General features: G+C 38.3%; 1 protein-coding gene across 4 annotated transcripts; it reads left to right on the top strand.

Annotated features, from left to right (window-relative positions):
* Nucleotides 1–4094: 4094 nt before the first annotated feature.
* Nucleotides 4095–31485, top strand: LOC131071207 (pentatricopeptide repeat-containing protein At2g30100, chloroplastic). Of its 4 annotated transcripts, none has more exons than XM_058006947.2 (2): nucleotides 4095–4403; nucleotides 29410–31485. In XM_058006947.2, the coding sequence occupies exon 2, from the start codon at nucleotides 29706–29708 to the stop codon at nucleotides 31236–31238; it is 1533 nt and encodes a 510-aa protein (XP_057862930.1). In that variant the 5' UTR covers nucleotides 4095–4403; nucleotides 29410–29705; the 3' UTR covers nucleotides 31239–31485. The 4 variants fall into 4 exon arrangements, with proteins under 4 accessions (XP_057862930.1, XP_057862931.1, XP_057862929.1 ...); XM_058006948.2 differs by having other exon boundaries at nucleotides 29413–31485; XM_058006946.2 differs by having other exon boundaries at nucleotides 29464–31485.
* The last annotated feature ends 40604 nt before the right edge of the window (nucleotides 31486–72089 follow it).

Raw genomic sequence — 72089 nt, forward strand, 5'->3', positions numbered from 1 at the left:
TTCCTAGTTTCTGTAACACCCAATCTGGTTGCCTTTTAAGTGCCCTTGCCATCTTGGCATCATCATCTTGGGTGTTTCGAGCGCATCGAATGCAGAAGAGGTGAAGAAAGAGATGAAGACATTGCGGGCCAGGGTACCTCTTGGTGCCATTTCCTTTTTTTGCTATATTTTTTTTGAAAATCTTAGCTTTTAGTTAGAATTTGTTTGGACAATATATGCAAAATTTAGTATGGCATGATGTATATGGACATTTTTCGTACTTGTAGAAGTGGGGTAGGGTTTGAGCATGTTACTGGTTTGAGAACATCTTTTTGTTGATGGGTGGTTTGGAGATTTTGTGGGTGGTTTTTTGGGGTGGCTTGTTGGTTATTTTCTAGGATGTAGATGTATTGTTTTAGTTTTATTTAATAAAATCACAAATATTACCGATCAAAAAAATAAATTATAATTATGGAGATTAGATTACAATTATAATTATATATATTTAATTAAATCATTATTCGTGTTAATTATGGTTATAGTTAATTAGAATATATTTTATTCATTTTAGATTTATTTTTGTAGAATTAGAACTTTAATTAAAATTATCTAAGATTTTTTCCATTGTATAATTATTCAATTTTAAGATTGAAACATGTCTAGCTGGTTTTTAATAGAAAGGGTACTGCCCTCTAGGCATATCTTGCATAAAAATAAAAAATAAAATAAAAATTTAAGATTGAAACATACATAAAATATAAAATATAGTTTATTAATATTATCTAAAATTTTAAAATAACTATAAATATTTTAATAAATGTATTATAACTCCAACTCTAATTATTATTTATTTTATTCACTCACTCATTTTATATTTTATTAATATTATCTAAAATTTTAAAATAACTATAAATATTTTAATAAATGTATTATAACTCCAACTCTAATTATTATTTATTTTATTCAATAACAATGAGTGAGTGTGTTATATTAATATTATGTATTATATATTATTTATTCTTACTTTTTATATAATTACAATCATAATTATAATTATTACTTTACATTTTTTTTTTTTGTATTAACTATCATAGAATCACAAAGTTCATTTTTTGCTCATTCGAGCATCCACGTTACAAATTTATTACAAATACCAGCTCTTTTCGAGCACCAAACTAGAAACAACAATTGGAAGACCAAGGGTCACAACTTAGAAATCCACTTTAAACAACCAATGGAAGACCAAGAGTCACAACTTATAATTCTACACAAAGGTGTCCCTCATGGGAGTTGAACTTGGGTCTCCACATTGAGAATTCAATGCTTTAACCAACCAAGCTCAACCCCTTGGACACTTTACATTATATTTTAAATTCAACTGACTCTTATATACTTTAATTATTTTAAACTCGGCTGGCTCTTATATACTTTAATTCAACCAATCATTTTCTAGAAACCCTATCTTTTTAGACATATTTCCCTTTGAATCTACGTTTAAAATTTTTACCTTGTCTTTAGATCTTTTTAATTCTCAAACATAATTTTGTAACCTAACTTAAGCCTTATAAAAAAATCTTGCTTATTTACCTTAGTTCTCTTTGTAGCGTATTTAAGGTTTATCTCATCTGTAAGAAGTTGCTAACTCATGATAGAGGTTTCTATCTCTATTTCTCACTGTCCCTCTCTCAACCTCTTTGTATCACTCCCTCTTTCTATCTACTTTCTCTTATTCACTCCATCTGTCTTGCTCTCTATTTCCCCCTGACTCCTCTATCTCTGTGTCATCTCTCCATCAATTGGGTTGTCTCTCTCTCTCTCTCTCTCTCTCTCTCCATATTGCAAACATAACATGATCTTGTTGGTAATGGAGCCTCATTATCTTTCAAATTTAGAGGTTTTGTTTCAGTCATGTCTAGAAGGATGCATGCTTGATTCAAACCTAACACTTCTACATTTAGACCTTTGTTGCACAATAACATCATTTTCTTAATGGCCTACCAATTGAACTAATGTACTACACATATGTATGTAACTAATAGACCATGTTTTTTCTTAATTAATCTTCCACACATTTTCGGTGTACCCATTGCACACTAAGGTGCAATAGTTAGTTATTTAATTTATGGAAAATTGGAAAGGCGGCGAATTTTGAAAAATAATTATTTAATTATTTATTTCAATATATAATAGATGACCACAATTGTGTACATTGATAATATTTCTAAAGAATCTAATCTTTTAGATTTAGTAAATTTAACAGGCATATAATATTAACAAACTCAAATATTATTCCATAGTTTATAAGATTTAAATCAAATGAAGTATGTGATTTTTGGTAACCTAACAAAAAAGTTGAATATTTTTGCTACAATACTCATCATCTATGTCATATTAGTAAAATCTAATCCATAAAAATTTCTCTAGCTATTCACTATCATGATTTTGGATTCTTATTAGTTGAACTGTCTTCTGAGTCTCAACTTAACCCCACTTATTACTTGAATTAACTTTAAAGTCTTGTCTCCATATATATATATATATATATATATATATAAAACCACATTTTAGAGAAAACTATATTCTTTTAAATAAATGTAGTGTGGCTACACACCTTTAAAAACATGACTAGTAAGTGTTGGAAATTATACAAATAGAAGAAATTTTCTTACACAAACTAACATTCACCTACCACACATGTACTAACAAGAATGACATGATGCTCATCTAGAGAAAAAAAGAGAAATACGAGATGCTACTTTTTATTGGTAAAGTTAGAAGATGAGAGAATTTAACTTTACAATGGTATCAAAATCATAATTCTTGTAAGATAGAAGTACCATGAATATCTAGTATCTAGAAGATAATAGATGAGCTTCATTAGTTCATGCACAAGGGAAGATACTTGATATGGTATAACATAATGAAGAGACATTCATGAAGAAATTATATACAATAAACTTTATTTTTTTGTAAGACATTGGAATCAAACCTACATCTTGCATCTATAATTCAATTCTATAATGCATCAACTCTGATATAATCACGCCTTATTCGAGCTACATGCATTTCTATTACTACTTTTTGCTTTAATATTGGAACCTTTTCTTTGGGGTCCTTTGTATCCACATATATTGTGATTGTATCATCATTTGCAATGAGTTTTCCATCTACCTAGTGTGGCACAATATTAATATATGAAACACAAGGGAAGACTAACAAGAAGATAAACTCAATTCATGCCTTACTTGAAGTGTGTGTAGTTCACATGTCACTCCTAACCATTTTTGTGGATCCACTTCTAAAATTTGTATAGATGCAATAAGGTGCAAGAGCTCATAAAATTCCAAGAGACCTACAAAATAAGGGAATCTTTGGTTCTCATTCAAAGATGATACTTTGCATGAGAAACACCCATTTCATCTTGAATCCCTTCATGGTGCAAGGGGGCATGACATTTGTTTTTGGTTAATTGAGTATGTCTTAATCCATGGTCTTGGTGAGTGGTAGCTATGGATAATTGAGTATGTCTCGATCCATAGTTTTGCAAGCTTGTAAATAATTGAGTTAGTTTTGATCCACAAAAGGAGATGACTTATCATGAATAGTTGAGTAAGCCTTGTTTCATAGTTGGTTAGTGTTTGTGTTGCTGTGGATAGTTGAGTAAGTATCAAATCACAATTGCTTGGTGTTTTTCTTGTAGATTATGAGTTTGTCTCAATTTCCAAGAGAAGTGGTATACTTGTGAATAATTGAGTATGTCTTGATTCATAGGTTTTTTTGCATATTTGACAGTTAATATATGCATTAATGGCTTCAGTTTGGTGTTTCTTAAATGAACAAGGAGAATTGAAGAAGACACATTATCAAAATTTCTATAAAGACTATTGTGTTCAATCCTTGCAATAATTTATTTCGTCCTTTTTTGCATGTTGATATAATAAGAAAGAGAATATTAGAATATTACATCTTTTATATAATTTAAACTATAATATAATAGATAAATGCAACAATAATTGATAAATAATAAATTAAAATAATTAATCTTTAAGAATTATTCGCATAAATTATCTTTGTGCTCGCCATTTCAATTATCTTGATACTCAAGAGGTTTCTTACGCATAGTACAAAAGGGTTTAAAGAAATGATTCCAAATCTTGAACACTTGCATCAGGTTCTATCTACTCGAGGAACGAAAAATAAATAAAACTAAAATTTTGGTAGGATACGTTGCGTTAGAACAGGGCATAAAAAATGTCATTCGTCCACTAGACAAGCTTCCTAAATTATGGATTATATGACGAGAATTTGCAGTACTTGTGGTTTATATCCAAATCCACAGAATTGTGGATGGAAAACCCTGGGGTTTTTTGCTTATGCCGAAATTTAAGCACAGATATTCATCATGGAAGTTTAACAAGAATCTGGTAAGTGTATATTTGTTGGGTTTTATATTTCTTTCCTCAACTGGGCATTCATATCTTGAAAAAACTAAACCAATTGGGCAATCATATCTTGAAATAACTAAGTAATTATGCTTTCGTCCTGGTGTTTTTTTGAGTTAAGAAGATTTTTTTTTCTTTTTGATTTGAATTCCGGATTAAATTGTGTCGATTAATATTTAGGTTCTCAGGAGGCTTGAATTATTCACCAGTTAAAAAAAAAAACCCATTTCTTAGTATGATTTCTGTTTTACTGTATATTTTAATCTTCTGAAAATTTACTATTATATGTCCGAAGCATTGAAGTGCAGAAGTATGATACATTTTGATTTTTTCTATTTTTTGAATAATTTTGATGAAATATATATATATATATCCGTAGCTTCATTTCTTAGATAAATAGGAGAATGACAGACTCTTATTTTATAGAATATTTGAGTCATTTTGAAGTATATCGGACGCACTGATGGTAGGAGAATGATTATGTTTGATTTGCAGAAACATTGAACTGGTAGGAGCATGATAGGTTTTGATTTAATATATTTTTCAATCCCAATTCGATAAAATTTTATATATCAGCAGCATTGAGTTGGAATGAGCATGCTAGCTTTTTTTTTGGATATATGAAAAGGAACAAAACGGGTTTTAGGCCTGCAAACAAGCAAGAGCCATGAGGCACAGGCCAGGCGCAAGGCGCTGCCGACCATGCAAAGGTGCTCAGCAATAAACATCCCGTCAAAACCAGACATGTGTGGGTCAACCAGGAAAGACATCGGACCATGTATCTTCTTGCATATCGATGGCTCGATTTGCTAGCTGGTCTGCTTCTTTATTGCCATTTCGCAAGATGTGAGATATTTTAACAGTACAGAATACAGTCAGCACCTTCCAAATTTGTAATATCCCGTCAAAACCAGACATGTGTGGGTTAACCAGGAAAGACATCGGACCATGTATCTTCTTGCACATCGATGGCTCGATTTGCTAGCTGGTCTGCTTCTTTATTGCCATTTCGCAAGATGTGAGATATTTTAACAGTACTGAATACAGTCAGCACCTTCCAAATTTGTAATATCCCGTCAAAACCAGACATGTGTGGGTTAACCAGGAAAGACATCGGACCATGTATCTTCTTGCATATCAATGGCTCGATTTGCTAGCTGGTCTGCTTCTTTATTGCCTTCTTGCAAGATGTGAGAGATTTTAACAATATTGAATTCAACCAGTACCTTCCAAATTTGTAATATCTGCTTCCTGAACTTGCAATTGGGGCTGTCTTTTTGTCTGAGAGAATTGATAACAATCTGTAAATCTCCCTGCAGATGGATTTGGCCATATCGACCCAATGTGCCAGCTTGGACGCCTATCTAAGCTGCCTGAAATTCTGCTATATTGTTAGTAGTCACCCTGAGTTTCTTTGCCTCACATCTCAGAATCCTCCCAGCCGAGTCCCTGACAATGTATCCTGCACCAGATGGACCCAGGTTCCCGCAACAAGCGCCATCAAAATTCACCTTTATCCAGCCCTCATCCGGAGGCACCCATCATGTGTCTGCCTTCAACTTGGCTTTTTGGTCAGTGCATTTAACTCCATAAATGGGATGGACTATCAGACTAGGCCAGTGGCAAGTCATCCTCTCATCCCAGTTTGTGAAAGTGCTCTTGTGGTGGGATTGATTGTGTGCACAGTTGTTTGCAACCTCAATGATTGCATTCTCAATTTTCCTCCACAAGAAGTCAGCTGACATTTCCTTATCCTGAAAAAGGCGACTGCTTCTCTCTTTCTAGATTTCCCATATGAGAATCGATGGGCTAATTGTCCACAAATTGGCAAAAACTACACCTTTGTTCAGGGTAGGCCAGCCATGAAAGTAGCAAGGAGGTCTAGAGGGAGCAGTGCCGACCAGCCAAGCTTCTTTGTCAAATTTTTCCAACACTGATTAGCTACATTAGATTGTAGCAGGGGGTGATCCATCATCTCCTCTTGGTTTTTGCAAAGTGGACAGCGGAAAGGGCCAGGAAAACCAAGCCTACCAAGCCTATCTCCAGTAAAAATGCGGCGTTGCAACGCTGTCCAAGGGAGAACACCAGCTTTGGGTAGACAAGCCTTATGCCAAATCAGATGCACAGGCCAATTGTCCTTCTCCACCGCCTTCTCTTTTAGTTTGTAGCCCAACTTGACTTTATAGTTTCCTGATTTATCTGCACACCACCGAATCTGATCAGCCCTCTTAGATCAAATAATCTTCCGGCTGTTCAACAAACATGTCAAGGCCTCAATAACCTCTTGAGAGGCCTCAACATCCCGAAAAGATTTCCAACGCTTCACGTCTCCATCACCTTCCAAGTAATCTGCCACTTGAGGACCCCAAAACCTGCTTGTCCACTTTCTGATGACACTGAATCTCTAATCGGCAGCCAAAGCTGGGAAACCTTCCCAAGAGTCTGACCAAAAATCAGCCTTTTCTCCATTTCCAATATCCCATGTAATGTGGTTTGAAATAATGTCAGTACAAGCATAAATGGAGTTCCAAGTGGTCGAGTCTGAAATGGGGTTCATGATAGAGAATATCCATGTGGTATCTTGTGAGTCAAGGTACTTGTTTAGAATAACCCTGGCCCATTTCTGATCTGATTTGTAGTATAGGTTCCAAACTAGTTTAGCTCCTAGAGCTAAGTTCATCAACATCCATTGTCTAAGACTAACCCCACCGGCACTTTTGGGACAACAAATTTTATCCCAGGCCACAAGAGTGATTTTATTATGCTCCTCACTGCCATTCCAGAAAAAGGAACACATCTTCTGATCTAATCTTTCACATATTTTTTGTGGGAACTTCATACATGACATAGCATGGATGGGGATTGCTGATACCATCATTTGAGCAGCATGATTCTCCCAACTAATGAGAGCTATTTTCCTTTCCAAGACTCGAACTTTGATTTGCAATTATAAAGGATGCCTTCCCACAGGTTACTCTTATTTTCTCCAGCAAAGAGAGGGAGACCCAAGAACTTACCAATCTTGAATCCCTGGAGGTTGCCAATTTCCCGTTGCTTGCGGAGATCTGTGTGTAAAAAAGAATATGTCTAATTTATTCCAATTGATGCTTTTGCCCAGAAGCACTGCAATATTTATCCAGCATGATTTTGGTCACTCTGGCTTCTCTTCTGCTAGCCACTAAAGAGCATAGTATCATTTGCAAACTGCAGACATGTAAGGGGTTCAACACCAAGGGCAACTTTGATTCCCTTCCAACGGTACAAAGAACACTCAGCATTGATCCTCCTACCCAAAGCCTCAGACATGATGATGAAGAGGAAGGGAGAGAGCGGTTCACCTTGACGTATCTTGCAGGTAGAAGAGAAGAAGCCTTATGGACTCCCATTAATGAGAATTGAGAAACGGGGGTTTGAGATGCATCTCTTAACCCATTGTGTCCATTCTTTGCGAAATCCAAACCGCTCCATTACATCCAAAAGGAATCCCCTATCCAACTTATCATATGCTTTGCTGATATCAAGCTTCAGAATCATCTTGTCCACCTTTGCTTTTCTCATCGTATGGATAGCCTTATGTGCTAGAATAATTCCTTCAACTATAGACCGCCCTGGAGCAAAACTGCTTTGTTCTTCTAAGATAATGAGTGGTAAAACTCACTTGACTCTATTTGCCATTACCTTTGTGATGATCTTGTAGATTGTGTTGCATAAAGATATTGGATGGAGATCACCCATCATCTCTACTTTTGCTTTCTTTGGAATGAGAGCAATGAAGGTGTTATCAAGGTCCCTAAGCATAACTCCATTGGATCTTGATTCTTCCATAGTGGCCACTATATCCTCCTTGACCACGAACTAGAAATGTTGGAAGAAACGTGCAAGGAATCCATCCGGTCTCGGAGCCTTGTCTGGGCCAAGTTGGAATGGAGCCGCCTTGACTTCTAGCTCTGTTAGTGAACTCATGAGCTATTCATTGGTAGCATTATCAATTAGGGCAAGTATAATCTGCAAAAGCTTTGTTCCAATATCTCCAACCTCCGCACTGTTGATGTGTTTTTTATGACACCTTCAAACATAGAATAAAATACTAAGTATCTTATCCTCTCTTGAACAAAGACCTCTCAGATGCTAAGCAATGTGATCAAACGAGACAACTCCAAGGTTCCAATAGTCAGGTCTTGAGTTTAAACATGGATAGACTCAGTGATTGTAATGTAATTTGCTAGAATCACAAGGGGGACTTACGTTGATACTTGAATGCTTGAATGCTGCTGGAATGTGGAATATTACTTGATTTGAAAAAAAGGTAAAAAGAGTTAAGGGTTTGGGGAGTCTAATCTAATCCTAAGATCAATGACAATAGTTGACCATGGTAGGATGGACACATTCCTTAACCAAGATTTGCTTCGCCATGTTGCCAACAACTACACAAAACTGATGCGATCTTCCAAGGGAATTGAAAGGTTTTCATATCATGAATCATTTATCCAAATACCCAATACACTGGCGCAACTTGAATAAACACATCCACAATTGAACTTAGCACATTTTGATGTTCAGGCTAACTATGCATTGCAATTGAAAGTCATTCAACCACAAATAGTATGAACACAAAATTATCAACATCCACACATTACTCCATCACAATCAAAGAACTTCATCTATCTAACATGAGGATCCAACAAGAAACCAAATAATTATGTAGAAGAAACAACACATTCTGCCATATCTTCAATGAAAAGGATGTTTATTTACAAGCTTGGCAACAATTTCTGCCTTCTCCTCCATATCTTCAACGAAAAGGATGGAAGGAAGGATGGATGGAAGGAAGGAAGGAAAGATGAAAGTGGAAGGATGGAAGAATGGAAGTGGAAGGATGGAAGGATGGATGGAAGGAAGTATGGAAGGATGGACTCCCTACTTGCACTTTGAGCTTATCACCTCGTGTAGAATGACTTATTCATAAGGTTGACTTGGTGCCTTCTTCCTCTTTCATCGTCTCCTAGACCTTGATCTATCCTTATCAAGCACTTCACCATAGTTGATTGGTCATCACTTCCTAACTGATCCTTGCTGCCCTGAAGGCTGTACTGCATCCCCTCTCAAGCAATAGGCTAATAGCTAAAGAAACTACATGACTAAACTAAGACAACTATCCTAGAAAGAAAAAAAGTGGGGGTCCCCATTTACAATGGGGTGATGTGTGAAAATGTCACAACATGCACCTTGACTATTTAGGAGAGTTTGGAAGTGTTGACGTGCGTTTTGTGACCACACCCAACATAGAATAAAGTTTCCCGATGGCCACTTTATCCTTGCTTGATCCAAGTCAAATGTATGCTGAGATTGCATGAAGATCATACTATGACTCCAAGGTTCCGACTGCGTACTAGCGACTTGTGGATATAGGCTTGTGTGGTGATGTAGCTGGTAATCCAAGGGGACTTACGCACACTTCGAAGAAGATTTAGACAAATTTATAACTTTCAAGGAGATTTTATGTGAATGATTTGGCTTTGAATGGCTTTTTTTTTGGGACTTTTCGATTGAATAATGCTGAAAGTAAATGAGAGGGTTTAGAAAACTACTCTAAAACTAAGAACTCAATAGATAGCAATGTTTAGGATAGGATCAACCGTGCTTCACTTCGCCACTTGTAGACAACTACATGAAATGGGTGCAATCTTCAGGGGATGTGTTTAAAAGATTCTAAACCGCTGATGAACAACATCAGAGAACAATGTTCACCCAACAATTCAGGTTAAGTATACACATAAAAATAGCCCAGTCCAACCTTGTATTGTTGATAGAAATCATCCAACAACAAAAGGTATAAACATATGATCTTCTCCTTAGAACACTGCAATCAACTTCGTTCGCCTAATTGCTTGAAATAAGTCTACTCTAAGTGGGGAAAGTGAAACCATGCAAGCTATAAAATAACACAAGTGTACACCATCAAAGAACAATGTATCACAGTTTATTACTCAATAGCTTATCTCATCAATTTCATACAATCTCCTTCGTTTTCAAATGAAAGGGTCACCCCCTTATATAGGCCTCCAACCTTGATTACATGCAAACCCTAATTAGGGTTTGACCCAAAAGATTCCACACACATGATGCAACAAGGTGGGAATAAATATTAATGACCCATTATGCCCATTATCAATTAATTACATTCTTGCCAAAAATGGCGTCTACTGTGCATTAAATGCATCACTTCTTTCAAATTTGCCCAATGTGATAAATGCTCCATCAAGCCAAAAATTGCCCATTATGCTTTGAATGCTCCACCATCTCGAAAATCAGCTACATGCAATAAATGCCCCATTATGCAAAGTTCACCCAACATGCAAAAGATGCTTCATTATTTCATTAAGTATGACGACTGCCATGCATTGAATCAGCCGCCACTTGGTCAAACGCCTGCTAGCAATAAATGCGCCATCATGCCACCATTCATTCAATAGATTCTCGACATGCAAGCGGGCCTCGCCGTCATAGGAACTTCTATAATTTTCCGGGTTGTGCTTCATTAATTCAGAATATTCTCTTTGCATGTTGCCAACTCATCTTTTGCAAGAATCTTTCTATTCCAGGCTCACAAAAGACATTTTGGAAAATTTTCCTGCCTTGGAAGAATTTTGACAATCTTTTCACTTTTGAAGGATTCGTGTATGTTTGGAATTCGAGGAGAGAAAATGTTTCTAAAGAGATTTTGTCCTTAAGGAAAATTTCTGTGCACACTTCGTCTTGAAGGAAGATTTTTCAATCAACTAACCGCTTTTTCCATGTTCAAGGAAATTTGTCAACCTGAGTCCTGAAGAGAGAAAATCTTCTTACTTAGCTAATTTTCCTCTTGCCTTGAAATTCTTCACCTTGGACGCATTTCTTCCTTGAGGAAGGAATTTTTTTGAATTTTTGAAATTTTCCTCCTGAACATTTTCACGTCCTGCTTCCAACCTTGGGCACATTTTGGAACTGGAGAAGAAATTTTGGAAATTTGTTCCTTGAGTAAGGAATTTCTTCATGCCTTAGACAAATTTTACGTTTTTCATGAAGGGAAGGAAATTTGTCTTGCTTGGAAATTTCTTCTGCTTGGGCGTAATTTTATCTCAAGGAAGGAATTTTTTGAAATCTTGAAATTTTTTTTTTCCTTTGCCATGAATTACTCTATCAGTTTTTCCCTTGGTCATAGTTTCAATTGGTAGGGAGAATTTTGAAAATCATGGAAATTTCCTCCCTCACCCCTTTCTGCCGCTCCATCCTCATCTTGGGTGCCAATTTCACTATGTGCCGGAATTTTGTCTTTGGAAGAAAATTCCTCGCTAAGGTCCATTTGGCGCCCAACTCCTATCCATGGGCGGAATTCTTACTTGGTGGAGGAATTTTATGCTTGGAGGAAAATTCCTCCTTCATCCTATTTTGGCACTCTGTTTCTATCCTTGGGTGCTAGATCTCTGTGGTGGAGGATTTTTGGAGGATTCAAGGAATTCCTCCTTGACCCAAGTTTGGCGCTTGTCTTCAATTTCCAGACAATTTGATTAGAGTGAAGGGATTTTGACAAACTTAGAAATTCTTTCTTGCCTTGAGGAAAAATTCCTCCTCTCTTACTTTGGTGCCCTCTTCCTAGCTTGGGTGGATTTTCACCATGGAGGAGGAATTTTGCTCTTGGAGAATTTTCCTCCTATACCCCTATTTGGCGCCCATTCATTGGCTTGGGTGAAAATTTCATGCTGTGGAGGAATTCATCCTTGGGAAGAAAATTCCTCCCTACCTCATTCTGGCCCCCTCTTCCTAGTTTGGGTGGATTTTTCATCATGTGAAGGATTTTTTAGCTTTGGAAGGAAATTCCTTCCTTGCCTCAATTTGGCACCCATGCACAATTTGGAGCACATTTTCCACCTCGAGGAGGATTTTGACTTCACTTTGGAAATTCCTCCTTAACTCATTTCTAGTGCTCTACCTCCTGTCCTGGGCGCTATTTGGGTGTGGTGGAGGATTTTTGGCAAATGTGGAAATTCCTCCATGAGGTCATTCTAGCGCCCATGCACTGACTCGGGTGGATTTTTGCCATGGAGGAGGAATTTTGGAATCTCTGACTTTTCCTCCACTTCATCATTTTGGCATTAATTCCTGTTTTGGAACCCACTTTGGCCATGGAGAATGAATTCATTGGAATTTTAGACATTCTTTCCTGACTTAGACATTTTTGCTCATTTTCCAGATTTGGATGTTATTACTGGAACGAAGTAGATTTCTCTGCCTTAGAGGATTTTTCATGCTTTTTCCACTTTAGGAAAGAACTCTATACTTAGACTTTTTTTTTTGATAACTTGTTTGCTTTTTTAACTTTCCGGATTTAGACAAAGATTTTCAGGAATGCTCTACCTTCAGTGTCTTCACTGCAGCCTGAGATGGACTTGCCAAAAATAGACTTACTAAAAATAGTATTTCAAAACATCATATTAGGGCAAAGAGGGGCAGGGGGACATGTTGATGTGTGTTTTAGGCACATACCATTCAGAATAAAATACCAAAGCACTTTACCCTCCCTTGAACAAAATCACCTCAGATGATAAGGGTAAGATCAACTAAAATGATTCCAAGGTTTATACATGTCAGGTCTTGACGAGTGGGTAACTCAATGATCGATGTGAATTGCTGTTTTCACTTGGGGACTTACACAAATGTTCGAATTAACTTCATAGATCATGGATAGGGAATGGGTGTGTTGATAACTTAGGATATGGCAATGTAGTTCTGGACTTAAGATTTACTAAAAAATGGGCAAAAGGAATAGGGTTCAGGAAATCTATTCTAAGCCTAGGAATGTAGGAAATGATGAACAAATTTAGTAGAATCGAACTAGGCAAGGTCTCACAAACAGGTTTTGACACGAGCTTAGTGCAATCATCTAAGGTATACTTATTGATTTTCAAACCATTACCATCAAGCATTGAGATCATCCAAGTTGATGCGTAACAATGGATATGTAATAATCGAAGTTAAGTTTGCATAAATTTCCAATTGACCACACAAGGCACACTTACCAACGACAAGAGGCTAGCGGTATGGATCAAAGATTCCACACAAATATACTCAACAAATCTTCCACTCAATCTAACAAACATAAAGCAAATTCTAATATAAAATTCTAATCTAACTTGGAGGAATTGAGAACCATGAATGCAAAACAACATTTAAAAGACAATCACCATCAAGTTGAACAATGATTTATATTCAAATAGCTGCAGCATATACCAACAATTCTACAAAAACTCTCCCTTGAAAATGAGAGACATTGAGGTATATATAGTCTCATACAAAATGGATGGCCAAAATTAAAACTAAATCAAGGGTCAAGATCATGCCAACAAAACCCTAGAATTGCCCTAATTAGGGTTTACATAAAAAAAGGTGCCACCAACATATGGCCCAATAGAAAGATACCTAGTCATCAAATAGGGAATTTTGTAGAAGATTCCTCCTCGCATCTCTCTCTCTCCTAGCATACTCCAAGAATCTAGCCAATGCAAAATATAACTCCTCCATGGAAATGCTATTAGAATATTAAAATATTGTTAATTTTAGTATTAATGCTCAATAGTGTATATTCCTTTTTAGTAAGATCTTCTATGATCTTATCAGCAGTTTCTTATTAGAAACTTGCTATTCTTGTAAATACTCCTGTACTATTTATGAGCATCTTGCTCATTCTGTTATTCTATCAATTCTTTGAAATCCATATGCTTCTGCATTTGTTTTATGGTATCAGAGCTTCAGGGTTTTGGCGTTCGGCGGGATTTGTCTTTGTGGGCTGTCTTGAGGATTTTTTTCCTCTACCTGCGGTTGTTTGGTAGTTCAAATTTTTTTTTTTTGAATTTTCGCGTCTATTCTTCGGCTTGTATTTGCTTCGCACGACTTCCTCTTTGCAAGTTCGCGTGTTGTCTGTGTGTGGCACGCGAGTTTCCGCGCCTGTCTTCTGTTCGGCGGCGATCGTGGCTCTGTGCGTGACCTGCAAGACTAGTCACGCCACCTGCGTGACCTACAACCTCGGCGCGACGCGACTTGCAACCTCGGCGACGCGACCTGCACCCTCGGCGACGCGGCGCGACCTGCAACCGCGACGCGACCTGCACCGGCGACGCGACCTGCACCCTCGGCGATGCGACCTGCAACCTCGTCGCGATCTGCAGCCTTTTTTTTTCTGCGCGTCAAATTTTCTGAGCATATCATGGCTTCCACGACCCTCTGTTTTTTCGATTAAGGTGTTTACCTTCAATTTTTTATCGAAAATAAATTTTTCTTGCAGATTCTTGGTGGGTTTTTCGAAACCTAATCTGGGTAGTTGCCCGATTTTTCTGGGTGCATCGTTTTTCGTGCCTCAATTTTCGAGCCAACGGATTTGAATTTGGTTTTTAGATTCCTTCTGGGTTTTCTCTCATCTTTCAGTACATTGGGAAACGTGCAAATGGCTTCTCTCACCAATCTGATGTTAGAAGGCAGTCAATGCTTTAATGGCCACAATTACAACATCTGGAAACAGCGTATGTTGACCATTTTTGAATATAGGCGTCTTGACCAGCTTGTTTTGGGAAAAGAGCTCAGTCCTGGTACACCTGGTGTAGATCAAGATAAGTTTGATGAACGCAATCGGGAGGCAGTTATGCTTCTCAAACTCTTAGTGACTGATGATCAGTTACCGCAGATTCCTTCCGGCAAGACAACTTCCGACATCTGGAAGCATCTGAAGGAATTGCATGAGACATCCGACAAGAGCCGAGCATTCTTTCTAAAGAATCAGCTGTTCTCCATTATGATGGACGAACGTATGTCCTTACAGGAACACTTCACGAGGATTAAGGACATTCGAGATCAGCTCGAAGCTATTGGTCGGACTATGGAGGAAGAAGACATGGTAGTAATCACTCTGAAAAGTCTTTCGAAATCGTATGAACACTTCATTGGGACCCTCAATATTACTTCCACTAATGTTGATCTGAAGTTTTTCAGAATTGTGCACCACACTTCTACAGTAGGATCGCTGGAAACAACAGTTTGGTAGTGGTACTACGTCAGCCTCCTCGGAAAATGCCTTCACAGCCCAATCCTTTCACAAGGATAAAGGCAAATTTCAGTCCTCTCAGTCTTCTCAGCAGAAAGGCTCTTCTCAGTAGAAAGGCTCTTCTCAGACACAGGATGGTGCTAAGAAGAAGAATGTGCAGTGCAATTACTGTCACAAGTACAACCATATGAAGAAAGATTGCCGTCAGAGGCTCGCTTCTGAACAAAAGAAGCAGGGAGGGTCACACCAGAAGGTGCATGTTGCTGAACATTCCGAGCAGAAGGAGTCTGCCTTTTATGCCTTTATGGCTAAGAGGTCTTCAGATCATGCCAGGTCTTCTGCTTGGTACATCGACTCTGGTGCATCACGTCACTTTTCTCATCGGCGTGACTGGTTTACAGACTTCTCATCTTTCAGTGATTCCGTTGTATTTGGCGGAGGTGAGGAGTATACAGTTGTTGGCAGAGGCATTGTTCAGATATAGTCTGGTGGCAGGACTCTCATTTTCTTGAATGTGTACTATGTTCCGGGTATGGAACTTAATCTGCTCTCTGTCAGTCAGATTATGAGGAATTCTCCTCAGCTAGATGTGGTGTTCAGTGCTCACAGGTGTTCAGTGCTCAATGATGGTGTTCAGTGTTCCATCATTGATCGGGAGACTCGTCTTACTGTTGCTGTTGGTCTAGAGGATCATGGCCTATATAGGCTTCTTGACACTGGTGATTCTCCTGAAGTAGCTCTGGCAGCTCGTGTTTCTCCTCTCAGCACTTTGTGGCATCAGAGATATGGACATCTCAACATTCAGTATCTCTCTCAGCTATCTCGGGAGGGACTTGTTTCAGGGTTACCTGATATTCAGACTCAACATCTTGGAGTATGTGGCACCTGTCAAGCTGGCAAACAGCATCGGACTTCATTCACACATGGAAAGTCTTGGTGCGCATCTAAGGTGCTTCAATTACTTCATGCTGATATTTGTGGTCCTATGAATACATCTTCTGTTACTGGTTGCAAATACTTTTTGCTTATTGTAGATGATTTTAGTAGAAAGATGTGGGTGTACTTTCTTAAACTCAAATCAGATGTATTTAGTATCTTTCAGAAGTTTAAGTCCTTTGTTGAAAAAGAGTCTGGATATAGCATCATTACTCGTAGGACAGATAATGGGGGGGAATTTTGTTCTTCTGCATTCTCCAACTTCTGTGATACCCATGGCATCAAACGCCAATTGACTACACCCTACACTCCTCAGCAAAACAGTGTTGTCGAGCGTCGCAATCGTACGGTTGTTGAGATGGCTCGCTCTATGTTACAACACAGGAGTGTTCCGAATAAGTATTGGGCTGAAGCAGTGTTTACTGCTGTCTATCTCCTTAACCGTTCCCCTACTCAGGCTGTTAAGGGGAAGACCCCAGAAGAGGTTTGGTCTGGTTGGAAGCCTAAGATCAGCCACCTGAAGGTTTTTGGCTCTGTTGCCTATGTTTGGATTCCAGATGTTAAGCGCTCCAAGTTGGATTCCAAAAGTCAGAAACTCATGATGACAGGATACAATGATCACCATAAGGCCTACAAACTGATTGATATAGACACTGAATGTCTTATCTTCAGTCGTGATGTTGTATTTGATGAAGACAGAGGATTCTTTCAGTCCCCTTCTTTTGAGCCGTGTTCTGAGGATCAACCTCACAGTGTTCTTATTCCATTAGGTTCGCCTGATGGGAGGGATGATGCAGAATCTATTTTTGATGATGCACTTCCCGAGTTCCCTCCGGAGAATAATCCTCCTCCTGCTGCTCCTGTTCCTGATCCTGAGCCTCTTCCAGCTCCTCCAGATGTTAGCACTTCTACTCTCCGGCCTAAATGGTGGGCCAAGACCATTGGTGATCTCAGGGATATTGAGCTCATTGAGGGTAGAACCTCCCGTAATAAGAGCAAACAGCAGCATACAGTCAATTTTGCTCTCATAACTAACATACACAGTGTTTTTGAGCCTCAGACATATTCAGAGGCTAAAGGTATACCTGAGTGGGAACAGGCTATGGAAGCTGAGTTCCAGAGTCTTTAGAAGAATCACACTTGGGCCCTTTCTGATCTTCCTTCAGGGAAGAAGCCCATTAGCTGCAAATGGGTGTACAAAGTAAAATACAAAGCTGATGGAACCCTAGACAAGTATAAGGCTCGTCTTGTTGCTCGTGGGTTCTCACAGAAAGAAGGCATTGACTACGAGGAGACTTTTGCTCCTACAGCCAAAATGAGTACCATACGGCTCGTTCTTGCCTTGGCAGCCCAGTTCAGTTGGAAAGTCCATCAGATGGACGTCAAGAGTGCTTTTTTGAATGGTGACTTACAGGAAGAAGTCTACATGACACAACCCCTAGGATTCAAGGTTGCTGGTCAAGAACAGAAGGTCTGTAGACTAGTCAAAGCACTCTATGGTCTGAAACAAGCTCCTCGGGCTTGGTACATGAAAATTGATAAGTACCTGACAGATCATGGTTTTCAGCAGAGTCCATCTGATGCAAACCTGTATGTCAAGCATACTAGTAATGATGTTCTGTTTGTGGTTGTCTATGTGGATGACTTAATCATTACTGGCAGTTTAGCACATTTGATCACTGGGATCAAACAGGATTTGTGCCGCACCTTTGATATGACAGATTTGGGACTTCTACATTACTGCTTAGGAGTTGAAGTTTGGTAGACTGAGAACAGTATCTTTCTCTCTCAGTCCAAGTATGCCAAAAGTCTTGTGGACAGGTTCAGAATGCAAGATTGCAAACCTGCCTCTACTCCTATGGAACCCGGGCTCAAACTTTCAGCTCAGTCATCTTCACCAGTTTTGGATGAATCTTTGTTCAGGCAACTAGTGGGCAGTCTCATCTATCTTACTGCCACTAGACCTGACATCAGTTTTGCAGTGAGCTACATTTCATGCTTCATGACAGCTCCCAAGGCTGATCATTGGATAGCAGCGAAGCGTGTGCTGCGTTATGTGAGTGGCACTCCTGATTATGGACTTCTGTACACTCAGAGTTCTGATCCTATACTTAGTGGCTACACAGATTCTGACTGGGCAGGTTCGGTTGGTGACCGTAAGTCTACAGCAGGGTATGTGTTTAGTTTGGGATTTTGTGCTGTCACATGGACTAGTAAGAAGCAACAGGCAGTGGCTCTCTCCTCGACAGAAGCAGAGTATTGGGGAGCAGTTAAGGTATCTTGTGAGGCGGTTTGGCTTCGACGAATGCTTGCGGATATGCATGTCTCCCAGGCAGGTCCTACTCCCTTGTTCTGTGATAATCAGGGAGTGCTCAAACTCGCCAAGAATCCAGTCTTCCATGAAAGAACCAAGCACGTGGAAACTCATTGTCACTATATTCGACAGCTGGTTGAAGACGGATCCATCCAGTTGCTGTATGTTCCTACCTCGGAGCAGCTAGCAGACATCTTCACCAAGCCCCTTGGTCCTGATAAATTTGTAAAATTCAGGGGGTCTATAGGTGTAGTTAATAGATTGAGCATTAAGGGAGGGTATTAGAATATTAAAATATTGTTAATTTTAGTATTAATGCTCAATAGTGTATATTCCTTTTTAGTAAGATCTTCTACGATCTTATCAGCAGTTTCTAATTAGAAACTTGCTATTCTTGTAAATACTCCTGTACTATTTATGAGCATCTTGCTCATTCTGTTATTCTATCAATTCTTTGAAATCCATATGCTTCTGCATTTGTTTTAAATGCTAGGTAAGGTATCTTGCTGTAAATCAATCACGTCCAACGCATCTGAGCAAGCATCCAAAGTGTTCTCCCAATCTGGCATGAGCTTCTGCGAACCATGAACATGAATCAACAAAGAGACCAAATCATCCATTTGACTCTTCTTCAAAGAGTCCCGCTGACAAAAATACATAAGTTTCATCTTGTCTCTTAATTCGGCTAAGTGTAAACCACTAGCATCACTGACATCAACCCCAAATAACTCCTCTATTGAGGCAAGGATCTTCAACTGAATATCATGAATTGATCCTTCCATCTCTGCATAACTCAGTTGCGCGCTCTCATAAGCTGATTTCTTTATGGCCAATGAACAATACCAGCCATGGAAATCGTATCTATCTCCATTGTGCGCAACATTCTCCCTAACCAACGTGGACTTAGGAACCTTTTTCAAAGCCCTAAGACGTGTAATAGTCTTCTCCTAAATAGGTCTGAATTCTTCCCAAACTCCTCCAAAATACTGTATTTTGAACATGAGCCCTATTGTCCCGTCAAATGCTTGGACAAACTGAGTAAGGAAATCATCCGCCTGTCTCTTTGTATTCTTGATCCATTTCTCCACCTTTGAGAGTGTATCTCTCGCTACCTCATAATGTGAATGTAGTCCATGATCAATTGCAATAGGGGAAATAAGGGTGGGATTCTCACGCCTTACCCCTACAATGTACTCTCTAAATCTGATATTCTCTTCAATTTCTCTAACCAATCTCGCACTGATGGCCTACGGTTATCACCAACCTCCTAAAATTCCTGCTCTCTTGTAGTACGACTGAGGGCAACTGAAGTAATCTGGAAATCTATGGGAGTAGCAATGTCTGCTGTCACACCTGCAATAGAAACAACCACCTGCGCAATCCACATTCCTGTCTCATATCTAGCTATGTGTGACAAAATCTCATCTCTCTTAGGCTCTTTCTCCTTATTGCTCCTAGCTAAGTAGTCATCAATGTCATCAATAAGCTATAGCTCTATCATTTTCTTACTTTCCTCCATACTCTTTATCAGCCAATCAGGAATGGCGGCCATCTCCATACCATCATCGAGACACATATCTCAATCAAGCTCTCTCAATGCCGAGATAACATCATCATCATCATTAGGATTATTCTTGGTCAAATCATAGACATTCTTCCCCAAACTAACCTCCAAAAGGACTGTTGGGGATCCCGACTGATCATCATCCTCATTAGGTGGAGTAGATGTCGTTGTGGCATGTAAATCCTGAATATTCTGTGGTAGTATCACTGTGTTGGAACATTGCTCGAACTCCCTGTTCTGTTCTGGCATTTCAACTTCCTCGATTGATGAGACACTGAGAGGTGGTGAAGGAATGATAGGCGAAGGAATAGTAGTCTTTTGTTTCTTTTTCTTAACCTCCTCAATCTTCTTCCCTCTAGCCTTGACTTCTCCTGGTGTATTCTTCCTTCTCTTGGGAGCTTGACTCTCCTCATCCGCATGAATCCTGACATCACTGATAGTAATCTAATCATCCTCGGAAGCGGATTCCTCCTGTTTCATCTTTTCATAAGTGAAGGAGACACCCATATCAACTAACTTATTCATCTGAATATCCACCCATGCTCGGGAGAAACTCAAGACCTCTCTCATCAATACACTCAAATCTATTTCTTTTGATTTTGACCAATTAGGCAATAGAATCGCCTTCTTCATTTCATTTTCATATTGTGGATGTGTATGATCCCTGTCATCTAACACTTGGTCAGGAATGAAAAAAAGTCCACATTTCCTCATGAAATCCACTGACATCCTGGACCACATTTGTCTCTTTACTGCCTGCTCGTCAATCCGGTTAGCCCAATAATCTTCTATGTCTACCTTGTGGATGAACTCTCCCCTGATCCTTCCAACTTTCTTATTTGGATCAAACCTTTCTCTTTTCTTATAAGCTGCAAATCAATAGAATGCAAGCTCCTCACTTGCTGTGCTGGCTGCTAAGGCGGATTGGCAAACCTCCAACATTTTCCCAACTGAAATAGGAAATGTCATGCCCGTCCTGTGCTTCTCTTTCTAAATGGAATCAAACTCCAGAAGCTGTCTCACCACTTCCAACAAGATCACTCTGTCAGAAGGATACCTAGGAAGCCTGTAGGGTTCGGATTGAAATCCATGAATCCTAAGGTATGTGAAAGTGGGAAACTGAATATACCACGATCCATATTTCTCTATCAGCTCTGTTGCCTCCTTGGACAACCTCCTATGGACTCCACCTTGTAGCATCTGCGTGATGTACATTGTGAATACATCATTCACTCTCTTATAATCTTCAATTCTATACATGTTCAGCTGTGGATAACACTCATAACTCCCAAATTGTCCTTGTCCATTCCCGACTTCACCTCTGCAAATCAATCCTTTGTATGTAACAAACCGTGCAAGTAGGTACACCAAATAGGAAGTCATGGCGAATGACTTGGACCGCTCCACATTCCTCAGCTGAAAGTCCAGATTGTCACTTATGATTCTAGACCAATTTATTAATGTTCCTTTTAGACAATCCTGGATGAAATAGAACATCCATCCATCGTATATTGCACCCTGTGACATCCCCATCACTCGGTTAAGCAGGATTACTAAATCACTATATTCCTCTTTGAAGTCTATGCACATGAGTGTCTTGGGTGCCTTGGAATGATGAGTCCTAGGCTCGATCATCCACTCCTTATTCACCACGGTCTTGCACGCATCCACCTTCTTCTTATATCGGTCTTCATATTCATCTTTAGTTATATCCTTCATGTCTGCTCCACGCGGAATTCCAAACACTTCAGCAATCGCATCCTCAGCATGATAGGCAATGACGACACCCTTAGGAGTCTTGATCATTCGGGAGAGGATCATAACATCGTGCACACTCCAGGATAAGCTCACTGCACTGTATGGATTGCGGAAATCCAGCGGCCTGATAAATGCCACTCTTCATAATGTTCACATAGGCTGGGGAAGGAATCTGGCTCCCAATTCCGAACATACGCTGTCACATCTGGTTCATGTTTTGGAAATGCATGTTTGTGTCCGTAATCTCCTTCCATTTGGCTGACATTTTGGATTCTGGATAGAATCCAGTCTCAAGTATCTTCTGTTGTTCTCTCCTTTCCTTGAGTCCGGACTTTGACATCGTACCTGTACGAAGCTAGAAGTTAGAATTTAGGAAAATAAATAATATTCTAGACAAAACTCTTGACTTCTTAATGATTTAGACTAATTTTGGGTATGGAAATCAGGAAAATAATCCACACTCTCAATAGATTTCAACAATTGAATGCAAAAATGTGACAAGGTTAGGGTATAAAACCCTCATCAAGTTCATCAAAAATCAATAACTTTCAGACCAAAGTCTGAAAAAGCCTCCTTATACTTAGAAATTATGTTCAAATTAGAGTGCAAAGGAGTATACCGGATCAACAATGACTAAGGAAAAGGTGTGAAAGGTTGTGTTTTGACACAAAACCAAGTCTGAAGACACCTTCCGAAGTCAGCAATGGCCGCCAGCAAATCTGAAGACAACCTACAACTTCACAAATTAATCTCTAAAAAACATGTTGCAATTACTCAAATATGCACAAACTTGATGAAAATCGATCTTAATGATGAAAGCAATCATATCCAGGAATGTAGGTATGGCTGGTAAAAGTTTAATTTTCTGAGGACAAGTCTGAAAATGGATTACTTCAGACTTTCCAATAAAATCCCTGAAAATGATCAACAAATGACGAAGGAATGGACTCCAAGCAAAATCGCCAAAGGTGACAGGTGGCTGGAAATGAAAATCTCTGAGGACAGCAGCCAACAATGGAATTTGTAGACCTGCAACAGCTCCGAATAAGTCTGAAAATGAACTGAAAATGACTCCAAACAGCCTCTAGATAAAATCGCCTAAGGCATAAATGGGCTGGGAACACAATGTAGGTCTGAAAATCGAATTTTCCAGCCAGCTATGGGGTCACACAAGTCTGAAAATCTGCAACCTCAGGTCTGAAAATAAAACACCAGCAAGCTACAGCAATGGCAGCACACACCCAAGGAGAAAAATCGCCCAAGTTGGAGGTGAAAACCTCTCAAACACCAAATTGCCCCTTCACCAAAAATCGCTATCTCTCCAAAAATCGATAATCTGAAAATAGAGCCAATAAACTTCAATGGCAGCCACCAAGAAAATTGCCAAGCTGGGAAATGGAGAAAAAATGGCAATGAGAAATAGTTTTCAATCAAGTGTGTCATTTGGACACTTCACCAAAAATCGCCCTTGCATGAATACACTTGGCAAATATAATAATAAAATAAGGTTGGGAACTCTCCTTTAAACTTGCTTTCATCATCAACTTTCACCATACAAGCAATGTGGGATAAAAAACTTGCTCTTATGCTTGCCTGGCAAAAATTGATTTGCTTCTAGAAGGTTAAAAACATTAAATGTTCATTGCAAATCATTAATTGTTTTTATTTTTATTTTAAATAATCGTCGCTTTTCATAAAAAACAATTAAATGAGGCTCATTTATTAAAATATTTCAAAATTTAAATTAAATGGCCAATTGGGGAAAATTGATTTAGGTAGGGATTAAAAAATCCCATTAAAAATCATTAAAAAACGTCAAAATTGTTCCCTTAGGGAAAATCAATCCCAGTAGGGATAAAAATCCCTATCAAAATTCATCAATGTGCACAAAATTGGGGTCTAGGGGAAAATCGATCTTAGTTTGGAATGAAAATTCCACTTAAAACTTCGTCATTCAACACAAAAATGCCCTTGGTGGAAAATCGACCCTAGTTTGGACATTCATCCGGACACGAAAATATTAAAATAACTCTCAGTGGAAAATCGTCTTGGGTCTGGAATGAATATCCGCACAAAAAAAATCCTCAAAATCTTGTCACAAAAGGCCTGGTGGAAAATCGATCCAGGTGTGGAATCATCACAAATGTCATCCGCAACTTTATCCATACTCCTAGTGGAAAAACGAGGGTAGTCAGGACAAAATCCTAACACTTAGTCAAAATTTAAGCATCCTGGGGAAAAACTACCCTAGTTAGTCAAAATTTAAGCATCTTGGGGAAAAACGACCCTAGTATGGATTCTCAATGGTGGAAAAATGGGGCAAGTCTGGATTTCAGGGGAAATCCATGTCTAGTCTGGATTTTGAGTGGGGCAAAATCATGGGTAGTCAGGAATATGAGGGGAAAAACACCTCTAGTGTGGAATTTTGACCTTTTAACCCATAGAATATGGATTTTCATTCCGGAAAATGATGATTTTTCCACTCAAAATCACTAGGAAACTTCAAAACTCAATAAAACTCATCTAGACTTAGGCAAATTTACCAAAATTTTGAGTTAAAAAAAAGGAAACCTATCGGGATAAAGTGCAAAATCAACTTGAATAACGTCCTAGGAGTGAGAAAACAACTCCAAAAGGTCCTGAAACACTTTAGCACTTTAAAATCACTGATGTGGACGTTCGAAAACACGTTAACTCTCAAAGGGGTCTACACTTAGACAAAATTATGATCATTTAAAATCTCAACTTTATGTACTTGATCCTATAACTTCAAAAAAACCCTAAACGACACTAGGCTTGATCAAAACTCCTAGACTCGGGCACGAGAAACTCAAAATTGCCCACTAAGCTGCCAAAACCCTAAACTAACCAACGCGGAAAGCAGGAAAAGAGGGGGGTCCCCATTAGCAATGGGGCGATGTGTGAAAAGGTCACAACATGACACTCACTAAAAATAGTAAGTTTGTTTTTTGGCCAAATAAAGACAATCTGAGACACAGTGAAACTTACTAAAAATAGTAAGTTCTCAGAATTCGCTCAAATTTCACTGGTAGCCTTTTTGAAGGGCTTTGACTTCATTGCAACGTTCAAATTTTCCAAAACCCTAAGGAAAAGACCTCAAACCTAAGTTTGAAGGGCAAAAACCCTAAAATAGACCAAACAAGTCCCAAACTTAGCCAAATTCGCTCAAATGACTTACATACTTGATCAAATCAATCAAAAACACTTACAAACCGGGGAGACCAAAGGGATTGCTGCGAAAAGACCAAGAGAACCACAACCAAAAGACCAAGAGGACCAAAAAAAGTAGGGGGTCTCCATTTGTAATGGGGCGATGTGTGAAAACATCACAACAGGAAGTAATTCACCGCCTCCTCACCAATCTCTTTTGTGGAAATCAGGACGTCCCCATTCCTATTTTTGATTTCACTGATCCGATTTCTACATCTGTTAGTTACCACCGAGTTGTGAAAGAAATTTGTGTTTCTGTCCCCATCTTTAAGCCAAAACTCTATGGATTTATGGGGCGAAAAGACCTCTTCCCTACCCAGCAGCACCATGTACTCTGTGGATAAAGATTTATCAAGCTGGAACTCCTCTTCCCCCAAACCATTTTGAATGATCTTTTCATTGAGAGAAGCAAGCTCATCTTCAATTCTACTCTTCTCCGCAAAAATGTTTTTGAAACGGTGTTTATTCCACTCCTTCAGTTTGGCTTTGATGTAGATGAATTTCTTGTGAAGGACAAAAAGTTTGGTTCCTTCCACATAAGGTGCGTCTTGCCACCATTGGGCCAACTCTAGATCCAAAGTTCTGTCCTGAAGCCACATGCATTCAGATTTGAAGGGACGTCTCTCAGGGATAACATTTGGTCTGAGATTTGAAGGGAAGGGACATCTCTCAGGGATAACATTTGGTCTGAGATTTAGCAACACCGAATAATGGTCTGATCCAGACACTGAGACAATAGACGCTGCAAAGGTTAGCTGTAAGTCATTCCAATCCCCAGATATGAAGAATCTATCCAACCTTTTTGTGATTCTAGTGAAACCAAACTGTCTATGGTAAAGCATCCATTTTTCGGGATCACATCCAACAGATGATTCTGGTTGACAAAGATTTGGAAGTCCACTTGTGATTGCATTAATCTCCTAAGATCACCCGTTTCTCATAATTGTCCAAGGTTGTATTGAAGTTCTTGCCAATGATGATATTGACCTTGCCCAAGCTTGTCAGATGATTAGTGATTATTGACCATGTTAAATTTGAACCAGAATAAATAGATAGAAGAAAACTAAGCTTATGAACAACACAAACACAAGAACTTATCCTGGGAAAACCCTCCACCTGAGGGTGAAAAACCCAGCCCACTCAAAAATGAACTTTATTATATCTCAGATAATGAATACAACTGTTGATAGTTTCAGATTACTATCAATCTCAATAAGATAAGATTGATTTCCTACAAATCAATCATGACAATGAAATCAAAAGATACATCTCGTATACATTCTATAAACCTACATGAGTCTGAAAACTCTGAACACAGAAAACATATAATATTAATGAACTGACAGACTTCATACACACTATTCTCCCCTTGCTACGAGCCAGCAAAATATCTATAAATCTGCCAAAGAAGAAGACGACCACGAAAATAGAAGAGCATTATACATAAAGAATCTCAAGGCAAGGGAAGAGGCTCCACGATGGAAGAGGAAGAGTCACCGACAGCCACATAAATATTCCACCAACATCCACATAGACATCTCACCGACAGCAGTCAAAGCGATGCAAGATAGAAAACAGTAACTGAAGCCACAAATTAAATAAGAGACGTTGGAGAGGAGAATAGATATCATTTTAGATCTCTATCGCAGCTATAACTTCAACAGACCAGACCTCTCTTTTGCTCCTAACTGTTGTTGGTCCATATATGTTTAGAAGGAAAACCTGTTTTGGAAGGTCACCAGAAGCAATTTCCATCAGTATCCAGTGTGAATCCCTATCCACCAGCATAGCTTGAACCCTTTTTGGATTCCATAAAATGCTGAGATCACCAGAGGCCCCAACAGCATCCACAAAACAACTTTGCCATTGCTTCCACTTATCCATCATTTTACTATCATTTTCTGAGTTCAACTTTGTTTTTTGCAATATGACTACATCTACTTCCGCTTGACCAAGCTGCTGCTTGATCAAGTGTCTCTTGTTAGGGGTATTAATGCCCCTGACATTCCAAGTTAGGAACCTCATTGTGACCCGGGGAGGGCCAAGGCCTTCCCCAATCTCAATTTCATTTGTCCCTCTGCATTGCCTACAATCTCTGGCTGTCCCTTTGCATTATCAACAATTTCTAGCTTCACCCTAAGAGGTTCATGGCTTCTCCGAGCTTTTTCTCACCTAGCCTTGGTTTGTCAATCTTTGATTGATTTTGCTTGATCGTCTTGGTCTCCATAATATCAGCTTCATCCTCCTCTGAGTCGCTGCCCTCCTCTAAATCAGAACTGCTATTTGATACTGTCTCAAGTTGAGCCATCAGCAAATGTTAAATGTCTGCTGTGTTCATCTGATCTTCCTGATGGAACTGCAATTCCTTTTCCTCTGTTTGCAGCTTCATGACTTCCTTATTCCCTGCATCAACTAAATCACCCTGTACATGGGGATTACTTGGGTCATCCCTATCCTTGGCCCCCATTCTTTGGTCCAGGGCCATAGGACTACGACCATCCATTATTATTTGGCCTCTAGAAAGCCCTGTGCATCCTTTGTTTGAGCCCTAGTGTGAATATTAATGCCCACTGTATCTACCGGAGTATCCTGATGAATTGCAAATCCATCCCTTTGGGCTCTTCAAGTTGGCTGCCCTCTTCTCTACATCAAATATCTCACCTGGATACTCCACATTCTGCGACAAAAACTCAGGCATCCCATCTTGTTGCACACAGAATACACTTGGTTTCTCCTACGGATTTCTATCTTCATTTGGTGTATTGTAATTTGGGGTTATATGATTCCCCCCTTCTCATTCCCTTGGAATCTTTTTCTCTTGGTCATCCTCTGACTGAATCCGTTCACATGAGGGATTTCCTATTCGTTCCTTCCTTGGAAAGGTCTCCATTCTTATCCTCTGTTTCCAGATGCTTCCTTTTGACAAAATCTCCAGTTCCTCCCAAGCCCTTGCGTCCAGGTCAGTGACTACACAAATTCTGGCAGAGGATCTATTGGAATTATTAAGAGTCTCCATATCAATTTCTACCAAAGATCTCATCTCTTCTCCAATCCATTTCAATGCGCCTTCGCACCAATATTTGGCAGGGAGGTTGTCCAGCCAAAACCACATTGGTGTGTTCGCCATCTTCTGCTTAAAGGGTCAAAATTCGGATTCCATTCGTAAACAAAAAAATCCAGCCCTTACATCATATGAGATTTGTTCATCAAATCCATGTTGTGTTCCCGTGAATTGCATTCAATGCAGAAAAAATCATTGGGAAAGGCCCTAATTGCCACTTTCCCCTTACCTTTTTTGAGCCATCAGTCCATTATCTTGGGTCTATCTGGTCTCCTTCCTGCCTATTTGGCGAAAAAGTTCTGTTCTGAAGCTGTTCCTTCATCAAGTCCAAAATGTACGAAGGTATAACAAGCACCTTTCTTTTTGGCATCTTCATTCCTCTAAAGCCTTGCCTATTCACCAGATTCGTTGCTTTCTGAATCCTCCTATCCCTAAGTCCATTTCTGTTCTGAGGCTTCTGAACAGGATGATGCCCTGCATCCTTTTGCCCTAAAAACTCTGGCATCCTTCTGGTTCCGAGCGTGAGTTGGTTCATGCGCTTCACAAATGGCGGAATAAACTCTTGGTCAGCTAGTTTCTTCTTACCCTTACAGTCCAAAGGACTCGGCTTCACAGTCTTCTGGCATTTCTCTTTACGTCCATGGGGTGCTCCTTCTCTGCTACTTTCACCAGAAGCATCTTTGCACACCATTTTTTAATATTTGTCTTTTTTGGGAGTGGTTATGGTTCCATATGTTCAAAATTTTGTCAACAGGTGAGCATGCTAGCTTTTTAATTTACTGTATCTGAATTTATTTTGATAAAATAAATACATTACCAGAAGCATTGATTGGTAGAGAGAAGATAGAATTTGATTTTTCTGTTTTTTAAGCCATTTTCATATAAAAAACATACACGAAGAATTTAAGTGGAAGAGCATGACATATTTTGATTTTTACAATGTTTTTTAAATCATTTTGGTAAAAGCTATATATGTCAGTCATTGAAGTGGTAGAAACAATATGCCTTTTGATTTTATTGCATTTTTAACCTATTTTGCTAAATATTATGCAGTAGAACATTGAAGTTCTAGGAGAATAGATTTAAATTTTACTTTATTTTCTTCAGAAGGTGAAGCATCGAAATAGTAGGACAAAAATTTATGCAGCAGAAGCATCCATCGGTATAAGAGAAGCTGATGTGTACTCAGGGTGTATATCAGATTCAGGGTATTGCAAATCACCAAGTATTTTGTCCATTTTCACCATCTACAGGTAGCAAGGAATGGACTTTACATCATATAGTTGGCCAATTTGCCACTTTCTTATATAACCAAAAGGTAAGTGTGATTATATGGTAACTTCCTTCAAATGGGTCATGAAGTGTGTTCTTTGAAACTCAGCACCTGCACCACTACATTGGTGTGCACAAAACCCATCATAAATAGTGCATCATGTCGGATTTGTTCCATTTCAAATGAATTGGGGCCCAAATGTAATCGCTCTCGAGGTTTGAAACCAATTACTCAGTTGGATTCATCTGGTTTGCTACTACCAATGATAAAGGAATATGGGCATTGTTTGAATTATGGCAAAATGAGTTGTTCCCAGGTAAAAGCTTCTATAGGCCATGGACAAATAAAAACTAAAGAAATTAGATATGGTTTTTATGAAGTCATTGATCAGTTGGAGCACATGGCACGAGAGCCTGCAGATATACTCGATGAACTACAGAAGGATTTGTCTACTCGGGACTTGCAGTTGGTGTTGGTTTACTTTTCCCAGGAAGGAAGAGATTCTTGGTGTGTCCTTGAGGTTTTTGATTGGATGCGGAAAGTTGATAGGGTGGATGATGAGACCATGGATCTGATGCTTTCAATCATGTCAAGTTGGTTGGCTAAACTAGTAGAAGAAGAACATTCAGTTGAGGAAGTCCAGATCCTCTTGACAGAAATGAAATGTGTTGGTTTGGTACTAAACTATGACATGGTTGAGACATTGATTTCATTGTATTGGGATAGAGGTAAAAGGTTAGAGGCTTCCCGATTCGTGAAGTATTTGCTAGAATTTGGTGCGGCTGTGGTGGAAGATGAAAAGGATAAAGACCCAACTGCTTATCTTATGTGGAAAATGTCAAAGGGTGGAGAACATCGAGAAGTTGTAAACCTGATTTTTGATCTCAGGAATTGTGACTTGAAACCCAAGATAGACAGCTACCTCACTGCACTAATGGCAGTTGTAATGGAGCAAAATCAATTTACAAGGGCTCTCCATGAACTCGAAGTCTTTCAGAGAAAAGGAAAGGTAGGTGAACTTGAAAAAGGGGAGATAGAAGCCTTTGATTCATATCAAAGAGATCTTCACAAAGAGGGAGAACAGATTGCCAAGTGGGCGATTGAAGAAAACATGCCAGAAATTATGGGACAAATTCATGAGCGGTTAGCTGCCATGTACATGGTTGCAGTTAGAAGTGCAAAAGCTGAGCATCATTTGTGGCAAATGAAGCTTGCTGGTCGGGAGCCTACAATAGAGATGTATGATGCTGTTTTAGCTGTATGTGCTGTGGAGAAAAATTTGCAAGCAGTGGGAAGAATAATGGCTGGAATGGAAGTAGCTGGGAAAATACCTGGCAAGAAAACTTTTTCATGGCTAGTGCGTGGGTATGTTAAAGGTGGGCATTTTGAAGAGGCTGCAAAAGCATTGATGGACATGATTAAGAAAGGGCTACATCCTGCCAATTTGGAAACAATGGTGGTGCTTAAGGGCTTGCAGAAAAATCATTTACAGAATGGTTATACTGAACCCTACCTTAACCTTTGCAAGAGTCTCTATACTGCAGGTTTGAGTGGCCCCTGTCTCATATACTTGTATATAGGTAAACTATGCATTATAAGAATATTGTGAATCAGAGAACTAGAAAATGGGAGTGCTCGCTTTTGCTGATATTTTTGTTCCATGTGTATTTTGATTGTATTTAATTGAAATGCAGTGTGTGGGTGTGAAAGCTGTCCTCCATTGCTTTATGTATTATAGAATTTTCCTGGTAATATATTGCACGGGAAATATGTTTTTCTGAAGGCAGAAAAAGTACACTTAAATTTGTATTCTTTGAGTATTAATACATAAATGTCTCCATGTTTGTACTGTTTAACATCTACATCTGATTAAATTACCTTCCTATTGATTGTAACCAGGCTACATTAACTTCCTTTTAAATACACTGGAACGACAATAGCTTTGATACTGGATATTGAACTTGAAAATAGATGTAATCTTTATTACACTAGGATGTTCTATCATTTGCAATATTGGGAAAAAAACTAAAAAGGTAAAGTTTATTCAAAGACCTAATTATACAATTTAAATGAACTGCTATATATAATGTAACCGAAACCCTCCTTTTTTGATGGATACGTTAGAGTTCATTGATTTTCCATTAACTTGAAATACTAAGACCAGATATTATTACCTCTTTAATGCTGTGCAAGCTGATTCACATGGATAAGCATTTTGATAGAAATTGGAGTGAAATTATCAGTGGTTATCAATATAAGAACTGATACAACCTACTTCAGTATAGTTGCAACTCTACAAAACATTTACTAGTTCATTATTAAGCTGTTTGTACTTTGTACTATATTAATAAACCTGTAGATGAGAGACCAAAAACCTAATATTCTTTTTCATGTTACTGCCTTCCTATGTGTATGTAACCTTGAGATCAGACCTTGTAAACTCTCAGCACCGTTCAGAGCTTACATGCTTATGGTATCATTTGGGAAGTTATAATTCCTGCTGATTTCATGTCAAGTTCTTTATCAGAGTTGCAAGTTTAATGGCACAACGAAATATTTTGTCAGTACCTTGCTTGAACAATAAAAAGGCTTGCTTCCAGTTTGTAATCTGTTAGCTGTGAAGTTCTTAGCGGTGAAGACGGAAATCTGGCCTTGGGCATAGGCATATATGGGTTTCTCTGTTGTTGATTATACTGAATAGCAAAGCGTAGTAACAAATCATTTTGGGTCTTGAACTTTTGCAGATTGCAAGGGAGCCCAAGATATTTTTCAGAATTAAATGGCTTCACTTTTGGAGGTGGTTAAATCATTGGGAGAATGACTTCATCTAGTTTAGAGAAGTTTTGTACCTTGATGCTTGAAGTACTCTTATAACAGTAAATTTTTCAGTATGTTTTAAGTATGGGATGTTCTTAAAAAGTTATATTAGCACTTTAACATGCTGTAACTTTATCTAAACATCGACTGTTTTATTTTTTCTCCCAAGGTTCTGCAGGATGTTTAGGATATATTAATAACAAAGGATTCTTGCTAAAATGCATACAGAGGGAATTTGAGGTCAATATAAGAATCAAGACCATAGCTTTGCATACTAACATTTACAAAAGAGCGATCCTTGTCTTGACAAACATCAATAGCCTGAGCAAATTGTTTGAGATACAACCAAACATCTGAATCAACATATTTGGGGAAGAGGGATCAATCCTATGTCAACTTTATATTCTTGTGGCAAGCTTACATACAAATGTCTAACCAAAAGGTTCAAGTGTACCATCAAGGTGATTACAACACAAACAAGGGGTGTACAGCTGGCCTCACCCATAAGGCTCTTAAATTCTTAATGCGAACACTCTTATTTCTCTTGGAGCCTACATGGTTTCTTGATATTGGCTTCACCCATAAGGCTCTTAATGAGAATACTCATGGTTTCTTGGTATTCGAGACCAACAACTTCACAGGATAATGATATTTTGTTAGGAGGAGCTTATCTGATATGTCTTGTGTTAATACAAGTTGCTTATTCTGTGTAAAAATTGTTATTTATATGTAACGTTCCCTTTTAACCTGCAGCACTGAGTGCATGTTCTGTCTACAGTTAGAATAAAAAGGACTGGGTCTTTTAATCTGAATAAAGCAATTAAGTCTGTCAGGTTAGAATAAAGTCATTTAGGATATTACTCCATAAAATAATGTGGTTGTTTGGGTATTGCTTTCCTACCTGTCCATAGTAGTCAGTTAACACCTGCAATTAGTGAGGAGTTGTTCAGTTAGCTTCCTGCATTTGAGGAAATTGATTATTAGTTGGTTGCCACATTTGTGGGCCGACTTCCTATGATTTGGAATTGCTGGGTGCTGGGCTTATTGAACACTTCCTATAGCAACAGAGGGGACATCTTTTGAAAATTACAAACCAAAGCTTAAGGAAGGTTGATGCTGCTACAGCAGTTTGCTTAGCACAAACCTTCAGGTGTGAACCTAGCCCTCTTGGGGATGAAAACCCTTGGGATTCATACATGTTGCAGAACTATAGCAACCAGGATTGATACATGGTGCAGAACAGCAGCAGGATCATGCAGACTTCAGTAACGGCAGGATGATCAGTGAGCATACTGCAATGTGATAGGGACATTTCACAATTTAGATCTATATGCTGGGTGTTTCCAGTGAGTTTTATAAGATCAGGTGCTCTCTTTTGAATGCACATGTCTTGTAAGATAATATAAAAAATCTGTCGTTAGAACTTTTCTGGGTTTGATTTTTCTCTGTATTTAGTTTAAGACATCCCAGCGCTATTAAAGCTGTGATCTTGTCAGCCTTTGAAAATAAAAAAAATAGACTTGACTAAGTGCAAAACATAAACAAGAAAAAACCTAGAAATATTCCAGCAACATATATTATTTTCTTTTTTATTTTGTCTTTATGCAAACACAGTCATTCAATGGAAAATCTTCCAGTCTCAAACATCTCATTGGGCATGCTGAACATGCAAATCTAAACACTTAAATGATCCTGAACACTCTGCAGCAAATCTGAATGTCTTAATTGTTGTTTTATGTTCTTGTTTAACCATGGGCAATGACTAAGATCATTGATTCCCTCCCAACCATAGATGATAAATGGTTATCATCTCCCCCGAGCACTTCTCTTCTAAATAATGCAGATTAACTTATTACTCGATCTGTTGTAGGAAAAAATATAGATCATAAGGGAGAGGAATGCACCCTTCCTTTATACAGATCAAGGGTGACCCTTCCTCAAGAGTCGGCACCCTTCAAGAAAGGTCACAACTCAATGCAAGGTGGCGAACTTCCAAGTCGGCCTTGCAAGATAAATGTAAATTGATAATTACATAAACAACTCGTCTTATTTATGTTAACTAAATTGGAGCATATAAGTGACTATAAATCGGACCTATAATTGTCTAAGGCTGATAGGCCAATTAGACAATTATATTAGCTGTCGGCCTTAGAAGGAATCCGACCATAGGTACAAACATTAACACTCCCTCTTAGCTAGGGAGGAATCCTTCTCGATATCTGAGTCACATAGTGACATCCATCATGGCTACTCCCAGAGGGTGGGTCCATCATGGCTACTCCCATGAATGGAAATGCAAATGAACACAAGTGCCCATCACGGAGTCACTCAACGTGATGTCGTCATCTCATGATTACGTTCACCATGGCTACTCCCAGAGGGTGAATAAACACAAGTGATAAGTCATGGAGTTTCTCTCATGACATCCACCATGGCTACTCCCAGAGGGTGGAACAAGGGCTTTCACCTCAAACTTTTGTTGTAGAGAAGAATGCATTAACAAGGGCTTGCACCTCAAACTTCTCTCACAGAGAAGAATGCATTAACTGTTGGTATTTTGGTTATGTTGATATGGTTTTGTCATTGATGTCAACATCTATTAACACTTATCAACTCTGGCACTTTGGAGAATTGGCAATGTTCACCGACAAGCAAGTGACTTATGCACAGTCACCGGTATCTGGTACACCGGCAGGATATATTGTTCACCAGCACTTGGAATAACATGGAAAACACTTGGTTATGTTGAAGACATCTTTTGGACACCTTGTCTTGGAGATTTGTTCATTGGTATATTCGTATTTGCATATTTGCTGTTACCGGCAAATAGGTCCAGAATAAGCACCGACAGGCTTATCTATTCCAGATCAGCACGACACGCTTTGGAGATGATTTTGTTGTTATTGTAAATGCATTAAGCCGACATGTTGAATCGGATATTGCATCGGTTATTAATTTACTTGTAATTGATTTTATTGTAATATCTTTTAGAGCCGACCTACTAAAATTGGTCTTAGGTTATGGTATATATGTAAGATCGATATGCGATTGGGAAAAGGAATTGCAAGAAGGTATATGCAAGAATAAGCAGAGTTATACATGCAAACATCATTTGAAGGTGAAGCAAGGTTTTTGTGAAGGCATATCAGAACTACACCGGTACTGAATCCAGCATATGAAGATGCTATTTTGAGTAGTACATCATTATTGGATTTAACCATCCAATTGTAGTCATTGTGACTTTTATTTGTGTTTGAGCAGTGAGCTCTAGGCGCTTGGCCTTTCTGCATGTGCAGACCCCATTTGTATACACATACTATCTGTAGCAGTATCATCTGATTGTGGGTAAGGTTTCCCACCGTGGTTTTTCCCCTTACAGGGTAATATTGGTGTTATGTGTTGTGGATGTTATTGTCTTTCTATTTCATGCATTAATCTTTACCGGTACTGTAATTAACTGATAAACTGTCTACCGACATAAAGTTTGGTTTACCGGTATTAAGCATTAAGGTTGGTTAAGTTGTTTTTGGTTTGAATTTACTTGACAACTGATTCACCCCCCCTCTCAGTTGTCTCCGGGACCTAACAATTGGTATCAGAGCTAGTCCTCTTTTTGGAGAAGTTTAACAGCTTGAGGAGATCCAATGTCTACTAACTATTAAAAGAAGGACAATCCTAAACTTGATGGAACCAACTATGGCATATGGAAGATCAGAATGGAGACGCATCTAAATTGCATTGGAAAGGACATCTGGGATGTTACAAAGAATGGCTATATTGCTCCTACTCAAAGTCAGCCCCTAATCCACCTACCTTAGGAAAAGATGAAGAAAATGATTACAAAGCAAGGGAAACACTTTTGAGTGCATTATCAGATCAACAAATCATGGGGTTATCAGATAGGTCTACTGCTAAAGCTATTTGGGATCATTTGGAAACATTGATTGAAGGAGATTCCACAGTCAAAATTGCAAAACTTGAAAGCTTCCGGGTCAGGTATGAAAATCTGAAAATGGAAGAAGATGAAGGGATTTCTGTTTTTATGGAAAGAGTAAATGAAATTGTTTTGGGTATTAAATGCTGTGGAGGAACCTTAAGTGAAAATGAAATTGTTTCAAAAGTTTTAAGAGGATTGCCATTGGCATATAAAATGAAAGTTACTGCTATAAATGAGTTAAGAACAATGCCTAATACATCAGTAACTAGGGACACATTGATTGGAAAACTTTCAGCTTTTGAAATTGAGAAATTTGGTCATGTTGCTACTATATAGACAGATTTAGCTTTTAAGGCATCAACATCATCTGCACCATCATTTGAAAAATCTGATTGGAAAGCCTTTTATGCAAGAGAACTTGAGGAAAGCAAGAGAGAAAATGAAGAACTAGAAGAACTTGAAGCACTATTTGCAAGAAAAATGCCTAAAGGTCCAGTTGGAAATAAGTATGAAGGTAAAGCACCCTTTAAATGTTTTAACTGTAATAGGATTGGTCATATGGCTTCAAGATGCCCTGATAGACATGCTAGACTAATAAAAGAAGCTAGAAGAACATACAAGTCTAACCCTGAATATCAGAGATACAAATTTAAGAAGAATAAAGATAAATCTTGTTATCTTGCTGATGAAGGAGTCACTGATGATTCTGATGAGGATCCGGCAGACAATGGATGGGTCTTTGTTGCTATAACAGAAGATCAACTGGCACCTACTGTTCAACTGGTAGAGTAGGCCTTGGCAGCTAAAGTTGAAGTTAAGGATGAATGGATCATTGATTCAGGATGTTCACATCATATGATTGGTGATAAAGGTAAATTCTTGACCTTTCAGGAGTATAATGGAGGTCTGGTAAGATTTGGAGATGATAAAGCTTGTTTGATCAAAGGAAAAGGTACTATATCTCTTGATTGTAAGCATAATATTGACAATGCTTACTATGTAGAAGGTTTAAAGCATAATCTTTTGAGTGTTGGTCAATTAGTTGAGAAAGGATTTCAGTTACAATTCAAGAATGAAAAATGCAAAATTATGAACAGAACTGGTTTGAAAATTGCAACCGGTAATCAAATTAGAGGTAATATCTTTCATTTGAATAACAATGAAAAGACATGCTTGATTGCACATATTGATGAAAGTTGGCTATGGCATAAGAGACTCTGTCATGCAAATTTTGATTGCATAGTAAAAATCAGTACTACTAAGGCAGTTAAAGATTTACCTAAGATTGTTAAACCTCACAATCCGGTATGTAAGGAATGTCAATTTGGAAAACAAGTTTGAGCATCTTTTAAAAGTATTCCAGAAAAATCCAATAATGCTTTTGACTTAATTCACACTGATTTATGTGGTCCAGCTAGAACTAAAAGTTTACAAGGTGATAGATATTTCATGCTAATCATTGATGACTATTCTAGAATGTGTTGGGTTACTTTTCTCAGAGAAAAATCAGAAGCACTTGGAAAGTTCAAACTATTCAAGGTAATGGTAGAAAATGAAACCGGTAAGAAAATCAAATGTTTGAGATCAGATCAAGGATGTGAATTTACATCTAAGGAATTTAATACATTCTGTGAAGTGAATGGAATCAGAAGACATTTATCAGCACCCCGGACACCACAACAAAATGGAGTTGTAGAAAGGAAAAACAAAACTATCTTGGATGCAGCTAGAAGTATGTTATCAGAAGCAAATCTAACACAGCGGTCTATACATTCAACAAAGCTCACATCAAAGGTGAAACCGGTAAGACCCCTCATGAACTATGGTTTGGCATTACTCCTACTCTTAAATATTTCATAATAATTGGAAGTAAATGCTATATTAGAAGAGATGAGTATATTGGCAAATTTGATCCTAGAAGTGATGAAGGAATATTTCTTGGTTATTCATTTAAGAGCAAAGCATATAGATGTTTTAACAAGAGATTGCAGAAAATTGTTAAGAGTACAAATGTGAAGATTGATGAACAGTTTAGAGGAACTTCAAGGTATATAGACTCTGAACCGGCAACAGAGATACTGACAAATGAACCTACGTTGAATCCACCGGTATAGAATGAAGATCTAGTTACACCGGTATCATCTGAAAATTCCACTGTAACTGAGGAATAGCAACAAACGAAGACACCCTGGTATGTAAGATTGAACCACTCTGAAAATCAGATAATTGGGAACAAGTATCAAGGAGTTATGACAAGAGGAAGACTGACAAATAAAGAGGTATGTCTTATTTCTCAAATTGAACCATCATCAATTAATGAGGCATGTGAAGATACTTGATTAAAGCTATGGAAGAGGAACTAGAACAAATTGAGAAGAATAACACATGGATATTAGTTCCTCGGCCTAAAGACAAAAATGTGATTGGAACAAAATGGGTATTCAGAAACAAACTTAATGAAGATGGTAAGGTAATCAGAAATAAAGCAAAATTAGTGTGCAAGGGATATTCTCAGAAAGAAGGAATTGATTATAATGAAACCTTTGCACCGGTAGCTAGAATTGAGGCAGTTAGATTATTCTTGGCTTTTGCAGCACACAAGAACTACAAAGTATATCAAATGGATATTAAATGTGCATTTCTGAATGGAGATCTTGAAGAAGAAGTTTACATTGAGCAACCTGATGGATTTTCTTTAACAGATAACAAAGATATGGTTTGCAGGTTAAGGAAAGCTATGTATGGGTTGAAGCAAGCTCCAAGAGCTTGGTATGCTAGACTGGATAAATAGCTTTTGAAGATTGGTTTTTCTAAAGGTAATGCTGACAACAACTTATACCATAAAATGACTAATGATGACATCTTGGTTATAGAAGTTTTTGTTAATGATATAATCTTTGGAGGAGAAGATGGATTATGTAAAGACTTTTCTATTGAAATGCAACAAGAATTTGAAATGTCTATGATTGGAGAGATAAAATTCTTTTTAGGATTGCAGATTTCACAGACTGATAAAGGTATATTCTTGAGTCAATCCAAGTACTTGAAGGAGTTACTAAAGAAATTTGGGATGGAGAACTCTAAACCGGTAAGCACACCTATGACTACAAATGATAAATTATCACTAAGGGATGAATCTACACCTATTAATCCGACTAGGTACAAATCTATGATAGGAGGTTTACTATATTTGACACAAACAAGACTTGATATTATGAATGCAGTATGTATTATTTCAAGATTTCAGAGTAATCCTAGAGAAAATCATGAATCAATAGTAAAAAGGATTTTCCGGTACTTACAAGGCACTACAAATCTTGGTTTGTGGTATCCTAGAGGTGAAAACTTTGAATTATGTGCATACACAGATGCAAATTGGGCAGGAGATGTGGATGACAAAAAAAGCACCATCGGTGGAGCATTTTTGCTTGGAAGCAGATTAATTTCTTGGTTGAGTAAGAAACAAAGTTGCACATCTTTATCAACAGCATAATTAGAATATGTTGCAACAACTAACTGTACACAAGTATTATGGCTTAAGCAAATGTTGAAGGACATAAAGGTAAAATGCAAGGAACCTATAACTATCTATTGTGATAACATTGCAACAATTGATATATCTAAGAATCCGGTACTATATTCTAAAACTAAACATGTTTCTATCAAATTGAGTTTTCTGAAAGAGAATGTTGAAGCAAAAGAAGTAAAACTAGTTTATGTGAATACTAAAGAACAGATTGCAGATATTTTCACTAAGCCTTTGCCTAAGGAGATTTTTGAATATCTCAGAGATCAGCTTGGGGTCATACCCCCACCAGTAGAGACTTAGACAGTTGATGTTTGTCATCAACCGGCAAAATTAACAGAGAAATCTTTTATTCCGGCTTTGATGAGGAGAGCTACTTCTTAGGGGGAGTAGTTGGTATACTGAATTGGTTGGTATTTTGTATTTGAACTTGGCTTTTGTATTGGCTTTGGCATTTGATGTCAAAGGGGGAGAGATTGATATGGAAAAACACAAGGAAAACACATGTTACTCTCAGGGGAAGAGATTGTTACTTTGGGAGAGATTGATTACTCTCTGTATCTGAATTTTGATTTCTGGTTATGATCTCTTTTGGGAGATTGTTGGTTTTTGGTATTTGGCATTTCTATTTTGCCACTTTGATGGTTTTTCCATCTTGTGTTGCCATCAATGCCAAAGGGGGAGATTGTTGGTATTTTGGTTATGTTGATATGGTTTTGTCATTGAAGTCAACACCTATTAACACTTATCAACTCTGGCACTTTGGAGAATTGACAATGTTCACCGGCAAGCAAGTGACTTATGCACAATCACCGGTATTTGGTACACCGACAGGATATATTGTTCACCGACACTTGGAATAACATGGAAAACACTTGGTTATGTCGAAGACATTGTTTGGACACTTTGTCTTGGAGATTTGTTCATTGGTATATTCGTATTTGCATATTTGCTGTTATCGGCAAATAGGTCCAGAATAAGCACCGATAGGCTTATCTATTCCAGATCAGCACAACATGCTTTGGAGGTGATTTTGTTGTTATTGTAAATGCATTAAGCTGACATGTTGAATCGGATATTGCATCAGTTATTAATTTACTTGTAATTGATTTTATTGTAATATCTTTTAGAGTCGACCTACTAAAATTGGTCTTAGGTTATGGTATATATGTAAGATCTTATTTGTAAGATCGATATGCGATTGGGAAAATGAATTGCAAGAAGGTATATGTGAGAATAAGCAGAGCTATACACGCAGACATCATTTGAAGGTGAAGCAAGGTTTTTGTGAAGGCATATCAGAACTACACCGGTATTGAATCCAGCATATGAAGATGCTATTTTGAGCAGTACATTATTATTGGATCTAACCATCCAATTTTAGTCAGTGTGACTCCTATTTGTGTTTTAGCAGTGAGCTCTAGGCGCTTGGCCTTTCTGCATGTGTAGACCCCATTTATATACACATACTATCTGCAGCAGTATCATCTGATTGTGGGTAAGGTTTCCCACCGTGGTTTTTCCCCTTACAGGGTAATATTGGTGTTATGTGTTGTGGATGTTATTGTCTTTCTGTTTCATGCATCAATCTTTACCAGTACTGTAATTAACTGATAAACTGTCTACCGGCATAAAGTTTGGTTTACCGGTATTAAGCATTAAGGTTGGTTAAGTTGTTTTTTTGTGTTTGAATTTACTTGACAACTGATTCACCCCCCCCTCTCAGTTGTCTCCGGGACCTAACATTAACAAGGTCTTGCACCACAAACTTCTCTCATAGAGAAGAATGCATTAAGTACGTCTTATGGAATCGTTGATGCTGAGACTCCCTCTCAGCCAAGGCTTCATTCTCCACAATTCCAAGCTTGTCTCAAAATGCACAGGCTTGGTGAGAATAACGGCCATTTGAACATTACTGCTAATGTACCTCAATTGAATAGCATTCCTTTGCACCATATCTCTAATATAGTTATATTTGATCTCCACATGAAATACAAGGTTGGAGTCTTCATCACTCTTGGTGAATCCCAAGCTCACCAAGTATCCATCTATTCAGGAATATCCCAACCTAGGTGTCAACATAAAGGCCTTTCATCCTACACACATGAAACTCCATCCCATGAATCATAGTCCTCTGACTGCTACAGATTCTTGATTACTAGAGAAACCATCTCGACATGGTCTACTCCCTCTGTACTAATATGACCAAGATCCTTGGAAGTCGACTGAAGTGGATCCTCTAACTGCTCCCTCTATCACGAAAGCATACCCTGCTCACATGGTCCAATCATGGAAGATATCTTGCTCCATAAGACTCTCATCATCTGGTATGATCCACATACGATTGAAAGTGCTAGATCCAAGACCACTTTGGACCTATTGTCATATGATCAAGCCCTAGACCAGACATGAATAAGACATGAATATGACCATACTGAGATTAGAACAAAATCCCCTCGTAGTCCGCTCCCCCTCACTGGAAGAGCCCTCTTGTCTCAACTTTGTTTTGTACTCCTAGATGCTACCATCACTTGCACAAATGTCTCGACAGCATTCCTAATGCATTGTTCTTCTTTTCCTCACATCGGTATTCTCTTCTACTAACAAATGTTTGAGAAACAAAGATGCAATAAGCAAGCATTCTAGTAATATTATCACTTTTCATGATTTCTTATCAAACCTTCTGCATTGAAGTGCAATTTCTAGATCCTGCTGAAACTTGCCATCCAAAATGCATTTGTCTAGCATCCTTTCTACAATCAACTCTATAATTCAATGTAATTGCATGAATTAATAACTACATATGAAATTCATGAACATTATTCAACAATGAAATACTTATCTCTTTATTGATTCTGTTGCAGTCACTTTACTTTTCCTGAAAACGTAAGGATGCACTCAGGTATGAATTGTCTCCAACGGTGGGCGAATCAGGCCTGCTTCGTTGTTGTACTAGACCTGTAACTAAATCATGCACAATGACCATCAATGTTGCCTCCAATGCAGATCGCTTCACTCCCAAAAGATATGAAAGACACAATAGTCGCCCAGATGACCCAATCGATTATTTCTTCAATTCGCCCCTGTTCTGATTAGTGGACAGAAATAAAAGAAATTGCAGCCAATCTCATTCAATCATATTGTCTGCTGAAAATCAGCATCATTTGTGACCACATCATCAAATATATCCATTAACTAAGAGATGGTGTGCATTACAAGAACACTTTCCAAGCAACATATGCAATACTCAGCAAGACATAAGACTGTTGTCTAGATCATTGCTTCACAGAGACAACCAATGAAATCTCCAACAGAACTCAACCAAGCATTAAGAGCCACGACCTATGCTTGGGAAAACACTACTGGCAAATGCCTATCCACATACGTGGACATCCAGCCTGGAAGGGGAAGATTACATCACAGTTTGCATTCACATTTGTATATTCCCTCCTTGTGTATAAGAAGTTGTAGGTCATGATCTTGATGATCACTACGGCTGAACTTCATGGGAACCACCATGCACAGCGGGTGAAGCCTCATACACGACCTAGATTAGAACACAAATCTTTGAAGTATCTTTCCACAGGTGACTCAACTATGCCGCAAACGAGTCTTGCGCTGAAAATAAATGGATACTCTGGAAGCAACCAAATCGATATATTCTTGCTGCCTTGATTTCCACGGCTTGCACCACCTCACACTCTACCTGCGCAGATCCTCAAGTCTCACAAATCCTTAACTTTCAGCTACTCCCGTGGAACGTTTGCAATGGAATAATCAATGCAAACAATAGTCACAATCTCCTAGCCACCACCTCCATTTCAATGTCACTAAGTGCACAATGACTTTATCTTCAAGGACACAGTGACCGTTGCATGGAGCAAGATGAGCAAGTGCACTAAATAATTGACGTATTGTTTCCTTGTTTGTCTCTCTTCAAGTATGTTCCTAAACGTCTTGTATGCACAGATTGAGAATGTTTGAGAATTTTTTTTCAATTCTAAAGCCTCTAAACAAACATCAAATCCGTGAGAAGCCATAATAGGAAAGATTTGAACAAAATCAAAGAAGAATATAAAAACATCCATAGCGAGCCCTTTCACACTAAATTTGAAGGCAACAGTAACACACTCATATCTTCTCTTGGTGGCTAAATCTTCTTTGGCAGCGGCAACCACCATTGACTCAGTTTTCTTGGCAACGATAACCTTGCAACCAACTTGAGTGGTGGTGTCTCTTTGTGATCTCTTCCTTCCTGGCGTCCTCTAGAGTATAATCTAATCTCCATAGCGACTACTCTTCCTCCTAGTCGACATCAAACTTGTTGCGCTGGTTGTACCAGTTCGAAGGTTCTGTTTGATTGCTGACAAAGACAGCTTTGTGTTCTTTGATGCCTTTCCTAGATCGGCAAAATTCTCCTTCTGCAATCTGGCTCTGATACCATGTTATTTTATGTTCTTGTTGAACCATGGGCAATGACTAAGATCATTGATTCCCTCCCAACCATAGACGATAAATGGTTATCGTCTCCCCCGAGCACTTCTCTTCTAAATAATGCAAATACAACTTATTACTCGATCTGTTGTAGGAAAAAATCTAGATCATAAGGGAGAGGAATGCACCCTTCCTTTATACAGATCAAGGGTGACCCTTCCTCAAGAGTCGGCACCCTTCAAGAAAGGTCACTACTCAATGCAAGGTGGCGGACTTCCAAGTCGGCCTTGCAAGATAAATGTAAATTGATAATTATATAAACAACTCGTCTTATTTATGTTAACTAAATTGGAGCATATAAGTGACAATAAATCGGACCTATAATTGTCTAAGGCTGATAGGTCAATTAGACAATTATATTAGCTATGTCGGCCTTAGAAGGAATCCGACCATAGCTACAAACATTAACATTAATGACTAATGCCACTTTGTATGATCCTGCTGTCACTCTGCACCATGAACAGCTCACCGAGGGTTTCTGTCCCCAAGAATACAGGTTGACTTGCTTGGAAGGTTTTGCCTCCAAACACCACCAGCTGCTGTGACAGTGTAACAAGCCTAAGAATATAGTTGATATTTGTTTCAATTTGTAGAAGTATGTCTTTCTTTTCCTACCTGCGCTGCCTATACAGTATATGCTTCCTCAATCATAGGCAATCCAGCCCTCAGCTGATGGCAGTCTGACTAACAAGTTACTTCCTCAATCAATGACAATTAACTGACAAATCCATCCTTATTTAACTTACACAAACCAAATTATTCTCCTTATTTCCTTATTTAACTGAATCTAACTGACTCATCTGCTTTATTTCATGATTTAACTGATCTCAATGACTCCTATGCTGCCATTCTACTCACTCCATGCTACTCCTACACTGCCAGTTCCAAAAGATGACATTACTTTATCAGCCTGTTTGGATGAATTTTTCCATATGTATGTTCTAGGGTAATCAATTTTTTGTAATGATTCCAATATTGTAATCAAGGATTCATAAACAAAGTAACTCTAGCATGTGAAGATTAAGTGCAGCAATCATGTTCTGTTTATTTTCGCAAAGATTTGAGGTACAAGGAGCAAACCTCGCAAAAATTGTGGCATACATTTTGAAGCTCTGTTTGTGATTTGGGAGAGGAATTTACAAAGAATTGATTCATAAAGCATAACTGAAATTTATTGTCTTCTCCTACAAGAGCTTGATGGGGTGTTTGTGTTATGGATAACTTAAGCAACAGTCTCAAACTTTTAAAGTGGGCAAATTGTTAAGAGAAAAGTCCTAAAGCTGAATGTGACATACACAGGGTTGGGTTGGAGTGGGTAGTACACAGCTTTTTGGGAAAAATGAAATAAATTCCATGTCATATGATCTTGCTAAATATCCTAAAAAATTGGCCAAGGTTTTTGGCTGAAAGGCTAATTGATATTATTCCCCTTCCATTTTCCAACTGTTACAGGAACCCTAGGCAAACCTGGACAAGTTTGGGCCAATAAATTCCATTTCATATGATCTTGCTAAATATCCTAAAAAATTGGCCAAGGTTTTTGGCTGAAAGGCTAATTGATATTATTCCCCTTCCATTTTCCAACTGTTACAGGAACCCTAGGCAAACCTGGACAAGTTCGGGCCAAGTTCTAAACCCTACAGCCTGGGTTCAGCCAGGATCCAGCCCAGTCTGGTCATTTGGTCTGGGCTGCATGACAAAAAACTACTTTAGTTTTAAAAGCTAAAACTAAAAATTGTTTTGGACTGAGCTGGATGGAAAAGCAATTTCTTTTTTGATTTTTCCCAAGTTGTTTCCACTTACAGATCACGTAATTGAATCTTATTTATACTTCTAGTTTTCTGTGTGAATTCTGATTCTGAGTAATGCTACTATGATTCAGACATATTTTGATTTATTTTTAATGTTTATGATTGCATAATTGACATTGAATTATCAATTATCAGCGATGTTCTCAACTTTGTGTTTAATTTATACATTTTGTGAAAATTATGGTTATATGCATAATTGTATGGCTGAACCCAGTCATACTGAACCTAGGAACGTGAACTGGCCACATTGAAAGTAATAAGAGTTGTATAACAGTATACATGAAAATTTTATAATGCAGTGGAAGGTGATGAAATGCCTCCCGCCTCTAGGTCAAATGTTCTTATGTTTCTTTCAAACGTAACAAACAAATGATAGAATTGAATACAAGTCAATCCATTAATGTTTAATGCTTTGGGCATTGGACATAGATTTATAAAAATGTTGCTTACTTTATGACCACTTCTGTTTATAAATAAGTTAATGGTTGTTTCATTCATTTGGCCTGTAACTGTATGCCACACAAGGATGCCCTTTTGTCGTTTTCTGTGCTGTCAAGAGAGGCTTTGAATTATTGCTTCCGAGTTTGAGAATAATTTCGTTAAAAGGGTGAATCCCCATAACATTGAAGAATTTGATGGACATAAATTTATCAATGGAAAAAGCTTGTATGGCAAATAATTTTGCTACAAATTTGACATATACTGTGATGCTTCTAGTTTTAAAGCTGGTCTGATAAAATATGAAACTTTGAATTGATAATTTGAACCCAATGGTTGATTCAACAAGGCTGAAAATAGGTCCTTTGCATGGTATTAACACATTGGCGTTTATTTTGGCCTTATCCTCCTTCGAAAAAATATCATGGATTACAATCGTCATAAAGATTGGAATCAAGCCTCTTAATAAGTTGTTCGTTGTGGCTGGCTGCTTAAATTTAAAGCAATTAATATCTTTAGCTGAATATATTGCTAAACATTTGAGATTGACACTTAAAGCTCCAAAGGCGACACCTTACCAAAGGCTACAATTTTATATTAAGTTGTTACAATTGTTTATCAATGGACTTGCAGAACAAATTCAAGAAGATGTTCATGTGTTGGAACCTTGTATGGTTAGGAAAGCTAAAAAAGCATTGCATATAGAGAAACAAAACACCATCAAAGGTGAAACAATGAGGGTAACTAACAACAATGACTAATCCTACTAACAAAAATGCGGACAAATTCTTGAACTCAAACGAAATAAGTAAGCTATCATCAACAAGAGATAGAGCAAAGAGAAAAAGGCCTAAATTGGAATCATGTCAATGAATGTTCAAAGAATCGTGAGTGTTCTAATAGTGAGAAAAATAATGAATTTGAAGAAAAGGGAGAAGTACCTACAAAAGAACCAAATATAAAACTTAAGAATGAGGATTTCAAAGAAAAATAAGTACTATCTTCATACATGCATTGAATGGAATACATACACCACAAACATTTAAAGTAATATTGGTAATGTTAAAAATCAAAATGTGAAAGTGTTAGTGGATAGTAGTAGCACACACAACTTTATTGATAGAAGGCTAGCTCATGAGCTCAATTATTTTATCTATCTAGAGTCTAATTTTCAAGTCATGATAGCCAAAGGAAAACAACTCTCTTGTTGTGGTAAATGCCATCCTATTAAACTCTCAACGGGAATATCAATTAGATTCAGAAATTTTTGATATCCGTGTTAAGGGTGTGAATGTAGTTTTGGGTGTACAATGGCTTAAACAATTAGGAGCAATATGTTTCAATTTTCAAGACTTATCGATAGATTTTAGTAGACATGGGAAAAAATATGCACTTCTGGAAATAAAATCACGAAGTGAAATTATTAGCTCCCATAGGATGGATAAATTACTCAAGAAAGGTTCTTATAATATAGGTTTACAATTAAATTTTATAGAAGCATATAATATTAACTCAAGATTAACCAAAAATTCAAGAGATCATTCAACTCCATCAACAAGAATTTCAATAATCCAAGATTGTACATCTAATCAGAGACCATAATCATGACATTGAATTAATACTAAGAAGCATTATTCTTCCCAACAAAAGTTCCTTTTTATCCTCATGACATTGAATTAATACTAAGAAGCATTATTCTTCCCAACAAAAGTTCCTTTTTATCCCCTATGGTTATGCTTAAGAAAAGGGGCGATCCATGGAAAATATTCTCACATTACAAGAAGCTAAACAAGATCACTTATAGATAAAAGTTTCATATTCCTATTGTTAATAAATTGGAAGATAATAAGATCTATATCAAACAATACAAATGTATATTTAGGGTGAAAGAAGTAGAAGACTTCTAGTGTCACTTAAAGGTGTTAAGATATACCCTACGAAGAGAGGATTTTTGGGTCTAACAAGATATTATAGAAGATTTGTTCATATCTATCATCCTAATGCTTTTGGGAAGGTGTTAAATTGATTGTCCAAAAATTTGTTGTGGAATGTTTAATGTGCCAACAAAATAAAAGGGTAATAAGGACTCTTGGCCTCTTACAAATATTAGGAATTCTAACACAAAATTGGGAAGAAATATTAATATTCATTATGAGGTTGCATAAGTCAAATAATATTGATGTATTTTGATCATTGTGTGTAGACTAATTAAGTATGCATATTTATGTGAAGTCTTTCATGCTAGTAAAGTATTCATGCAAAATATACAAAAAACTTCATGAAATTTCCAAAATCAGATTACGAAATAGAGCCACCTCAAAATTTCTAATCAAGTGGAAGAATTTTTCAATTGAAAATGTAACATGGAATAATGAATGATTCATATAAAATATTTTAGAGCTGCTAACCATTGAGGGCAATTCTTTTCTAAAGTGGAATGGAATGTTATGATCCTAATATGATATATTCCTAAGTATAATAAGGATAAGCACTTGTGGCATGCTTAACTCTAGCATAAATATTAGTTAGTACACTAATTCCTCTTAATTAGGATGAAGAGGAATGCCCTTTCATAGTTAAGTTTATAAATAAGGACGAGAACTCTCTCCCATATTATGATATCATCAAATATTGAATTCATATCTTAAAATCTGATTATTGGAGGTTACTCCTTCGAAGTGGCCTGCTCTTTTTTTTTTAATAAACATTTCTATGATTATCATAATAGATATGGACCTTAAACTATTATATAATGTGTTTAAGAATAGTTTTTGACTTGATCTTCCAACACAATTATGCATTTGTTGCATTATGAACTGTAGCCCTTTACAATTTCATATTCCTTCTAGGCCCTTTCTTTAGTATGCCCTCTCTTATGTCATTTCAAGCTTGTTTGGGAAATTTGAAGCTTTATGAGCCTAGATTTAATACATCTTTCCACTTTGACACTTGTCAAGATTATGACGCTTGTAGACACCTAAATTTGACTAATTAATTTAATCAAATTTAAACCCCTTTCCTCTAATTAATTAATTTCCCTATTCTGTTCTTCCAATTAATTAATTCTTAATTAATTAATCTATGATCCTATCCTTCTAATTAATTAATTAATACCCCCAATCCTATTCTTTTAATTAATTAATCTAATTAATTAATGTCCTTTTCCATCCCATTTGATTAATTACCTTTAATTAATTAAATGCCCCTTTCTTTCCCAATCCCATGAATTAATTAAATCAATTAATTTAATTAATTCTCTATCCCATTTGAGCACATGGCTCCTAACCTTAATCCCCCATCTAACCTAACCCTTGTCCTAACCCTGGGGTTCCAACCAACCCTATCTATCCTAACCTCCCCCAACCTAGTCATCCTCCAAACCTTTCAACCAACCCTATCCTATCTCTCCAAACCTCCATATGTGCACATCCTAACTAACTTCCCCCTTTTTGGGGAAAATATCCTATTTTGGGTGGCTTTGCCCCAAATAGACATGTGTCACCCCTTTCCCTCTAGTTGAGCCACTTGTCCCCTTTGAGGACAAGTGTCTCCTCTTCACACCCCCTCTCCTTCCTCTCATCTTCTATATAATCCCTCCATTTTTAGAACAAATCCTCTCTGATCCACTATTCATTCAACGCATTGTTACTTTGCCGAAATCACTACTCACACTCACACATCCATTTTCATTTGCATTATCATCTTCATCAAATCATGGAGCACAATCGAGCATTCGAATTGACGTCATGAGCCCGAAACAAGGATTTGGGGTTTGGATAGCTTTTCTTTTTCTTTTTGCTTTGATTTTACCATTTCGATCTTGAAGTGTTGAGTTTAATGGCTTGTTTTGGTTAATTAGTTTATATTTTATCCTCTGTATTCGCACACACATTTTCCCTCACATATTTTTGGCATGCCCGGTGGGACCCACTTCATGGGTCATTTAATATTTTTTTGTTGTTTTAGTGCGTTTTATTTCAGATTTTGAGCACTTGCAGGCAAAAAAGCGGATCTACAAGCTGATTTCTGCCTAGGCGGAAGTCTATTTTCTCAATCTCGCAATTTCACGAAATAGCGGGTTTGCGCCTTGAAACAGCAGTTTTGCGCCCTAAAATTGCGGGTTCGCTATTATCATTTTCACACGATAGTGGGATCACCATCATTAGTTTTGTACGGAAGGTAAAAGTTTCATTCTAAGTTTTGGGTTTTTTATAAATGATAATTGGCTTCTGTCTGTGAAACAACAGGTTCACATTCTCACAACATCGGGTTAGCTATCTTGCACCAGCGGGTTCGCTATCTTGCACCAGGGGGTTCGCTTAAAACAACGGGTTCGTTATCTTGCACCAACGAGTTCACTATCTTGCACCAACGAGTTTGCTTAAAATAACGGGTTTGTGCCACACAGTAGTGAGATCGCTAATTATCATTTACATGATTTTCTCGAATGTTATTTTGGTACTAATTAGCTAACTTGTGTGTTAGCATTTTAGACAAACAATGAGAATGCGTTTTAGACCACCAGCGGGTTCGCTTAAACTGGCGGGTTCGCTATCTTGCACCAACGGGTTCGCTTAAAACAACGGGTTTGCGCCACACAGTAGCAGGATCGCTAATTATCATTTACATGATTTTCCCGAATGTTATTTTGGTACTGATCAACTAACTTGTGTGTCTGCATTTTAGATAAACAGCGGGAACACGTTTTAGACAACCAATGGGTTCACTTAAACCAATGGGTTTGCGCCTTGAAACAACGGGTTTGTGCCACACAATAGCGGGATCGCTAATTATCATTTACATGATTTTTCAGAATGCTATTTTAGTACTAATCAACTAATTTGTGTGTTGTTGGATGGTTTTGTTAATATTTGTGCAACATTTTGAGCTATAGAAGACCCCTAAGCATTTAAATACTAACATTTTGCTTGTAGGACTGCTAAAGAGAATGGAGTTTCATTGAAACAAATTTGCTCATTTCATTTGTTTCATTTCCTTCTTTATTTTGTGTCTTATTGCATAATTAGGCATACTTCAATTCAATTAAGGGAATGGACATGTTGTGTCTTTTGAGTAATTAGGCACACTTTAATTCAAGTTAAAGGAAATGAACCCCATGTCTTTCGTGATTGGCACACTTGTGCGCATGTAGAGTGGTCCTACTGTTAACACATTATCCTCTCCCTCTGACTCTCGTGGTCGTAGGTGCAAGAGAAAAGTGTTAGCGACACTCATTTTTATTTTTAGTAGCGAATCACATCTTGGGGGCCTCATCACCTCAAGGGAGTGTTTCAAAATAGGGGCACGTTGGGGATATCATCAATCCCAGCGTGACCTCAAGCGGTGTTTTTTGAGCCGTTATATAAAAAACTTGGTCAAATGGCTGAAGTTTTAAGTGAATTTGTCATATGTGGAGGCATTCTTTGCACCGATAAGCTCAATTAAAGTCTCAAGTGGCTTGCTTCGATAATCCGTTGTTGGACTAGACCTGCTGGAAAATTATTGCGAGCCAACTGTTCTTTAGTATCCAAAAATCCTTCTATGTGTTAATTCAGGTGTTGTGATACTCGCATACCGAAGAAACTCCTCATGTACCCCCCGATTCGAGATAGAAAATTCATTGGGAAGTGATTACCCAGGAATTCAAAGCTTGGCATGTCCGAGAAGTGTGCGCTGAGGGTGGAGCCAGTGCTGCCAGTCTTCTATCTATTCAGCTGGATGTGGTATTTCATGGTCAGGATATTTAACACATACTATCATTTGACTATCCATAGGGCTGTGCTTAACTGATTTTATCTGCTCTACGGTCATATCTTCATGCTTGATGTGTTTGGTGTCAAGTCTTTTGTTGACATATCAGTCTAGCGGGTTTGAAGTCAGTTCTAGTGGGTTTGTGGTCTATTATAGTGGGTTTGCAGTCTTGTATTAGCGAGAATGTTGTCAACTTTGAGCCAGAATTGACATACTTAGCGCAGTCACTGTTATTTTCTCAACCGACGGGTTTTGCATCTCAAACCAACGAGTTTTCTCTTTGTTCTAGCGGGTTTGCCTTGACTGTTTGTAAGTCCTGTTCTAGCGGGTTCACTTTTGATACTGTCTATTGTGCTGTTCTAGCGGGTTTGCACCTCGAAACAACGGGTTTGCACCCTGAAACAACGGGTTTGTGTTTTTGTTGACTTTATGTTGTCCAAACATTTTTTAGTCTTTCCTATCTTATTCTAGCAGATTTGCACCCTCGTCCTAGCGAGTTTGCTTCATCTTATCCTCTTTGGTTAGTTCAGTCTCGTTATGCTGTCGAATTTTTGCTTCGTTGATTTGCAATCTTACATGTCCTCGACAATTTACACCTATCTTTCATGATCTTGTTTTTAGACATCATTACGCTGCCGTTATGCTTTTCGCATTGCATTAGACATTTTTTTGATCCTTCAACAGTTACGACTTATCTTTTGTGGTCTTATCCTTAGAAGTCATAGCACTGTTGTTATGTTGTCCGCATTGTCTTAAAAACTTCTTAATCTACCAACTTTCAGGATCTATCTTTTATGATCTTGGTCTTTCGATGTTGTTACGCTACCGTTATGCTGTCCGCACAGTGGTAGAAATCTTTGGATTATCAGCAGTTGATATCTTTATCTGTACGTTTTCTGGTCCTAGAGGTCATTGGTCTAGGTGTTGTGCTGTCCGTGAGTCTCTAGATTATTGTTCAATTAGTATCCTTTGGTTCTTGGCTTCGTGCGATGTTTGGTCATTGTGGCCCTTTTGCATCCAAATGCTGTCGATTTTTCGGTTAGATCACTTTATGTCTCATATCTCCTAGCATCAGGATTATTGTCTATCATCATATCTTGTCTCCCAATTCACATCATCATTTCCTTCTTCCTACGTCAGAGGTTGAACATCAAATATCCAAAATTGAACATCAAATTTCATCCTCTTTCCAACTTGTTCAAAGTCAGTCCATGTCTCATCTTAGTCTTTGGTCTATCCCCCTTTTTCATCTTTCATCTCTCCAACTCATTAACTAATCGTCATGTCGCAATTCTATTATGATGAGTTTGGTCGCCCTTCATTCTCTTCCAGTTCACCCTATGTCGATGATGACAAGGGTATGGTTGATCACCCTAATGACACATATATCCAAGTCATCTCTCAATCCTACTATGATTAGTATGGTGATTCCTCTTTTTCTTCCACTTCAACCTATGTGATGATGACGAGGGTATGGTTGATCAACCCGATGAGACAGATCTCCAAGTCACGTCACAATCTTATCTCACTTCTCCATCCAGTTCTAATCTTCCATCTTATCTAAATTCTCCATCTGGTTCTTATCTCCCATCTTATCTCACTTCTCCATCCAATTCTAATCTTCCATCTTATCTAAATTCTTCATCCAATTCTAATCTTCCATCCTACCTCAATCCCCCATCCTAATCCGACATCATTTGTCACACAAGTTATGACTGGGGGCATGAATTACACAATATCGATATCATCTGTGCCCCCACCCGTCCAATCAGTACCACAAGTGGTTAGCGCTCCACAATATCAATCTCAAGTAGCATCACAACCTATAGTTTCACAACGAAGATTCAGTTATCTATAGGCACCGCCTTTATCCATTGTTGTGATGAACATTCATGAACAAGCACATGGCACCAGTCGTAATCCTTCATCTCACCTCAATCCTCCACCATCCACTTCCTCTTATCTCAATCCACCATCCACCATCCACCACATCTTGTCTCAATCCACCAGCTTCCCTTCCAACTCCCACATCTATCATTCCTCTCCCATTTCGTAACTCCATCGAAAACCTTTCATCCATTGAGACCATCCAAACACAATCCCCCTCACCTACTTATACCATCATTCGAACTCAAGCCGATGAATCTCCCATCCTTCCATCCACTCCTTCTATCCCAACTGTAGAACCTCTCATCCCTCCATCTATCCCAGTTGAAGAATCTCCCATCCTTCCATCCACTCCATCTATCCTAGATGAAGAACCTCTCGTCCTTCCATCCACTCCATCTATCCCAGCTGCAGACCCTCTCGTCCTTCCATCTACCCCAACTGAAGAATATCCCATCCTTCCATCCACTCCATCTCTCCCAGCTGAGGAACTTATCATCCTTCCATCCACTCCATCTCTCCCAGTTGAGGAACCTCTCGTCCTTCCATCCACTCCATCTATCCCAACTGAAGATCCTCTTGTCCTTCCATCTCCCCCAGTTGAGGAACTCCCCATCCTTTCATCTACTCCATCTCTCCCAATTGAAGAATCTCTCATCCTCCCATCCATTCCATCTGAAGAGTCTACCTACTTACCCTCATCACACCATCCATACCAATCCGCTCATGTCAAGATCTTGTTACAGAGCATGTTGAAAGAATTATTAATCCAAATGATCCTATCATTCCATCTCCTCCATCTCAAGAACCCCTATCATCCCCTATTCCAAGTCAAGATCTTCCCATCCCATATGCTCCACCTCTTGATCCTCCATTTCCTCCTATTCAAACCATTCCACTACCACCATCATTCTATTCCCTTGGTACGCTTACATTCATCCATGGAAGTTCGTTCGCAGCAGAAGAACATCTCATATGCACCACCCATTCTTCTCCATCTGATAAAGGACTCACATCTTGTTACCCAGAGAACAAGTATCCTACTTTAGATAAAATGTTCAAAAAATGAACTATCAAGGAAAAGGCTTAGGCCTACATGAGCAAGGTACTTTGGAGCCCATCCATGTGAAAGCACGTCCAAGATCTCATGGTCTTGGTTACATATCCCAAGGCACTTCATCCAAAAATGTTGGTACAACTAATGCAAAATCCAAGTATACTTCCAAAAACACCATCCCATCTTCCCATCATTCCTCCAAATCATTTATCCCCATCTCCCTCCTCCATCATATAAATCCAAAACAACCATCGATCTTCCTCCATCCTTTAAATCCATTTTGGGTCCCTATATCCCAAAATCTACCTTCATATATCCCCCACAGGCTAAATCCATTTTGGGCCCTTATATCCCAAAATCCCATCCTCCATCTCCTACTTGTCCCTCCATACATAAATCCCATATCTCCATCACCCATCACAAACATACTAGCCCTTTCATTCCCAATCAAGATCAACAAAGACACATGTCCTCACATTCCATCCAACATCCTACCTCCATTACTTCATCCATGTTTCCTCCATCTACTACACCTCTGCACACTCCTTCCAATGCTACTCACATCATTTTGGATGCCAAATAAAAAATGCATTAAGCTAAAAATCCACAACAATATGAAGATGACCATGTCCACTCAAAAAGACATGCTCCAACAGTGCAAAAACTGATACAAAAATGCAATGAATCCGAAAGGCCGCAAAGGCCCACCAAAGCAAAAGCAAAAACAATGTGGATCCCAAAGAAAAAAGAAGCAATGCATCTAAAAGAAGAATCTCCAATGGCATCCAAATTTTCTAGCTCATGAGCTAAAAATTCTTCCCCTCCATCTCCTAAATCTATTTTGGGTCTCTATGTCCCAAAGCTACCTATCACCATTTCTCCATCATATTCACATGCTACATCCATCTTTCCTCCGCTCATCCCACATCCTTCACAACATGTGCCAATGTTGGTTCTGACAACATCCCCCATTCACAATCACTTTCCCTCTTTCCATCCAAACACTTGCCAATACCATATCCCATACATTGCATGCATTCGCCATCAAAACCATCTAATCCAAGCCTTTGTATAATCCACTCAGTCCTAATAAAGTTGTACCAATATGCAATGATCACTCCAAATAGGCTCCTATTACCTTGATATGGAACTTTATGCTTGAGTCCTCCATCCATCTCCTTTATCACCATCTTCTGAATCCATTTATCCTCCTCCCTCTCCACCCATAAGTTTCCTCCCAAAATCAAAAAATACAAAAAAAAAAAAAAAAAATCGAAAAAAAGAGAAAAATTCGTCCAACGGTGAAAACTTGGCAAATAGGCACCTTGGACAAGTACCGTGATGAAAACCTAGCGAACAAGTGTCATGTGAAATTCCCCTCATCCTTTTTCTCTCCATGCTTGGGGGCAAAGTTCTGCTAGACATCTCACCATTTCATCCTCCGTTTCCATTTGACTACCATACCCATCATTATCTTATCCAGTTTGTTTCCTTCATCCTCCCTTGGATCTTAAAAGAAAGAAAAGACCCCATATATACATTCTTTGGACACCTCTTGGCCTCCATGTCCCTATTAGGTCAGTCATTCATTCATCCTTTCTATTCACTCATTCTTCCCATCGTTCGTATAATCCTTCCTCATACCTTCATGGTCCTTATCCATTTATCACCATATCTTCCATCTACATTCCTCAACTTTCTATCCTCTTGTCAGTCATTGTTGGGAAAATGGTGTCTCAACCTTGCATTTACATAAGGTTACTATTTATAGTAAGTGTTTTTTTGAGCACGAAATGGTGCGAAATTCTCCTTGAAGCTTCTAATTGGCTAGATAAGCATTCCAGTAAAGTTACCTTGCAAGATCATAGCTAGTTTTGAAGAGATTAAATTTTTCATTTTGGAGGGGTCCAATGAAAGGTTTACATTTGATTTTGAGGACTTTAGAGGCCCCGAAATGCCCTAAAAAGTGGGTGTAAATGACCTAACAATTTACGAGGCAATAGAGAACTTCGCGAGCTTTCTGACGCTTCAAACGGTTCGTTAATCGGACACACGGTTCTCAAGTTATGGCTTCCAGAAGTTTGTACTCCTGAAATAGGAAATATAAAATACATCAGACACATAAATTAGCTGTAAAAGGGAGGGACACATCATAGGGCATCTAGAAGGGAGATAAGGTTGGCTACACCTTATTGGGTGGTTTTAGCCCATGGTTTTGTAAAACCGTTTGACAGTTTCTTGTATTGTATCTCCTATATATGAGGTGCGTGAGATAGAGGTTGTGTGTAAGAGTTATAACTATTGAGTTACCTTTGAATCTCTGATTAGTGGTACTCATGCGAAGAGATTTCTCTGCAAGTATATTGTAATATGTTTTTTATTGCTGAATAATATATTTGGTGGTTTTTGGAGTGGGGTTTTTCTCTCGAAAGGGTTTTCCCCATGCAAATCACCATGTTATGGTTTGAATGTTCTTATATATGTATCTGTTTTCTTTAATGTTGTGATGATCTGGATTTTTTTTTTCATTATCCTCCTCTCAAAATTAGTGTAGGAAGTTGTTCCACTATTTAACTTCCTTACGAGTGGTATTAGAGCTCGATCACCTTTGGTTTCGGTTGTGGATTGTTGGGTTTTTTGAACTAATCCAGATTTGAGTGGGAGCTTTTGCAGAAGACACTTTTTGATCTTGTTGCAGGAATTTTCAGATGGAAAGTTTGTTAGGGAAAATAGAGGTTGAGAAATTTAATGGAACGATTTTTGAGATGTGGAAGCTAAAGATGGAAGATCTGCTAATAGATCGAGATCTATGGGATGCTGTTGATGCAAATGTCCAAAGGCCCTCAGATCCTACTGCGGTGGCTCAGTATGATGTTATGGACCGAAAAGCCAAGGGTCTAATTAGATTGTGCCTGGTAGACTCTGTTCTAATCAATGTCCATGAAGAAAACACTGCAAAGAAGCTATGGACTAAGCTTGGTGAAATGTATCAAGCGAAATCTTTATTAAATCAGATTTTCTTGAGGAAGAAATTGTATTCCTTGAAGATGGAAGAGGGTGGACGAGTTGTAGACCACATGGAAGCATTCAATATGTTGGTAGCTCAATTAGTATCTGTCGGTGTTAAGATGAACGAAGAGGAGAAATGTCAGATCTTGCTTTGTTCTTTGCCCGATTCGTGGGATTCTCTTGTTATGGCTATTGGTAGTACTTCTGTTGTTTTGAAGTCTGAAGATGTGGTGGGTGCCCTACTTGGTGAGGAGATGCGAAGGAAGGTATCCCATAGTTCGAAGGAATCCCTAATTGTTCGTGGAAGACCTAAGGAGAAAGGCAAGAAGAATGAGAAGCGCGATAAGTCCAAATCAAGAGGGAGATCAAAATCTCCTCGAAAGTCCAAAGTCATTTGCTGGAATTGTGGTAAACTAGGTCACATCCGTAAGGACCGCAAAGAAGAAAAGAAGAAGAAAAATAAGAAGATTGATTCTGATTCCGATTCGAGAAGGAAGATGGTGATGCATTTATTGCAGCCTTGGCGACTCATGCAGGTAATGATGCCTGGTTAATTGACTTAGGTTCATCTTTTCATATGACTGCCAATAGAGATTGGTTTTCTGAACATGAAGAATTTATTGGAGATAAGGTGTACTTGGGTGATGATTCACATTTAGACATTGTTGGTCGAGGTAAAGTTAGAATCAAGTTTTTTGATGGTAGAATAAAAAGGATTAATAGTGTCTTGCATATACCTAGTTTAAAACGAAATATGTTATCTGTGAGAAAACTGATAGATGCAGGTGTCCAGGTAGTCTTTTATGAAGCATGATGTAAGATGATTAAGGGTACTATGGTAATTACTAGAGGTGTCAGGTTCGACACTTTGTATAAGCTATACGCATCCACTATTGAGTGTAATAGCACTTCTGTAAAAAGTAAATTTGTGGAAGATTTGAGGGTTTCACCTTCAATAGATGGAAATGGCTTTTGGGTACCTAAGGGTGCTCTTTCTTCTGAAGAAAAGTTACCTGTAGAGAAAACGGTTATGGCACCAGAGGCTTGGCCACATTGGAGAAAATGGTCTAAGGACCTTGAAAAATAAAAATCTTGTTGAAGGTTTGAATGATTGTAATCTTCACTTTGATTTATGGGAGCATTGCATTTATGGAAAACAAGACTGCATTCAGTTTTACTCGAGTTCTCATAAAACTTGTGGTGTTTTGGATCTTATTCATTCTAATGTGTTTGGTCCTGTAGATGTTCCTTCAATTGGAAAATCCACATATTATGTTTCATTTATTGATGATTTTAGTAGAAGGACATGGGTATATTTTCTAAAGAGTAAATCTGAAGTTTTTCAGTCAATTTAAAGAATTTAAAGCAATGGTTGAGTTGCAGACTTGAAAGAAAATTAAATGTTCGAGGATTGATAATGGCAGTGAATTTTGCTTGAATGATTTTGATAGATTTTGTAAAGACCGTGGCATTAACAGACAGAAGATAACTCCGTATTCTCCACAGCAGAAAGAATGATCATGACACTGATGGAAAAGGCTAGGAGTATGCTAAGTGGTGTTGGTCTAGAACAAAATTTTTGGGCCGAAGCTGTTGCCACTATTTGCTACCTGATTAACAGGTCTCCTACATCAACCCTTGTTGATAAAATGCCTATGGAAGCATGGCCGGGTCACAAGCCTTCATTGAGACATCTTAGAGTTTTTGGTTGCGAGGTATATGCACATGTGCCAAAGGAGAAGCAGACAAAGTTAGAGAACAAGGCTAGGAAATGTATCTTCATCGGGTATAGCTATGGTGTGAAAGGATACAAGCTTTAGGACCTTGTTGCACAAAAGGTAATTCATAGTAGAAGTGTTATTTTTAGAGAAATTAAGTCTCCTTCTGTTACATTGCAACCAGAATAGACTAAAAATGAAGATGTGATTCAATTTCCTTCTACACCTAAAAGAGTTGATTCAAGACCCCTAGATAGGCAAGAAGTTGAGGATAGCTCGTCTAGCTCTGAATCTTCAGAAGAGGAGGGAGAACCTCCAACTCATCTTGTTCAAAGGTCTACAAGACATAGACAACCACCTTAAAGGTATTCACCCGATGATTGGAGATGTAATTTTTCTTTGAATACTAATGTGGATGAACTGGAATCTGTAGAAGAGGCATTAGGTATGCAGAATCCTGGAAGATTGCTATGGAAGAAGAAATGACAGCTTTGAAAAATAATGATACATGGGATCTTGTACCATTGCCTGAAGGACGAAATCCTGTTGATTGCAAATGGGTGTTCAAGAAAAAGATTGGTTCAGATGGAAGCATTGAGAAGTATAAAGCGAGGTTGGTTGCAAAAGGCTACTCTCAGGTTGAGGGTGTTGATTATGGTGAGATGTTTTCTCCTGTTGCTAAAATGACATCCATTAGATTTTTGTTTTCTATTGCTGTTGCTTATGATTTAGAAGTTGAGCAAATGGATGCAAAAACTGCTTTCCTTCATGGTGATTTGGAGGAGGATATTTATATGACACAGCCGAAGCACTATGTGGTGAAAGGTAAAAGTATTTTGGTTTGTAAATTAAAGAAATCCCTGTATGGCCTCAAACAAAGTCCTAGGATGTGGTACCAGAAATTTGATACATATGTGTTGATTTTGGGAATTGAGCATTCTAAATTAGATCATTGTGTTTATTCTAAATCTGATGGTGATCATTTCATGTACATTGCATTGTATATTTATGATACATTATTCATTGGCAAAGGGAAAGGTATGATTTTAGAACTTAAGTCTCAGCTTGCTGCTAAATTTGAAATGAAAGATCTTGGTGCAGCGATAGACATTCTTGGGATGAAAAGTAGAAGAGATAGAGTGAACAGAAAGCTATGGCTGGGCCAGAATAAGAATACAAATTCAGTATTGCAGAGATTGAACATGCATGATTGTAGACCATTGTGTGTTCCTTTTACAGTTGGAATGAAATTATCTTCTGCAGATTGTCCTACATCCTCATCGGAGATAGAAGACATGAGAAGAGTGCCTTACCAAAGTGCAGTTGGAAGTTTGATGTATGCTATGGTCTGTACTAGACCAGACATTGCCCAAGCAATAGGAGTTCTGTCCAGATATATGTCTAATCCTGGTAGAGTTCATTGGAATGCAATCAAAAGAGTCTTCAGATATTTGAAGGGTACCTCAGAGTATTCTTTGTGTTATCATGGTAATTCAGTTGGATACATGATTTCCCTTGATATTCATGGTTATGTGGATTCAGTTTGGGCAGGTGATATTGATAGAAGAAGATCCACCAGTGCATACATGTTTACTTTATTTGGTGGTGCAATTAGTTGAATGAGTAAGCGACAGGCTGTGGTTGCTTTGTCCACTACTGAAGTTGATTATATGGCAGCCACTCATGCTTGTAAAAAGGCCATTTGGCTTAAGAGACCATGTCCAAACATTGGAATAAAACAAGGACCCGTGACAGTTTATTGTGACAGTTAGAGTGCGATCTTCCTAGCTAAGAACTGACATTTCATGCCTGGACCAAGCACATTGATGTTCACTATCATTTTGTCAGAGATATGGTCGAAGATGGTAGGGTGAAGCTGGTTAAGGTAGAAACTTTGATGAATGTTGCAGATTCTTTAACTAAGGCTGTGAGCACAGAGAAGTTCAGATGGTTCTCGGAGTATATGGGCCTCATAGCCCCTAGCAATTGATTCATTGTGTTGATACTCCCATTGCTCTTGCAAGGTGTTCGACAAGTGGGAGATTTGTTTGGAAAATGGTGTCTGAACCTTGCATTTACATAAGGTTACTAGTTATAGTAAGTTTTTATTTGAGCACGAAATGGTGCGAAATTCTTCCCGAAGCTTCTAGTTGGATAGATAAGCATTCCAGTAAAGTTACGTTGCAAGATCATAGCTAGTTTTGAAGATATTAAATTTTTCGTTTTGGAGGGGTCCAATAAAAGGTTTAAATTTGATTTTGAGGACTTTAGAGGCCCCAAAATGCTTTGAAAAGTGGGCGTAAATGGCGTAGTAGTTTACGAGGCAATAGAGCACTTTGCGAGCTTTCTGGTGCTTGAAAATGTTCGTCAATCGGACACACGGTTCTCAAGTTATGGCCTCCGGAAGTTTATACTCTTGAAATAGGAAATATAAAATACATCGGACACATAAAATGAGTTGTAAAAGGGAGGGACATGTCATAGGACATCTAGAAGGGAGATAACGTCAGCTACACCTTATTGGGTGGTTTTAGCCCATGGTTTTGTAATACCGTTTGATGGCTTCTTGTATCGTATCTCCTATTTATGAGGTGCGTGACATAGAGGTTGTGTGTAAGAGTCTTATAACTATTGAATTACCTCTGAATATTTGATTAGTGGTACTCGTGAGAAAAGATTGCTCTGCAAGTATATTGTATTATGTTTTTTATTGCTGAATAATATATTGGGTGGCTTTTGGAGTGTGGGGTTTTTCTCTCGAAAGGGTTTTCCCCACGTAAATCACTGTGTTATGGTTTGAATGTTATTATATCTATTTATGTTTTCTTTAATGTTGTGATGATTTGGAAAAGTTTTTGCGTTATCCTCCTCTCAAGATTAGTGTAGGAAGTTGTTTCGCTACTTAACTTCGTTACAAGTGGTATCAAAGCTCCCAAGGGCTCCGATTCCTCTTGGTCACCACGATCTTTTATATCATGGTGCGCTAGGAATAACAAGGCTTAGGATGTGATCTTGTTTCTTTTGGTTTTGCTTGGCGTGTCTTTTGGATGTGTCCCTTTTTGCACCCTCCTGAGGTCTCTGTCATCTCATGTTACATTGGGGCATATCTTTTGCTTGGGGTTCTTCTAGCACCATTGCCTGCAGGGTCTGTGTAACTCCGTGTGGTGCTAGATTAGCCTGTGTGTCTATTTACATGTGTCAGTTCATGCATTGGCTTTGAAATTCCACCTTGGTTCCTTATACCTTGGTGACTCATAGACATTGCTAAATCAAAATAAGTGCTCACTGCATGGCATTTAGTTTTGTGAGTGCTCGTTCTCCATGATCATTTCATCCATATCATCCCCATATCCATCGCATCTCCTTTTGCATTCGCTCCTTCCCTTCCTTGTTGGGATATGCACACGTTCCCTTACCAATGACAACTTATTAGTCCTTTGCCTTTCCTTTACCCACCCCCCCGTTCGCCTTTTTGATGACTTTCTTTCCCTTCTTCTATGAATAGGTGTTTTTTGTCGGTCTGTCTAGTAGTTTGATTAGGAAACAAGTATTGATGGGAAATAAGGAAAATATAATTTTCGGTATTTTCTATGTTTTAGTAAATGTCAGTTTTGAAGGTCTTCGGAGCATTTTTAGCCCTCGAAACTTTGGACAATCCATTATGGAGGTTGTAGTAGGCATATCCATAATGGTTTGGAACTAGAGCTCTTGGAGATCTTTCTAACGATGAAAACGGTTTGCAAATTTGAGTTTTGAGTGAAAAGTTATGACTTTTCGAAGTTAGACTACTTTTTTCCCCACTCATCTCCTTTCTTTTTTCTTCCTTTTTTCTCTTCTTTTTCGGTCGTTGGGCTCTTCGTGTTAGGATAATGGTGGACAACTGAGAGGGGGGGTTGAATTAGTTGTCAACATATTATGAAACTTTAAGCACACAAAACCTTTTATCGGAATAACATATATATCAATTAAGCACAAACATAAATCATAAACCAAATACCATGCATCCACAACACATAACACCAAGATTTGTACGTAGAAAATACGGTAAAGGAAAAAACCACGGTGGGAATCCTACCCACAGTCAGATGATACTTCTGTAGTAAGTATGTGATTACAATAAGGGGCGTGCACATGCAGGAAGGCCAACAACCTAGAGCGCACTGCTCATCATAAAGGAGCCTCACTGACTACAAAAGATCTTCAGACTACAATTCAGAAATAAGATCGAACTGCAAGAATACCATCTCCTATTCCTGAGTACAATTCCGGTTAAGCTCAATATCGGAGGTCTTAAACCTCTTACACAAACCCAATTCGATCACCTATGATCGACCAAAACCTTTGCATATGATTACTATTGGATATCATTGGCATATGATGAACCGGTATGTTGATATGATGATAATGTATGTTGTCATTGATGTCAATAAGTTTTAGTGAACCAGTGTCGGGGTTTTACTAAGTGTGATTACCGGTTGGTAGTCTCAGCTCTATGGTTATCAGTTTGGCGATCCAGCTTGTGTGATGAACCGATGATACTCTGTGATCGAGGTGCCACGTTAGCTTTGTGCGCATGAAGGATTGAGGCATAAGAAGATCGACCGCATTTGAAGTCTACCTGGGGAATGATCATTCTTCTTAGTGGCATAAGAAGAAAGCGTGATGGGTTACTGATTCCCATGAGTGGTGATGAATGAACGATGCAGATTGTCTTGTGATCTGTTTGAAATTGTAATGCTCTATGCAATATGTTTGGATAGTCTGGATGGGACTGCCTGTGTTGTAAACCTAAGATGCTTAGGGTTTAGGGTTTATGCTACCGACCTATCTGTTACCTATAAGGTCGATGATGTTTGTATTGAAAAGTTGTTGGCAAATGTTGTGTGTGTGTATCCGAGTGAAGAGATACTTGATACTTGCCAAACCAGTAAGAGGGAAACTGTAGAGTGTGATTGCAGTGTAGAGGATATGAAAAGGATTTGCCTTGGCATATAGTGCTATTATCAGATCAAATTTTTTACCTGTTGTCTTCTAATCGTTTCAACAGATGGAAAATCCCTTTACTGGGTAGCTTTAACAAGCTTATTGTAAAACCTGTAACCAGGTGACTCAAGATCATTGATTTCTCTAAATCCTCTAGCGAGGTAACCTTTAATAGGGTTCCAACCTTTAATAGGGTATATAGCCATCCCTTAACCGGGTGATCTCTAACAGGATCGGTTCCTAACATAACCTTATTGTAAAGTCTCTAACCGGACTAGGCTCATAACAGGGCGAGCTTTAAAAGAGTTCAAAACAAGCTTGTGGCTATTCATCCCCACCATGGTTTTTCCCATTTGGGTTTCCATGTGAAAAATCTGTGTGTTATGTGCTATGCATTTTTCATGTGATGCTTATGAATTATTTGGTTGAAAGATTATGCATGCAAAGTCAATATGTTATGGTAATAGTAGCATATCACATGTATATGTTTATGGGAGAAGTTGAGGTCATGTATTGATTGTATTTGAAGTATTCAGACTTATCAATTTATGGTGTCTGGTGTCTTACTATATTTGACCAGTATTGTCATGATTAAAGTTTCAGTAATGATGACAACCAGTAGGTATTGTTTCAGCTAAATAAGTTGCGAAGAAAGTTTTATCTGTACCGATTCATCCCCCCCTCTTAGTATCGGTTGGGGTATCTGTTGTTCATCATTATCCATCAATTGGTATTAGGGCACCTCCAAGTCCTTGGTGATATAAGCTTAACCGCTTGAGGTAAAAGATCCTACTGTAATGATGAAGAGGGAAGGTCCTAAGTTCAATAGAGATAACTTTAAGATATGGAAGGACAACATTAATATTTACATCAAGAGTATGGGTGCTCAACACTGGAGCTATGTTGAGAATGCCTATGTGATTCCCACTGGCACTTTGACTGATGATCAGAAGAGAGAAATCCTGGAAAATGGGCAAGTCATGGAAGCCCTTATCAGCAGCCTGTCAGATATTGAGTTTATTGATGTTCAAGATAAGGACACACCTAAGGAAGTATGGGTTGCACTGGAAACCATTTATGGCGGTGACGAGCATGTAAAGCAAGCTAAGGAAGAAAGCCTTAGAGGTAAATTTGAGGATATGAGGATGGTTGAATGTGAAACCATTCAACAATATGGTATTAGGATTAAGACAGTAGTTGGAGATATCAAAAGCACCGGTGGAACTATTGATGATGCCACCGTTGTTAGTAAAGTTCTTAGATCATTGTTACCAGTCTATGCAATCAGAGTTGCTGCTATCCAAGAGCTAAGGTCTATTGATAAGACCAAGGTATCCTTAGATTCAATCATTGCAAAGTTAACTGCATATGAGTTGAATAGCTATGATGGTAGTGTTTAGAAGAATGAGTTAGCCTTTAAAGCATCTACTGTATCATCCAAAAAAGGAAAAGAAACTAGTACCAGTTATGAATCCAGACAAGGCAAAGATATGGATGATGAAGAGATTCTGATGGAGTTCGAAGCACTTCTTGCTAAAAGACTTCCAAAGGGAACTGGGAAGTATAGAGGTAAACTTCCTTCGAAATATTTTTCCTGCAACAAGATAGGACATATAGCTGTTAATTGCCCTAACAATGACAATGACAATAAGGATAAACCAGAGAGGTTCAGAAAATATAAAGGAGGAAACATATGAAATTGTCTAGTTGTTGTGGATGAAGGTATCACTGATGAAGAATCAGAGGATGAAGAAAATGAAGACATAGTGTTTGTAGCAGTAAAGGAAGAAGTATCCGACAAGAAAGCTCTTGTCTCTCGCATTGACAACTCTAATGAGTGGATAATTGATAGTGGTTGTTCTCACCACATGATCAGTGACTGGAGAAAGCTTCTGTCTTTGGAAGAATATGATGGTGGTGTTGTCAGATTTGGCAATGATGCACCTTGCTTAGTGAAAGGTAAAGGATCCATCTCATTGAATGGTAAAAGCAGCACCGATGATGTTTATTGGGTAGAAGGCCTTAAGCATAACCTTTTGAGTTTTGCTCAGTTGAATGACAAAGGACTAGTTTTGGAATTCAAAGGCGGAATCTGTAGTATAATTGGAAAGAGTGGTGAACTTATTGCCACCAGTAAGAAGACCAGAGGTAACCTATTTTAGTTGAATGCCAAGATAAGTTGGTGTCTAATGGCTAAGTTTGATGACAGTTGGATATGGCATAGGAGATTTTGTCATATGAACTTTGACAATATTGTTAAAGCTAGTAAGATCAAGGTGGTAAGAGGATTACCATTGCTGGACAAACCTGAGAATTCATTGTGTAGAGAATGTCAACTTGGGAAGATGTCTTCCTCAACTTTTAAAGGTAAGTCCTTCTCAGCAGAGCATTTACTTGACCTTGTGCACATTGATTTGTGTGGTCCTATGAAAACTAGAAGTATTCAGGGAGATAGGTATTTTATGATTCTTACTGATGATTGCTCAAGAATGATGTGGGTCACATTCCTGAAAGATAAATTTGAAGCATTTGGAAAGTTCAAAGCTTTCAAAGCACTAGTAGAGAAGGAAAGTGGCAAAAAGATAAAATGCCTGAGAACTGATCAAGGAGGAGAATTCACTTCCGATGAATTCAATAAGTACTATGAAGATAATGATATTAAGAGGCAATTATCTACCCCAAGGACACCACAACAGAATGGTATAGCAGAAAGAAATAACAGGACTGTAGTTGAAGTGGCTAGAACAATGCTGATCCAAGGAAAGGTTGCTCACACTTTTTGGAGAGAAGCAGCGAGCACTGCAGTCTACACTATGAACCGGGTACTCATCAAAAAAGGCAAAAATAAAACCCCTTATGAGTATTGGACAGGGAAAAATCCCACTGTAAGTTATTTTAAAGTGTTTGGTAGTAAGTGCTATATCAAGAGAGGTGAGCATTTGAGAAAATTTGATGCAAAATGTGACGAAGGAATATTTTTGGGATATTCCACTAAGAGCAAAGCTCTCAAGTGCTACAACAACATAACTCAAAAAATTGTTGAAAGTATCAATGTCAGGGTTGATGAATCCCTTGAGGAACCTAAAGAAACATACAACGAAGAATTAGAAGATGAACCGGGTATAGCCTTCTGGGAATCGGTTAAGAAAGAAATTTGCAAAGATCTTAGTGTTCCTACAGAAGCTGTAGTAAGAGAAGAAGAAGATGTTAGTGAAGAAGAAGAAGAAAAGCTAGCAGATCAGGCTAGAGTCATTCCCAGATATGTGAAGTTGCATCATGATCCAAAGAAAATCATAGGAGATAAAGATGCAGGGATACTCACAAGAAGAAAAGTGAAGGAGAACTCTTGCATGATTTCTGAATTTGAACCCAAGACTTCCAAAGAAGCTCTCACAGATGAAGACTGGATTAAAGCAATGGAAGAAGAGCTAGATCAGATAGAAAAGAATGAGAAATGGTCTTTGGTGCCCAAACCCAAACATAAAAATGTCATAGGTACCAAATGGGTGTTCAGGAATAAGTTGAATGAAGAAGGCACAATTGTCAGAAATAAGGTCAGGCTTATATGCAAGGGATACACTCAGGGGGAGGGAGAAGACTATGGAGAAAATTTTGCTTCTATGGCTAGGCTAGGTGGTGTTCGAATGCTACTTGCATTTGCAACATTTAAGGGATTTAAGGTTTATCAGATGGATGCGAAGTCTGCTTTTCTGAATGGAATCCTAGAAGAAGTGTACATAGAGCAACTAGAAGGGTTTGCCTTATAAGAAGATAGTGACATGGCGTGTAGATTACACAAAGCCCTGTATGGATTGAAACAAGCACCTAGGGCATGGTATGAAAGACTACACTCTCATCTTGTGAAGATTGGATTTCAAAGAACAAGTGAAGATAGCAACATCTACTTGAAATCAGAAGGTGATCAGATTCTGATTTGTGAAGTGTTTGTGGATGACATAATCTTTGGAGGAGATGATAGAATGAGTCATGCGTTTGGAGATAAAATGAAGAAAGAGTTTGATATGTCTTTGATAGGAGAAATAAAATTCTTCATTGGTTTACAGATTCAACAAATGAAAGAGGGTATCTTTATCACCCAATTCAAGTATGTCAAAGAGGTATTGAAGACTTTTGGCATGGAGGAAAGAAAACCAGTTAGTACACCGATGGTAATTGGCTGTAAACTGACTAAAGAAGATGATTCAACACTAGTGAATGAAAAGGAGTATTGGTCAATGATTGGTAAGCTGCACTATGTGGTGCACAATAGATCGGATATTGCTCATGCAGTAGGCATAGTAGCTCATTTTCAGAAATGTCCAAGAGAATCCCACTTGGTAGCTGTGAAAAGGATTCTTAGATATCTGAAAGGAATAGTTGATTATGGATTATGGTATCCATATAATGGTGACTATAATCTCAAGGTATATACCGATGCCAATTGGGCAGGTAATGTGGACGATTGGAAGAGCACAACCGGTGGAGCATTCTTTCTCGGTGGAAGATTAGTATCATGGACAAGCAAGAAGCAGAGCTGTACTTCTCAATCTACATCTGAAGCAAAATATGTGGCAACATTTATGAACTGCACTGAAGCAATTTGGATGAAGCATGTATTGGAAGGTTTGAAGGTACCTGTATCTGAACCGGTGAACATATTTTGTGATAACACAAGTGCAATAAACATTTCCAAGAATCCGGTATTGCATGCTAGAACTAAGCACATTGAGCTTAAATATCATTTCTTGAGAGAGAAAGTTCAGAATAAGGAGGTTGTATTACAACATGTTTCCAGTAAGGAGAAGCTAGCAGATATATTCACTAAGCCCTTACCGAAGACTACATTTACCTATTTGAGAGGTGAATTAGGGGTTCTACCCCTTCATGAAGTCAACTAAAAGATGTGTGCTCCGCATCAGTCAAGTACTACAAATGAAAAATCCTTCAAGATTGATGTGTTGAAGGATGCTACTCCTTAGGGGGAGCAACATAGTAGATTTTGGAAGCTTATGCCTCCACTTTGGCATTGCTATTAAAGGGGGAGAAGATATGATAAATGTATGGGGAGAAGAGATCTGATGATGAAGATACACTGGTCTATGATGTTTCTAATTGCAATATTACACTGAGTATTGCCATCAATGCCAAAGGGGGAGATTGTTGGATATCATTGGCATATGATGAAACAGTATGTTGATATGATGATAATATATGTTGTCATTGATGTCAATAAGTTTTAGTGAACCGGTGTCAGGGTTTCACTAAGTGTGATTATCGATTGGTAGTCTCAGCTCTATGGTTATCAGTTTGGCGATCCAGCTTGTGTGATGAACTGATGATACTCTGTGATTGAGGTGCCACGTCAGCTTTGCGCACGTGAAGGATTGAGGCATAAGAAGATTGACCACATTTGAAGTCTACCTAGGGAATGATCATTCTTCTTAGTGGCATAAGAAGAAAGCGTGATGGGTTACTGATTCCCATGAGTGGTGATGAATGAACGATGCAAATTGTCTTGTGATCTATTTGAAATTGTAATGCTCTATGCAATATGTTTGGATGGTCAGGATGGTACCGCCTATGTTGTAAACCTAAGATGCTTAGGGTTTAGGGTTTATGCTACCAATAAGGTCGATGATGTTTGTATTGAAAAGTTGTTGGCAAATGTGTGTGTGTATCCGAGTGAAGAGATCCTTGATACTTGCCAAACTAGTAAGAGGGAAACTACAGAGTGTGATTGCAGTGTAGAGGATATGAAAAGGATTTGCCTTGGCATATAATGCTATTATCAGATCAAAGTTTTTACCTATTGTCTTCTAATCATTTCAACAGATGGAAAATCCCTTTACTGGGTAGCTTTAACAGGCTTATTGTAAAACCTGTAACCAAGTGACTCAAGATCATTGAGTTCTCTAAATCCTCTAGCGAGGTAACCTTTAACAAGGTTCCAACCTTTAATAGGGTATATAGCCATCCCTTAACCAGGTGATCTCTAATAGGATCGGTTCCTAATAGAACCTTATTGTAAATTCTCTAACCGGACTAGGCTACTAACAGGGCGAGCTTCAAAAGAGTTGAAAACAAGTTTGTGGGTATTCATCCCCACTGTGGTTTTTCCCATTTGGGTTTCCATGTGAAAAATTTGCGTGTTATGTGTTATGCATTTTTCATGTGATGCTTATGAATTATTTGGTTGAAAGATTATGCATGCAGAGTCAATATGTTATGGTAATACTAGCATATCACATGTATATGTTTATGGGAGAAGTTGAGGTCATGTAGTGATTGTATTTGGACTATTAAAACTTATCAGTTTATGGTGTCTGGTATCTTACTATGTTTGACCAGTATTGTCATGATTAAAGTTTCAGTAATGATGACAACCAGTTGGTATTGTTTCAGCTAAATAAGTTGCAAAGAAAGTTTTATTTGTACTGATTCACCCCCCCCTCTCAATACCGGTTGGGGTATCTGTTGTTCATCATTATCCATCAGATTACAACTTTATTTGCACATAGATAATCCCAAAGCCCACGACCACGATCTACAAATGATATCTTACATCATATTTATACAAACCCGAGACCTAAACAATTAGGTTGGCCACCTAAAAGATAATACAATAAATCCATTACATAAACCTGCAAACCAATGATAATCCAAGTCGGCCTAATACCAAAACAACATTAACCAAACAATAAATCCAACCGGTAATGCATCAGGAGCATTCACCAACACGTTATATAAACCGGTCCATAACCTAACATAATAGCACCGGACCTAAAATAGGTCGCCATAAGCCAAATGCAACATCACTGATCAACTGGAATACGAACATGATAACCATCAGCATCTTGGGAACCTTCTAGAAGCTGCATCAAGACCACTTATCGAATCCATCCAAAGATCTTCAATAAAGCTTTGTCGGTAAAACCCTTACCGGTAACCAAAAGGCTTACTAGAACATATGATAGCTTCTAGATCACCAAATCCCGAACCAACTAAATGTGACACACACATGAATGACCGAAC

This window comes from Cryptomeria japonica, chromosome 7, assembly GCF_030272615.1.
Source record: "Cryptomeria japonica chromosome 7, Sugi_1.0, whole genome shotgun sequence".
Lineage (NCBI taxonomy): Eukaryota > Viridiplantae > Streptophyta > Pinopsida > Cupressales > Cupressaceae > Cryptomeria > Cryptomeria japonica.

Bases quoted from the DNA above. Each gene is read 5' to 3' on its own strand.
- LOC131071207 (XM_058006947.2), top strand. From the start codon at position 29,706: ATGGGTCATGAAGTGTGTTCTTTGAAACTCAGCACCTGCACCACTACA.